The sequence below is a fragment of the Eleutherodactylus coqui genome, chromosome 1 (assembly GCF_035609145.1).
Source record: "Eleutherodactylus coqui strain aEleCoq1 chromosome 1, aEleCoq1.hap1, whole genome shotgun sequence".
NCBI classification, from domain to species: domain Eukaryota; kingdom Metazoa; phylum Chordata; class Amphibia; order Anura; family Eleutherodactylidae; genus Eleutherodactylus; species Eleutherodactylus coqui.
Window position 1 is genome coordinate 390,951,427 of NC_089837.1, and position 72,089 is coordinate 391,023,515.

Below are 72,089 nucleotides of genomic sequence, written 5' to 3' on the forward strand. Positions count from 1 at the left end.
TAAAGTGATGTAATGGCATGTTAACCATGTATATTCAGGTTTCTTTTGCTGACTGTTGTTTGCTATGTTGATTATAACCGGGGATTCTCTTAACAAGTGCTTGTAAAAGATTATTAAGCCATTTACTCAATATTTCAGTGAGAGAACCTACTGAAGAGATAATGGGGTGTAAGGGAGGTGGAAATAAATTCTTAAGAACCTTTGGCAATTTATGAAAAATCAGACGAAGAGGAAATTTAACAAGCAAGTATTCCACCACTTTGGGGTTCAAAGGCCCCAACACTAAATCAACTTGCAACAATTGATCGAGGATAACAGATAACTGTCTGGATCACATGATAACCTTCAACATGCCTGAGCATCTTTTAACCCCTTTAGTGGCACACCTGGAAAATCTCCAGGGCTTACTGCACTGACCATGCAGTTAAACTCAGGAAGATTTTCATGGACAGCTGTAATGCTGAAATGTGCAGAGCACTAAGCTGTCATCTGAAATCTTCCGGGGATTTTATTTTTATTTTTCAAAATTGTTATATTGTATTCTTTCATTACAAAAAAAAAAAATAATAATAATAATAATAATAAACCTGCCACTGAAGGGGTTAAAGGGCTGAAATCTGCTGTCAATTCACATCAAAATCTGTTTCAAAATCCGTCACAATGGTGCAGAATTTGACACGGATTTTGGTGCCGCAATATGTGAACATACCTTAAGAGCTATTTATCCATTCCATCCCCCAGCAGCTTACACAGTATTCTTTTCTCTCCCTCACCCAGTCATAGAGTGTGCTCTCATGTTCTCCCTTTCCCCACTCACCACAGTGCTCCATCATGTTCCCTTTCCTGCTCATCACACAGTGTCCCATCTTGTTCCCCTCCCCACTTGACTTACAGTGTCCTCACATGTTTTCCTTCCCACCACCGCTGGTCTGTGTCCTTCTCATGTAGTAGTCCCCACTCCCATCCCAGTATCCCTCTCATGACCCATCCACCTGCCCCTCAAACTGTATGATCTGCCATGTTGTGTCTACTTACACATCCACAGCATCCACGTCTCATCCTCTGACACAGACCTCTCTGTTCCCCCAGCTGTGAGGTCTTGGTGCCACTGATTTATGAGAGATGGCCACAGAGTCTCCGAAGCACCACTTCTTTTCCAGTCTTCCAGATCCTTCTATGGTGCAGCAACATAGAGGAAGCTGGAAAAGTGTGTGGCCAGCAGAGGCAGTGTTGTCCTTTGAGTATTAGTGACTGCTATTAGGGATACCCAGCTAGTGAGGAAAGCCACTGGGGATGGATAGGATTCCCCTTCGCCCTCCACACTGCTGCCAGAGACTGAGGTCCAAGAGAGTCAGGGGAACCCCCCCCCCCACCCCAAAAAAAAAATTTCCAATGTATTTACTGCTGCTGGGGGAGCCCTTTCCTCAACTCATCAGTGTCCTTCTCATGCAGTAGTTCCCACTTCCTCACTATAAGAGGCCACATCGAGAGCACTATTACTTACAGATAAAAAAAGGTTGTAAGAGAAGCAGGTACTGCTAACAGGACTGCAAAAGTTATAACTATAATAAACTCCAATAGAGTGCAGTCCAAGTATATCACAGTATGATGATGCACTACACACTAGGGTGGTTCTCTTTTATGGAATATCTGATCCGAAGAGTTAAAGAAGAAAGTGAAGGCATGGGGCTGTACCTCAACATAAAGAAAACAAAAGTAATGATGACAGCAAGTAATGGTACAATCCATGTAAAAATCAACAATGAGGAAATTGAAGCGATTAAAGATTTCCTCTTTCTCGGATACAAGATTGACAGCATTGGAGAATCAGAACCAGAAATCAAATGAAGAATTACACTTGGCTGTAGCACAATGCAAATAATGGCAAGGATATGGCAGAGCAAAGATATTAGCATTGCTACAAAGATCTGAATGATAAATGCAATCGTGTTTCCAATCTCCATTTACGCATGTGAAAGTTGGACACTCAGAAAGGCAGATAGAAGGAAAATTGATGCTTTTGAACTGTGGTGCTGGAGAGGAATGCTGCATATACCATGGACTGCAATGGTTACCTACAAGATGGTCCTAAAATATCACTGGAGGGCAAAATCACCAAACAGCGTCTCCCATAATTTGGACATATCATGTGAGCCAATTCTCCGGAAGCAACATTGATGCGCGGCACAGTTAAAGGGTCGTGAAGAAGAGGGCACCAAAGAACATGCTAGCTGGATGCAATCAAGGCGGATACAAACATGCATATGGAGGAACTGATAGAAGTGGTCAAGGATAGGAAAGCATGTAGAATGATGATTCATAAAGTGACCAAAAGTCGGCCTCAACTGAACAGATAATCATCATCATTACATTTGTAGCTACAGTTCCAGATACTCTCTCCTTGTCACCTTCGTAAAACAATAAGGGGAGCAGGCTGATCCTGGGTTTGCTGGGAGGAGTTAAGCATTCATAAGATGTTGGAGGAGGATCGTGTACTGTCTGAGATGCAGCCAAGGGGATAATGGAGATGTAATAGAGCAGCACAGGGAGTCTGAACAAGATGTAAGTAGCAACAATGTACAGGGGATTCTTCAGAATGAAGAGGAGAGCAAAAATTAACTGAAAAGGTAATAGATGGACTTATTAAAGTATTTTGTGATGATTTATGACTATTTTTAACTTTGTGTTTGGTCTTGGAACACCCTTTTAACTGCCCATGTAAAATCACCCTAAGGCCTTGTTCACATGAGTGTTGTTTTGCACGCGCATATGTGCAAAAAAAGCAGGTGAACGAAGCTGCATGCCCATTGCTTTAAATATAAGTCCTTCCCTGAAAATCATCCCTAGCTGGTGTTGTTTTGAAAAATATATATACTCAGCTCTCCGACACTGTCGGCCCCATTGAAGGCAATGGGAGAACATCGCGATCCTCTGCCACAGCTGTGACAGCTGTGGCAGGGGATTCTTTACTCCCCGCGAGGAGTCCCCTTGTTCCTGAACACTGTGACAGTGCTGTCACAGTGTTCAGTGATGAGAGGACTCCCCGCAGGGAATACTTACACGCAACATTGACCTATGTGGTGCACGGATGTCCTATCTTTTGCAGGTGGGCAAATTTGTACGCCTGTAAAATGCGGACATGTGAACACATCATAGGAAAATAATGGTTCTAATAGACGTGTGATTTTGTGCGCACATACTCGCACACAAATACACGCTCGTCTGACCGAGGCCTAAGAGTGTGAGTATTCTGAGGTCTTTATACATTGCTCGTTAAGAGATCTTATGTTACAAAAAAATATACCTTCAATTAGAATTCCACTTGTCTTATTAGTGTAGTTATTAGTTAAAGAACCTACTATTTGTCTATCAATAATTTTGATATTTTTTTACAAATTTGGGTTTTTCATAACCTAATTAAAACTGTTTATTAAGAGTAATTCCATTAATTTTGTTCTTCTGCTGCTCGGTGTGGTATGTAGATTTTCTCTTTGTCTGAGTGTGTATTCTGTGATACATGTCATTTTGCTAAGTAAAGAAAATATAAAAGTAAGCACTATAAATGCATTATTTGTAAGTTCAGTGTTTTCATGTACTTATTGAAGGCTTAAGTACGGATCTGAAAGCACCATATCCATTAATTATGCCATTAAAAGCAAAGTTTATTTCTAATTCCTAAAGTGAATTCCTATTTGAAATATGGTTCTGCGAGGACAGCACCAGGCTATAGATTTAGGCTTTACGTTCTTTTTCCTTGGATTTCACCTTCATTGGCTTCATCAGCTAGAAAAATCTGAAGGCTTCAGTCCTGGAGCAATAATTGTATCTTTTACATGCTGCCCAATGTTATGCCTGCCAGCACAATCACCTATCACCTTAGGCGGGCATGGAATAATCCTGTATATGAAGCGCTCATCTTCTCTTTTTCTACATATGAAAGAAAATTAAAGGATGAATCAACCATCACATTATTCTGTGATATTTGTCTCAAGGGTGCCCTTCGCTGACAGACTATAAATTGTTCTCCTAAATAGGATCCATTTTCCCTAATGCCCTTATATCGGTGTGATCTTTCTTTTTGATAGAGACTAATAACTCTTGTAGAACAAATTCATCTTCTCTCTGAAAATGTATGAAAAATCTGATAGGTATATTTCTAGCTGATAAGGTTTCTCTGTACATGTCTTCTAATATTTAACTATTGCATTTATAAAAATCTCCTATTTTTCTGATTTTAACACTAATCTGCTTGCATCACCTTCAAGGGAATTTAGAGCCAACTCTGCCTGTATTGAAGGTGTTATGTTGTACAAATAGATTGCTTCTTTTACTATCTTGATCCAATTTGTGAGTATCATATTTTTGCCATCGTATTTTGCAAGATTATTCAATTTAGCTCTCACAGTCAACAATGAAGTGGGTATCCCATTGGCAGAAGGACCAGGTGGTGCTTCTGCATCAGTAAATTGGTTAGCAGTATTTTACATCTCTGAAGCCATATCCTGCCGACTACACCAAAAAGGAAAGAAATATGGCAAGCTCAAATAGGCAAGGCTTAATAGACTACTCTCTATGGCAGCCCCGAGGGTCTGTAGAACATTCCAGTCTGCCATGATAGCTTAATGGCACCCCCTGATGTCATCATATGGGGCCATTTAGATGCTGTTGTCAGTATTGGCAGTGGCATCTAAAAGGTTACTGGTCCTGATCAGAGTTATCTCTGATCCCAGTTGTTGTGGCCAGGTGTCAAAAACAGCCAACATGCACCCTGTATTGAGTGGGCTCGGTTTCCAAGCCCACATCATACAGTGATGCCCAACTTGCACCATACATACATGGCACATGTCAGTAATGGGTGAAAGTAGATTTTTCAGATCTTCCATTTAAATGTTGTCAGTATTGACAGTGGCATTTAAAGGGTTAATGGTCAGAATCAGAGCTTTCTAGTTATCTCTGATCCCAGTTGTTGTGGCCACGTGTCAGATGTCAAATACAGCCCACATCCACCGTGCATTGAGTGGGCTTAGTTTCCAAGCCAACTCGATACACTGATGCCTGACTTGCACCACACATACATGGCACATGCCAGTAATGGGTTAAAGCAGCTTCTATGCTATCTTATCTTAGGGCAGTATTGGACTGAGAGGCAATTGAGGTGCACCAGCACAAAATTCATACCTTCCAGGTGTCCCACTTTGGGATCAATTGTCTCTTCGCACCTTGAATGTCCTTCTTTTTGACATGAGAAATAAATTCACATGAATAAACTTGCCCTGTTGTCCCAAAAACTATCTATCTGGTTCTTATCGGAATATTAGCTCTCAAGCTGTATACTATTCCATCAGTTGATAACATTTACAGTTTGTAGTTGTATTCAGATGAATTTTGTGCTATTAGATAAAGTAAAATCTATTGAAGTTTGTAGATATGCATGATAAAAATGCTTCTTTTACTCACTGAACCACAAGTGTCCTTGACTGTCCAAGAAGTTGGGAGGTATGCAAACTGACTAGAGTATTCACTAGCACTCCTTACAGAATAGTGTACTTGGGCTGTTCGATGCACCAATGAAGCTGCCTCCCTCACTGTCGCAGAGTGATTGACAAGCCTGACTATATACAAAGGCAGAAAAGAAAAGTTGTCAATCACTGTTTGTGAATGGGACAAAAGGACTCACAGGTTCTCTGAGTCTTGGCAGCATTTAAACAGCTTGTATATATTATTATATTAAACTACTGAAACAAATCATAGGAACTATGTATCCTAGAATTTAGTATCACTTCTCTATTCTAAGCTTCTCTCAGGTCCAGGAGACAATGGGGTTCTCACAGATCCACCTTAATATTGTTTGAATTCTTCAACGATTGTTTGTACATGTCTCTGCCTATGTCATGCTATGTAAACAGTATCCTAAAAAAAACATACCTATCTAAAATTACATTCTATAACTTTCCAGAGCATGGTAACTTCATATATTAGTGTTTCTAGTGGTAATAGTAGGTAGTAGTAAGTTAATGTTACAAAGTTAGCACATGCTTAGTTTTAGTGGATTCCATTCTGCAAAATATGTATGAAAAGAAAAAGCTAAGTACAGAATGTAGTAATTGCTGTTAACCACAGGAGGGTACTGTTTGCCATTTAAAACACATGAGTGAAAAAACAGTTAATTGATTTCCTTTACACTACGTGGTATCTATAGTGAGTTTGTGTGGCACAGCTTATAGGTCAGCTATATAGTTCTACTTGTACATACAGGATCTCCTAAAACAGGTCAATTCAATTTAACTACAGTAATAGCCAAATCAAAAGAAACTTCATTGCATGCCCGGCTCCTGCAAATATTTTTAAATGCAATAATCCCCTCTGCAAGATGGTTCAAAATATCAGTGATCCACTTTATATATAACTCTTATAGAATGACAGCAGCATGGTGCACTTTCAACTGAAGATAAGAACAGCTGCAGGCAATATATGTATGTATAGATTTATTTAAAGCCCAGTTTGTGACCACTAAGAACTTAATATTGAAGCTATACGTCTAGAGATGAGCGAGCACCCAAATGCTCGGGTCCGCGTTATTCGAGTCGAGCTTTTCGTAAAATTCGAGAGCTCTACTCAAGTAACGAACCCCATTGACTTCAATGGGAGACTCAAGCATTTTTGTATGTGGGATGCCGGGTGCCGAGCTTTTTTTTTTTTTTCTTGGTCTCGGTCTCTCTCTCTCTCTCTCTTTCTCTCCCCTGCCTGCCAGACAAAAAATTTGCCATTGACGTGCGCTGCGTCGCGGCGGGGAGAGGCCAAAACAGGCACGCCACAATGGGGAGGAGCCAAAAACTGGGGCGGGGTCGAACACAGCTTGAAGGTCGTTTGAGCAACGAGCACCATCAAGTACACTAATACTCAAACGAGCATCAAGCTCGGCAGAGTATGTTTGCTCAACTCTATATACGTCTCGTGATATCTCAAGTAGCCTTAAAATATATGAAAATGAATGTACAATACAATTAAAATAATCCTCAAATATATCCCCAACAGAATGGAGCGACATGCTCCTGAGTCCATCCAGATTTTTTTCAACATATGCAGTAATTAATAAACATATAAAAAAAGATAACCGTGTAAAAAGTAACTACTTGTAACACTATTAATGGTAATAACACTATATAAAACCTTTGTGTATCGTAGTCTTCTAAGGGTGGACACTCACTTGCGATTTTTTTCCCTGCGATGCGACAGCGATGATTAATAACATCAATGATTTTTATTGGTTTCATACTCATTTGCGATGTTTCAGCAGAGCTTCGTATCACAGAGAAGAAATCTGCGATATCGCTTAGTGTTCTCAATAAGGCCAGCAGCAGCAGCACTAGCCCACTTGAAAACAAAGGGAGTGTATCGCAGATTTCTGCCACAGCTGTGACAGCTGTGGCAGAAGTCCAGGATGCTCTCCCATTGCTTTCAATGGGGTCGGCGCGGCTGTCGGCCCCATTGAAAGCAGTGGTTTTGTTGCAACAACCACAGCATGATTTTCAGGCAAGGGCTTGATATATAAGTCCTTTCCTGAAAATCATCCCTAGCTGGTTAAAAAAACAAAAAACATCTTTACTTACCCCTTCACCGCTCAGGTACGTCCTCCGGCCGTCTCCCCTACACTGCTGTCCAGCACTTTCAGCAGACAGGGATTTAAAAAGCCCTGCCTCCTGAAAGGGCCGTATTGATTGGCTGAACGCCATTGATGAATAGCTAAGCGCTGCCTGCAATTGGTTGAGCGCTCAGCCAATCAGCACAGCCCTTTCATAGGATGCTATCCCATTGGGACTAGCACTGCTGATGCTGGCCCCATTGAAAACACTGGCGATATCGCAGCGTTTTTTGGCACTGTGAGGCGAGTGTTTTCACTCGCTCTCGCAGCGCAAGAAATAAAAATGCCAGTGGGTGTGAGCCCTAAGGCTGGGTTCACACGGGACTGATTTCCGGCGGTATTCTCGCAGATTGGCCGCACCACAAAAACAACAAGAATTCTGATGGAAAACCGCAGCTGCGGGTTTTGGAGCGGCTTCGCTGCCTGCATTTCCTGCATTGGCCGCAACAGATTGGCCACATCATCTGGACAAGATCTTTGTAAAATCTCATCCACTTTGCTGGCTAATCCTGGGATTAGCAGCCGCGAGCAGAATTTCGTGCAAACAATCTCCGTGGAAATTCCGCAACAAATCCATCCCGTGTGAACCCAGCCTAATGCTGCACATAATGAGTATCAAAAAGAAATCTGTGAAGTTGTAGAATTTTTTCACATTTGTGTATTGATAAAATAATTGCCATTGGACATCTCATGAGTTAAATGTTTTTAGCTTGTTCAACCAATGTTGTAGTAAGAACAGGACTGTATAAGGAATAATATAACTGTCCTGTAGTTTCAAAGACAGAATTTCTAGTGGTAAAAAAATAAGAAGTGAACAGAAAGTTGTGCAAAGCAATGAATGTAAAATATAGTACAGAATACAAAAATGAACTACTTTGAATATGTTAATAATCCAGCTGCTGTCCGTGGTCCTGATTAAATTCATTTCATCCTGACCATTTCCAGGAGCCTCTACTGGGGCTCACACAACTGCAGGACCCCCAACCATCACTGATTTAGGACATCAATGCACACTCAGATAGATAGACAGACAGACAGACAGACAGATAGATAGATAGATAGATAGATAGATAGATAGACAGACAGACAGACAGACAGACAGATAGATAGATAGATAGATAGATAGACAGACAGACAGACAGACAGAGATAGATAGATATGAGATAGATAGATATGAGATAGATAGATAGATAGATAGATATGAGATAGATAGATAGATATGAGATAGATAGATAGATAGATATGAGATAGATAGATAGATAGATATGAGATAGATAGATGGATGGATAGATAGATAGATAGATAGATAGATAGATAGATAGATAGATAGATAGATAGATAGATAGATATGAGATAGATAGATAGATATGAGATAGATAGATAGATATGAGATAGATAGATAGATAGATAGATATGAGATAGATAGATAGATATGAGATAGATAGATAGATAGATAGAGATGAGATAGATAGACAGACAGACAGACAAACAGACAGACAGATAGATAGATATGAGATAGATAGATAGATATGAGATAGATAGATAGATAGATAGATATGAGATAGATAGATAGATAGATAGATAGATATGAGATAGATAGATAGATAGATATGAGATAGATAGATATGAGATAGATAGATAGATAGATATGAGATAGATAGATAGATATGAGATAGATAGATAGATAGATAGATAGATAGATAGATAGATAGATAGATCATCACAAAGCTCTGTCTTTTGCTGCAATCCGATGGCTGTACACCATTATTACACTAGATGGAGCCATGCAACACAACATTTGCTCAAAATTGTACAGGCACCTGTAAATAACTAATAAAAAGGAAAATTATTTTTTTCATGTTCAGCAACATTAGCCTGTTACTGAAAGTATTACAATACATACATGCCAATCCTTAACTGCACACTCAGACAAAAGTATTAGAACTTTTACTCACACACTTTCAGGTACTTTTAGAAGTACACTAAAACATTTTAGCATTGAACTATGTTTATTCAACACTGTTAGACATATTTTTGGGCAACAATGAGGCCGCCTGCAGACAGGCGGAAATTCTGCCGCGGGATTTCCGCCGCTGGAAGCCTGCATAGGACTGCGTTAACAAACGCAATCCTATGCAGACGGCCGCAGTTTGGCCGCGCAAAATCCCGCGGGGGAAACAAACTGCGGCATGTTCTATTCTTGTGCGGGGACAGAAACATCACTCACCGCCGCCGGCTCCGGTCTGCGCATGCAGGCGCTCGGGTCGGGTCCCGCAGCGAGAATTCCCACTGCCGGATCCGACCCGGGCGTCTGCAGGCGGCCTAAAATTAAAAAAAAAAAAAAAAAATCTTATGCATTCTTACTGTTTGTGTTACGCTATTATCTTAACAATAAACCAGAGCAACCACTATTCAGGCATCATATGTCTCTCTGCACATATTACAATTAGAGATGAGCGAGTATACTCGCTAAGGCACTACTCGCTCGAGTAATGTGCTTTAGCCGAGTATCTCCCCGCTTGTCCCTAAAGATTCGGGGGCCGCCGCGGGGCGAGGAGCTGCGGGGGAGAGCAGGGAGGAACGGAGGGGAGATCTCTCTCTCCCTCTCTCCCGCCCGCTCTCCCCTGCTCCCCACTGCAACTCACCTGTCAGCTGCGGCGGCCCCCGAATCTTTAGGGACGAGCAAGGAGATACTCGTCTAAGGCACATTACTTGAACGAGTAGTGCCTTAGCGAGTATACTCGCTCATCCCTAATTACAATACAACACCAAAGAAAAAATTGTGCCTGACCATGATTATGGGAACTGCCGTGAACAATGTAGATGTGAATAGAGCTTTAAGCCCTGGCGTCCTGTTGTATGATAAATGGGTGACATCAGATACTGTAGTGTCACTTTGGGGCACTATTAATATTGAAGCAGTACTTGGGGATACTATTACTTTGTAAGGATGACAATGGTGGGCATTATTACAATATGGGGGCATAAAAGGGGTATAAATACTGTGAGGGAGCACAAAGGGGTCAATATTACTCTGTGGTGCACTAAGAGAAGCACTCATACTATTTGTGGTATGGAAAATGGCACTCTTACTATGTGGTTCAGTATTACAGTCTGTGGTCCAATAAGCCACATTATCTATTTGGCACTATTTTTTTAGGGACACTATCTAACTGGCACTATTGTTTTCTGAAGTGCTGCTCGTTTGGCACTATATTTTTGAGTAGGTAAATATAGTTATGACAAGTCTAGTTAATTCAGAAGCAGAGTATTTCCATAAACCATACAGCAGGTACAGTCATAGGGTCAGAATTGGGAGCAACATGAACATAATTGGGGTAGCAGCAGAGTTTCTGTAGTTTGGGAAAGGCTTAATGGGGTACTGGCAAAGCAAAGACCCAAAGATGTTTGTGCTGAAAACTTTACAGAGACAAGTTCTGGCTGGAGGAAATCGTTTTGGCAGTCTGGGCCTGATGGAAAAGACAGGAAAAGTGAACTCCAGAGTGGACTTCATCGGTGAGACACTAAATATAAGTGTAAGGTAATAACTTATATGTCCTGCAGAGTACCTGTGTAGAAGTGGTATTTACCACTATATAGTCACTGTATGCTGGTAATATTGGTCTCTGTATAACCCGTCTGATTAGGATGCACCTCTATAATGCTGTGATGTGAGTTCAGGTTAGTAGACCCAAGGTCAAGCCGAGACACTTGTCTGTATTATGAGCATGAAAGTACAGTTATAATATCCTTATCTGAAACTAGACATATAGAGAAGGAAAATAGTTTCTGGTTTTGGTGCCATATTTATGCAAATGAGCTTGGTTCTGGTACCATATATGCATTATAATGTTGGTTCTGGTGCAGCATTTATGGTATAATCTTGGTTCTCATGCCATATGTATAAACTGATGTTAGTTCTGGTGCTGTATTTATATTAAATACATAAATCAGTTATAGGTAGAAACACATCATGTGCTGGCTGTACACTGCCAAATTATGCCCACTCACAGTGGCAACAATTTGTGCATTAATCGGCCACAGTAAGTGGGTATAGTTTGGCTTTGTGCAGCCTTCTACACCGTGTGTTTAGGATGGGCCTCGACTAATGGGCCAGTGCTATGTTCTTGTCTCCCAGGTAAAAATCTGTCAGCCAGCCCTTGAATACTATGGTATTGCATTATACCGTATGAGTTATCAAACAAGTTCAAGTCCCCTATGGAGACTAAAAAAATGTAAAAGTTAGTTAAAGAAAGATTTTTTTTAATTATTAGATAATATGAAAGGCAATAAAATAAAAATTAAAACAAAATTCCCATACAAGACCCCCCAGAACTATGTCGATGAAAAGAAAAAGTTATGGTGTTCAGAATATGGTGCCAGAACATAAATTTATTTTTTTCAAAAGAGACTTTATTTTTTAAAAGTAGTACAGCAAAAAAATATATATAAATTTGGTACCTTCGTAATTGTAGAGACCCATAAAATAAAGTTATCCTGTCATTTTTGCTGCAGTTTGTACACCATAAAAACATCTCAAAATGACAGAATTTAGGTTGTTGTTTTTTTTATTTCATTCCACTTAGAAATGTTTTAATATTACATTAAATAGTATTGAAAAATACAACTCTCATCACAGGAAACTCATCACACAAAAAACAAGCTTCCAGACAGCTACATCCATGGATAAATAAAAAAGTTATCATTTTTTTGAAAGTGGGGAGGAAAAACCAAAAGAAGAAAAAAAAAGGCTGCATTATTAATGGACTAACACAATCTATTTAAGGAGGACTTCCAGTTGAGGTCCATAAAATAATATTTTGACCAAAAACCTATGGTTCATGTTTACCTGCTTGTTTAGCTACCTCTGCTTTATTTGAGGGTAGCTATATACAGAAACCATAAAGAACAAGGTTATGAAGTTGCTGAAATAGGAGTTCTTTTTAACCCTTTTCAATCCACTGTCTGACCCCTGAAGACATTATGATTTAAGGCTGTACAGCTTTGATGTTAGAAAACATCAGTCGGGGTTCTCTTACTGTATATTTCCAGCCTCCCTGCTGTCGGAGCCTATCCAATTCATCACCTCATGCAGTACTGGCTTTAGCCAGCATATAGCGCCATTGTATAACGGCAGAAAAAGAGTAAGCCCCCTAGGAAAACCAGGATAGAAATTGGATTGGAAAGGGTTAAAAGTGCACTGCTATGGTAATAGGATATAGGCCAGGAAAGTACAGGTTACTTTGGCAGCCTCTATGGACTTTTAAGATGTCATTTTACTATACTGCCTTGTAAGTGCACTAAATTCCAATTATTTGAAACAAGTTTTTTTCTTCTGATGAGACATTAAATTGGGCCTGTTAGATATTGCAGTATACAAACCCAGACAATAATAGATCAACTCAAGCACACACCAAGGAATGTAGGATATTAAGATGGAAACTGTGAAAAGAAGATATTATCATATTAAGCAGTCTACAGCACCAGCAGAACTAGGCTTTCCACATACAAGTCTCTTTTCCAACCATAATTTCTACCTAACTCTAGATTTACGTGAAAAGTTAAATAAGACTTCTGTACCACATAATGATTCCAACATTTTGGGTGACCTGTTTGAACACAGATCCCTTATATTACATGTGTGTCCTGTTGTTTTACCTGAAAAGTATGTTTATCCTACATTTATCATAATGTGGAAGCATAAGTAATGTGCATTCAAAATTGAAAGTCATGGAAAATTCATTATACATACTTGTGCAAAAGGAGACATTTCTATGAACATAGTTAGGCAACTTTCTTTTCCCATCGCACACAGCCATCTTATTTGACCATAAGATTATTTCCTGTACAGATACCCCAAAATATTTAAACCATTGTGATCATGCTAACTGACCTAAAACTATGAAGGATTGAATATGTGGGGAATTGAATAAAATAGGAAAATAGGTAAAAATGGTTGTCATTTTTAAAGGTACAATAAAGTAATGTTCTTATAATAGAAAAGTAACAGTGGAAGATTACAATGAAATCACTAAAGTTCTGAACTCACTTTATAGGCAAAAACAACTAACGTTCAAGACAGTTAACCAAAATGTCATGGCTACACAAAGTCACAAGATTGCATTGCAGTATGGCTGATCCACATTGATAGTCTTACAAAAGTTCATAGAGATAAACTACATTGACACATCATAATGCCACCAATATAATCAGCCTCCAACGTTGGATTTATTTCCATTGTTGCTGAAGCCCTAGTGTTACTGCTTTTGCTCTTTTTTCTTCTATATTGGTCAGAAAAGCTACATAAGCACAAATACATAAGCTGGCCATATATATTAGCTGTATATTGGCCAGTGCTAACCATCTTATGAACAAGGGGGCTTCCCAGCTCTCCACGGATGGAAGACATCAGGGCAAATAAGGATTAAGAGCTAGATTTCAAGTTGCCTGATCTTGCTCTTGGGGAGATAACCCACAACCAGTTGTGTCTGGCAGCGGTTTACAACCCTTGTCCCCATTCAGAACATATGCACACTTGGCTAGGTCGGGCATGAATCTGGATGTGGAGTCAGAAGAGATAGCTGTCCGACTATATAATGTATATGGCCAGCCTTATTAGTCAAAACAGGTAATTTTCTAGGTCTAATCTCTTATATTACATATAAAAGATAATGAAAATGGAAACATTTCTGCAACAAGCTAATGGCTAGCATGAGTGTACAACATAGGTATAATACAATATTATGTGAAGTATACTGAATGTAGTCTCAGATATAAAGGCAATGCATTTGTCTGTGTACAGATTGCTTGTAACACATCACTGGCAACACTGCAACAATTACATTGTAATCCATAATGTTGATCTTTAGAATCATAGTGTTGAATTGATTAAAGTATTATTCATGGAACAACAAGATCAGCATGCGTCTTTTCTGCATGAACAACATATTTTAATGACTTACAAAATATCCATCCACTTTTATCCTTGTAGCTTCCATTAACTGAACACAGCAAATATATCATGATCTTAACAAAGTTAAAGCACTTACATTAGGAAAACTTTGACAGCGATACACAACCACTCTTAATAGAACCATGATTTACTATATTACATTTCTAGGTAATTCTGTTTTCGCTCCATTAGAAAACGCTTTACCATGTATCGAGCAATATTCAACAGGTAACACTTTAGCATTGTAGCCATTTGTTAAATACAGTTAATTACAAACCATCTTTTACTATAGACGCAAAATAAAAATAAATGATTTGTCCATAGTAAACTTGTAAATGGAGTCACTTAAAACCACATCATAAACATTTCCATTGTATAACGTACAGGCAGACAGACACTGAACAGTAGTTCAGGGGCTAAAGTCTTGTATAATATGACTCATATTCAATAGTTCAACAATATCAACAGAATTCAGTAGCTTTGCCAGTGATCAGCTACTTAAAACTAGTTAAGCTTTAACAATAATTAACTAGTTAATCATTGTTCAAAAGTTGCCTAAATGCTGAAAGGGTTGACTACATTAACAGTCATGTAAGGATAGATAGATAGATAGATGGATAGATAGATATGAGATAGATAGATAGATAGATAGATAGATAGATAGATAGATAGATAGATAGATAGATAGATAGATAGATAGATAGATATGAGATGGATAGATTTATAGATAGATGCCCATTTCATGTTTATATAATCTTACAACAGGCAAAATATAAAAAACATGATTGTAAACATGTATCGATATATAAAAACAAATAGATATAAATGCTAAATGGTTTAACTCACCAAGAGGTCCTCCGTTGTATATCCTATAAATCCACAGCTCTGCCATGTATGGAGTTTTAGGTTGTTTTTCCTGAAGATCACTTGGAGTAGAAGGTAATATTCTGCAGATTGCCTGACTTGTTCCTCCATGTGCTCTCCTGTCCAGTTGTGTGTGGGGAGCCCTGTGCTCTCAAGCTGCTCTCATACATAATAGGCATGTAGCATCAGCCCCTTTCCAGCAGCTGGCAGTAGTCCTTCCAGATACAGTGATGAGCACAGCTTGAGATCTTCACTAATTAACCAAATATTGTATGGTTGCAACACATCAACAACTAAACCCCGAGCTTCCAATAAAAGAAAAGTACAATTTCATCTGGAAAGAGAAAGCCCTTGTAGGATTGTTCTAGCAGAGCGCTTTCCTCTAGTTCTTCACTGTACCACAATGCCATAAGACTGGCTTTTTACCCTGTTGAAAGAACATGAATATATTATTATCTGCACAAAAGAGCAGGTTATTGTTTATGAATTACCAGCCTTCCCCGCAACAAAGGCTATTTTCATAAGAAAACTCAATTTCATTTCAGCTCCAATTTGATTACTAGCTGAAGAAAAGAAGTCTATGCAAAAACCTCAAAGGATTTTTATTCATACTGTTCAATGGGCTTTATTGCTTCCTTTTGAAACCTGACGCAGGAAGCACTTGGAGTAAAAAATCACTGACAAAAAATATTGCTCTGCTATTTTGTACCATAACAGGACTGAAGAGGACCAATGATTTTTCACTCATTCTCCACTGTACTTCAGAACAGTAAAGGCTAGAATTAATGATAGGCCCGTAACAGGAGCCAAGCTTAGATTTCACAATGCACGTCAAATCTAAATGATCACTATACATTGAAAAGAAGCAAAAGGGCCTGCAGCTGATTGATTCATGGCTTTGAAAAGAAAGACAGGCCTGAGGAGTTTATTGCACCACAATTCACTGGGAATTATCATAAAAAATGACTCAATATCACAGTGGCAAGCCTCCAAAATAACACTCAGAGCTGCAGCCAAGGTTAATGTATCACAGGTGCCTTGGGAATTGGTTAGCATAACTTCTAATAAGTGATATAATTCTATACAATGCAAATTTAGGTGTCTATTTACTGCACTGTAACCCTGCAGCTCTAAAACCACAAAACAGATTTGTTAATGGAAATATGCATTTAGGGGTTTTACTGTTTAAGTAGGAGTTTCTTCTCAGAAGTCAGACTTGTACATTGGTTGATCTACAATTTCAAGTGACTGCACCACTTGCTTGATGCGATATTGTTTTACAAGTCATATCAGTTCCATGTTTATAGGGATTTCCCCATAATAAAATATTATAATAGTCTGTAAGATCACATAAAACATACTTTTTTTTAAAAGGAAACAATTTTTTAATGCTCCTCTGTCTAGATATTACTCTTACGTTCTAGTTATGACCCTCTCTGCTGTTCTTGTGATTCCCTTCTAAGAGCAACCACCCAATGTGTTGAGTGCCAGTGTGAAGAAGCCACCTCTAGTGCTATATGGAATCACACCATATAGGAGTGGAGATTCTGAGAGGGAATCAATATAGTAACATAGTATGTAAGGCTGAATGAAGACAATGTCCATCTAGTCCAGCATGTCTATCCTACTGAGTTGATCCAGAGGAAGGCAAAAAACCCCAAGGCCAGAAGCCAATTAGCCCTTTTGGGGAAAAAATTCCTTCCCGACTCCCTAATGGCAATCAGACTAATCCCTGGATCAACCCCTAATAGTTCCTACCTTCCTATATACCCAGATTGACACTTGACCTAAGATTTATATCCTGCAATATCCTTCTTCTCCAGAAAGACATCTAGTCCCCTTTTAAACTCCTCTATGGATTTTGCCATCACCACTTCCTCCGGTAGAGAGTTCCACAGTCTAACTGCTCTTACAGTAAAGAATCCCCTTCTATGTTGGTGATGAAACCTACTTTCCTCTAATCGTAGCGGATGCCCTCTTGTTACCTTTGCAGTCCTGGGTATAAACAGATCTTGGGAGAGATCCTTGTATTGTCCCCTCATGTACTTATACATGGTTATTTGGTCGCCTCTTAACCTTCTTTTTTCTAGAGTAAATAGTCCCAATTTGGATAGCCTCTCAGGGTATTCCAGTCCCGTCGTTCCATGTATTAGTTTAGTTGCCCTTCTTTGAACCCCCTCAAGCAATAGATCAGGGGGTAACTTAACTAGTATGTAACAGCAATATCTAGACACTGGAGCAAAAATTGTAATGTTTTGTGTGATTTAAGGCACAGTTCACATCTCCGTCAGAGGCTGCATTCAGAACATTTGCTTCAGACTTCATTTGACAGATAATATAATATTGCATAGAACGCTATTGTTACCATCACAATGACGAACACCTTGATGGAGTCCAACACATTTTATTTTATATCAGTGGAAACTGTTGGGCACCGATAGCATTCATTTGTAATGGAAACCACGATGCAGATGTGAACACAGCCTAATAGAGAACTTCAGTAATAAGGGGTTTTCAGGGCACAAAATGAAAGTTCTAGAAATGCTGAAATCTAGGAAGTACAGCTAAGTAGCGGCAACCTGCACCTTTTAACTGCCACTCTGGAACCTCCTCTGTGTCTCGTGGAGCCGCCGATCTGCCGCTGTGTTTACATGTATCACTTTCACTGTAAACACTATAGACTGTTCCCTACAACTTCCAGCATGCATAAATCTTGTTCCTTGGTCAGCATTGTAGCTCCGCCCACAGCTCACAAGTCCTGCAACTTACCAGCACCAACCTCCCTCTCACCAAGTGCCAGAGAAACCTGCTGAAGCAGACAATATATTGAAAGAATGGGTTGGTACACTACTGAATGAATGGCAATCATCTTTCTAGATTTTAGAGTGGGTTCACACATAGCATTTTTTGTAAAAAGGCCATGGCAGTTTTTGATGATATGGCTATCAAAGATTACTGGATGCACATCTGGTTTTGGCTTAAGAAACTGCATTAAAAAACTAGTGGCATTTTCCAAAAAATACAATGCGTGGAATTACTCTAATTCAGTGTTTTTTGTCATTGACAAACTTTTTCTGCAAGTCCTAGTGTTACTCAGGCTACATGGAGACATATTGTAGCATGACACTCCAATTTTAAATGTTGAGTGACAGTTGCAGCCTATAACAGAAATGATTTTTCCTTTCTCAATAAGTGTCCACTGTACAAATAGAATATGACAATAAAGTACAGATAATACAGCCAATAAAATCTAGTGTGCCATAAATAAGGCCGTATCTGCACATTACGAGGATCAAGTGAGCAACTATTTGTTTTATTGAAGTTTTAATAGACCTTGCTCTAAAAATTTATGATGTTCACAGTAGGAAGTAAAATGCCAGTGTAGGCAGAACTTAAAAGCACTGATAATACTTCACAGTCTAAGGCTCTTATCACATGGGCCAATTTTCTGCCCACAACGAGTGCTGATCAATGATATTACAAGTCAATTGACAGTTGTGTTTAGCTTCATTTATGTGATGCAATCATCACAATGCATGTGACATAACAATCATTAGTGTAATCATTCTGGCAGATCCATGTTTACATAGGCTGATGTGCTGCCAACAACTATTCATTTTAATGTCCATATTATCGATGCAATCAAACAACAAACAAGCGAACAGTTTGCATGGCCAGTTTTTGGGAACAAGCCTTCAAAAATTCGACAATCGGCCCGTGTAAAAGGCACAGAAAAATCTATCAGTTACCTTGATTGGAGCATTACACAGCACCTTAGAAGAGTTCTGAAAAGACAGCTCCATTTTAGGAAAATGGTTTTATTGTATTGAGATCATAAGAAATTAAGGAGATGAGAGCTGATTCTATCCTACCAAAATATCTGCTTGTATAAATACCCGACCAAGTCCAATTTGTTTATCTAAAAAGATCAAAATGATTGGTCTGCAAGCAACATGTGTAAACCTAGTTTTAGTTGTAGGAACAAACAGTTATAACTAGTATGTATAAGGTCAAGCACTTTATTGTACAGGCATGTGCCAGGTACTGCCTTAAAGGTGTTTTCTAGGCATTAGCTATTGATGACCTGTCCTCTGGATACATCATCAATAGTTGTTCGGCGGTGGTCAACCACTCGGGATCCCCACTGATCAGCTATGTGTTGGGCCTGCTGTCTGTGCAGCTGAGCCGGATGTTCGCAATGGGGTCAAAGCCAGAAGTGTAGTAGAACCTTTAGCTTTCATTGATTTCAATGGGAGCTATGCTTTCTGTTACAATTCCAGCTAGGACTGAAATGAGGAGCCAGAAATGTAATGGAAAGTATCATTATGGGAGCAAATTACATTTCTGCCTCTAACCCCAGTGTGGACATCCGGCTCAGCTGCAAGGACAGTGGGCCAAGGATCAGCAGATCTGTGGGGATCTTGTGCTGTGGACCCCCGCTAATTAATTATTAATGATCTATTCTAATGATAGGTCATCAATAGTAAATGCTCAGAAACCCCCCCCCCCCCCAACTGCCCAGTAGACATCACCGGTAGACCAACATAGGTCCCAGTCATTGGTCTGAAGCAAATACATATTTTAAAATAAAGGACAAGATTTCAAGCTATTTGTGCACTCCTGCCATAGAAATTTACTTTGGTTGATAACCAACCACTCTTCTAACCTATTGCCAAAATATTGTCAAAAATAAAGATAACTTTTTGCATATTATCTGCTATTTTTATTGTGTTATTAAATTTCATAGTGCAATGTAGATAAAGCACCCACTTCATTGGCTGTAGCACATAAGATATGTTTTCATGTCAAGCACACATCCACACACAGGAGCACATTTCATGGCAATCCAATTAAGTGTGTCTATAGATAAGTATTTGTGATAACTTAAGCCAGTGGCATTGCTAGGCAATGAACACCATGGACACAGGTCCAAGGTTGTTTGCCCAGTGGCCCAGATTTCTATGATCACAGGAATCCAGGTTGCTTCCAAGACTTCTGAGAGTACCATTGGGTGAGTAGAGGAATTGGTTTAAACCGGCATATTCCAGTTCCATTGGAGCAAATGATTTAATAAACCCCTGATATTTTAACAGTTCCATTCTGGATACAAACTTCCCATTTTGCTGCTGATCGTGAAGATCTGAAGAAAAAGCTGCATCATATGAAAATGTAGGTACTGATTGGCTAGTATTTTTTTACATCTGGGTATGTATTGTGGAAAGTTGATGTGAAGGCCAAATAAAATTATGGGGGAAGAGGGGCAGAATTCTACATCCCTTTCAGTCTTTCTATATGTGAAAAAATAAAGGCATAATTTTTTTAATAAAAATACAACCCTTCTACAGCAAAGCTTAAAGCTTCCTTCAGGCTCATAGCTAAAATTTCATGTAACACGCAGAATGTAAAGTTATACTTGGTGCCATGCTTTTCAATGTTGTTGCATGATTCAGCCCATTGTCAGCAGTCTCTTCATGTATATAAAACGGCTGCCAGATTCTCAAAAATCCCCTGTCTTTGATACTCCTGCTCTTGAGGGGACCAGCACAGATAACCTCAGGATTTTGCCCATCCTCTATCTTCTCCTGCAGGTTCTAGAACAGAGGGGAGTGTCTCAGACTACCAAAGCATGGAGTTTGGTGAGCATTTACCTACAAGAATTTGGGAATGGGAATGGAGTGAAACATTGACAAGAGGGAACCAAGTATGTTAACTAAACATTCTGCATCTACAGTGACATTTTAACTGTGCACCAGAGAGTCACTTTAAAGGAGTTGTGCAGTTGTAAACTATTGATGGACTTTCCTTAAGATAGATCATAAATAGTAGATCAGTGGGGGGTCTGGCATCCAGGACCAGCACTGATCAACCATTCTCTGAACTGATTTCGTCAGCAAATAGACAGCTCCTTTCTCACTGCAGTGGCCAGGCTTAGTATTCCAGGCCAAGTCCCCACTGAAGTTAAATGGGAACATTTCCTGTAATACCAACCCTGGCCACTCCAATGAGAATGGAGCTGTCAGCTTCTTGCAGAAATCATCTCAAAACACAAGGACACCAACCCAGAGATCAGCAGTGAACCTGAGCAGCTGACCCCTGCTGATCTACTACTGATAGCCTACCCTGTGCGTAGGCCATCAATAGTTTACAACTGAACTGCCCCTTTAATAATGCACTTGATTTTGGAACCAAGAATAGCGGAAAACCCTCTGTCACAGCATTAGATACATTAATTTGAGCAGTACATACCTGTATTCTTTCATTTAGTTAAGATTATATTAATTTTGCTTAACAACTGGTTTTCCTATGCGCTACAATATTATTAATATGTGCTGTTGATTAAAGAGTGATTCAATTACCCGCAGAGTCATATTACTTTTCAGAAAGCATTTATCACCGTGTTGATCTTAATTTTAAATATAAATCAGACAATCATTTCTGCCTCCTATGTTCTTTGTGTTTATTCAAGAATATTTAACAGTAGACAAAGGGTGACTTATTCATTATTCATCCCAAACAAGGCAAGTGTGGCAATTTGAAAAGCTTGACATTTGAGCTTTTTGCCAACACTAGCAAAATTATATCCTTCCTATTGTAAATCAATGAAGTAGAATCATTCTGTACAATAGAAATAAATTGCCTTGTCACTTTAATAAGGCCACCTTATATACAACCTTCAACCAATGCCATTGTGCAGAGAAAGGGTGCATCCTCTTCTACAGCTGCCTTAGATCTCAGTTGGCTTTCCAATTAAATGAACGTCATCTAAGTCTTTCACTTCAGTTTCTTTTTATTGAGCGCCAATGTCAGAATGTCACAGGCTTAACTTACTTCCATGTGTGCATCACAGCAGACTAAGTCACCTTAATGTTCCACTTAACAAACACATTTGTACTTTGTAACTTGTGCAATATTCAATATGGAAGTTGGTACAGGTTATTTTAGTAGGTTTACAAAACAGCAAACAAGAAGAACATGCTGCCTAAATTTAAAAAAAATCCACATTAAGGCAGGACTCACACGGTCGTAAGCGGAATCCGCTTGCGGAGGCACACAGCAGTTTACAGCTGTAAGCGCGTCCATGACCCTGCCAAGAAATTGTACTGTACATGACTGCGTACTCCCGCAGGCGGTCATGTGTAGTACACCTATTTTTTTTTCTTTACATTTCCCATGCCGTTAGTTAGCTGATACCCGAAGGCCATACGCAATATAATTGCATATGGGCTGCGGGTATATCTGTGACCATAGAGAAAAATGAGCTCCATGTCGCCAATATCTGTAGTAAAATAGAACATGCTATGTTTTCTTTTGCACTTACTGATTATGCAATTGCGACACCCTAATGTGATCAGAACTGCGTAAATCAGCGGTAATATGCGGCTCATTCAAATGCATTGATCATACGCTCGTGGAATCCACAATTCAAATCCGGTCGTGTGAGACCGGCCTAAGACAAAATAAGAAAACATGGTCTAATATTTAACATGATTAAGTGGTTAAATTGTGACAGCATAAATGTCTATTGCTGCAGTACGTTCCACATTTGCATCCTATCTCTGTTACACAACGGGCCTTATGCATAAAAACATTTCTAAAAAAATGTTGATCAGATTATGTTTTCCTTTTCAACACTGACCTGAAAAAAATAAAACTGCAATGTGATTGGTTGTAATAAGTAAATCTGATACATCATTTATGTTAGAACATTTTATATACATGAGAGCAGAGGCGTAAATTAAAATTCCTGGGTTCCTCGCTTATTATCTGCCATTTATAGAATTGATCTTCTGTCATGAGTATTTTAAAGGGAATGTATCACCTTTTTTTTACTAATTAAAACCAGATAGTGACATAGTATGTAAGGCCGAAAGACGACATTTGTCCATCCAGTTCAGCCTATTACCCCCCAATGTTAATCCAGAGGAAGGAAAGAAAATCCCAATGAGGTAAAAGCCAATTTTCCTTCTTTAAGAGAAAAAATTCCTTCCTAACTCCAATCTGGAAATCGGAATAATCTCTGGATCACCGACCCTTCTGAAGTTATTAATGATTATGACATGTAATATTGTAATGCTCAAGAAAGACTTCTAGGCCCCTCTTGTACTCTTTTATCGAATTTGCCATCACCATTAAGCGCTGCGGAATAAGTTGGCGCTATACAAATAAAGATTATTATTATTATTATTATTACCATGTCCTCAGGCAGAGCGTTCCATAGTGTCACTGCTCTTACAGTAAAGAACCTTCTTCTATGTCGGTATAGAAACCTTCTTTCCTCCAAACGTAGAGGGCGCCTCCTTGTTACTGTCACAGTTCTTGGTATAAAAGCAAAAAGATAGTCAGCAGCATTTGAAAGTGAAAACAACACCAAGATGAGGAGGTCTTTAGACTAGGGTGCTCGCCACACAAATAGGGTCCGGACTGCAAACCCAAAAACAGTGATCCAAAGTAGGGATTGTGTGACAGGAGAAAGATTCAGGTTTAAGATTAAAAAAAAAGCTTTACTCCTCCATAATCTTGTAAAACAAGTCAGCGACGTTTGGTCTTTATCAAGCTAACTTTACACACTGGACATTCATATGTTCACAAACACAAAGACTTGTAAGTGGCATCAGCTATGAACATGAATTAGACACAGCCGTACTCACTCACATCACATTAACCATATAAATATTTTTAAAAGGGCTATAATGTCCTTTGGTCCTTGATATAAATAGATGACAGGAGAGATTTCTGTATTGACCTCTGATATATTTACACATATTTATTAGGTCGCTCCTAAGCCATCTCTTTTCTAAACTAAATAATCCCAATTTTGGTAACTTCTCTGGGTATTTACCTTGGCGGCAGATGCCTGACACTGGTTGCTCCAGCTAAGTTTACAATTAACTAAAATCCATGTCAGTGTTACCCTGTGGTTTTCCATTTAGCATGTAATGGTGACATGTATTTCCTCTGCCCATGTGCATAACCTTACATTTACCAGTGTTAAACTTAATCTGCCACTCTACAGCCCAAGTCCCAAACTTATCCAGATCCTCTTGCAACCACATTCTGTCCTCTCTTCTGTTAATTTCTTTACATAGTTTAGTATCCTCTGAAAATATTGATAGGTTACTGCATAATCCTTCTACCAGGTTATTAATAAGTGTTTTAAAAAGAATAGGGCCCAGTACTGCCCCCTGAGGTAACCCACTAGTTACCTCCTCATAAAAGCTGATCAGGTTGGTTTGACAAAAGCGATCTCTCATAAACCCATGCTAATATGGAGTTACATAGCTATTTTCTTTGAGATACTCCAGGATAGCATCTCTTAGAAACCCTTCAAACATTACACTAACAATGAAAGTAAGACTTACCAGCCTGTAGTTTCCAGGTTCACTTTTTGAGCCATTTTTGAATATCAGCACCACACTGGCTATGTGCCAGTGGAACAGATCCTGTCACTAATGAGTATAGATATAAAAAATAAATAAATAAAGGAAACAAACATCTCTCTCTCACATTACTTAATTCCCTCAGAACCCAGGGGTGTATGCTATCAGGACCTGGTTATTTGTCTATTTCAATCTTTTTAAGACGGCTCTGCACTCCTTCCTGGGTCAAGGCCCATTTACATGAGACGAATGTCGGGCAAACGATGCCCGACACTCATCCCTGCACATACTCGCTCTGTGCTGTTACACAGGAGCAAGTATAGCTGGCTCTCTGACAGAGTGGACAGCATGGGGGTGGCATAAACGATGGATGATGAGCTGAACAGCGAGTGTTCAGTGTGAATAGCAGCTGTTCAGTACTGAACGGTCTCTATGTTAAGTGAATGGAGAGGAGCAGGGGAGAGCGAGAAAAGAAATCTCAAGCCGCCCCGCTATGAGCCAACAATACTCACTCCTGCTCAGCAGCATGGGAGCGGGTATGTGCGGGGATGAGTGTCGGGCATCGTTTGCCTGACATTCGTCCCGTGTAAATTGGGCTTTAGACTAGTGACATTTAGTGGAGCATGTACATTATCACTTTGTATCTCATCTGACATTTCAATTTTCTCTGTGAATACATTGGAGAAAAAACTATTTAATAGATTTGCTTATTCCTCATCACCCTCCACAATTTTTCCTACATTATTTATTAACCCCTAAAGGATGAGGCTGTTTTGTACCTTAAGGACAAGACACTTTTTATGGATTTTATCCAAGAGGTGGTTTAACTGCCCTATATTTTTCCTTCAGCTACCAAAATAATTTTTGCTGCATTTTTCCCCCATGACATATAGGGCTATATTTTTAATATCTTTTTCACTGACTTTTAAAAAAAAAATTTTCAGTTTTATTGGGGGTAAAAAGCTTTAAAAAAAGATTTTTTTTAACATTTATAGTTTTGTTTTGTTTTGTTTTGTTTTTTTTATAACTCTTTTTTTATTGTCATTTTTAATACATGGAAAAACAAACATCGGTGCATTACAATTGTTACATATACTTTAAGTCACTTAACAAATTTTGCTTGTCGAACATTGTTCATCGCATTTATGTGCTTTACCTTTTTCCTTTATTTATTGCCCTTTATCCCCCCTCCCCCCCAAATCCCCAAAACTTAAGTCTTTATTGTACAAACATAAAATTATCAAGTACCTAGTGGTCTATCTAACTAACCCGCAGTATTTTTCTGTGGCCACTAATTTTCTGTGTTTTGTCATGTGGTTTTGTTTTGTTTTTTAATTAGTATATTTACGCTAAAATAAAGTATAGAAATTGGTTCCTCATTTCGTTTTGGTTGTTTTGATATATAATATGTATGGTTTTGGATTACAGGGATTACAGGGTGCATACAGTGACGGTTTTGATTGGCGTCGGCTTTGGGTTATTTTCTGTTTTATGTATATATTTTTTTTTTATTCTGTAATTTTGTTTTACTTATGTATGTAATTATTTTTTTTACTATCTACGTCATACAAGTCCTCTGGGGGAAATGCACATGTTTTTGTGTTTTTTTTAATTGGACACTATCCCACTGTAGCTGGGGCATCCATAGGAGCCCCAGTTACAGGATAAAACATCCCATGTAGTGATAATAGTTACTGGCAGAGTTGATCAGGGTCTGCTGGGACCCTGAAGCTCTGCTGTGCCAGGGAAACCCGCCAGTCCTGTGACTGCCGGCTCATGTAGAGGAAGTTATACTTCAACTTTCAGTTTTTAGTACATAGCACTCATTGAGCGCTGTGTACTAAGGAAAGGAGGAGGCAGAAAGGGTTAAAAAGCCCTCCTTCCTTCTCTAAGGAGCTGTGAATAACAGCTGAAACCCAACATGCTTCTGATTCATTTCAGAAGCAGGGGCTTTAAAACCCCACCATAGTTTTACTATTGGCTGGAATTAAAGCCCAGGACCAAAGCACCATAAATTTACTGTGTATGGCCCTTAATGGGTTAAAGGGTCAACAATTTCAGCATTAATCTTTTTACTATTTGGGCAGTTGAAGAACAATTTAGAGTTAGTTTTACTCTCCTTGACAATGAGTCTCTCTGTCTCAATCTTTGCTGCTTTTATCTGATTTTTACATAATTTATTTTTTCCCCTATAGGTTTGTTTTAGTAGCTTAAACCCTTTATTTTTGCCGTTTATTCCCCCCTTCACATCTTCATTAAACCACATTGGTTTTCTCCTATTCCTAATTCCTTTATTCGTGTAAGGTATGAACCACTCACAGTAAGTATTTAAGATGTATTTAAATGTTTCTCATTTATTGTCTGCACTCTTATTGATGAGGACATTGTCCCAGTCGATAAAGTTAAGGGTATCTCTAAGCTGATTGAACTTTGCCTACCTAAAGTTTTGTATTTTGGCAGCACCCCTATAAAAGTCTCTCTTGAAGGACAAGTTGAAATGTATTATATTATTGTAACTATTTTGCAGGTGCCCCTAACCTGCACCCCTGTTATTCTGTCAGGTCTGTTGCTTAATATTAATTGTAAAATGTCCATCCCTCCAGTCAGGTCCTGTACAAGTTGGGTAAGGTAATTATTTTTAAGAATTGCCAGAAAGTTACCTTTATGAGATTCGCAGGTTTTGGCTTCCCAGTTTATATCCGGGTAGTTAAAGTCTCCCATAATAATTACCTCATTGTGATTTGCTGCTTCATTTATTTGCTTCAGTAACAGATTTTGAGTAACTTTTGTGATATTTTGTGGTCTATAGAAAACCACTATGAGGATTTTATTAATGTTTTTTCTTCCATGTATTTCTACCCATACAGACTCCCCATGTTAATCTCTCTCCCATATATTTTCCCGTAATGTGAGCTTTAAGCAGAATTTTGCGTAAAAGCAAACCCCCTTTCCAGTTTTTAAGATGCCTTTTCAACAGACTACAACTCTGTAAGTTCACTGCCCAGCCACAGCTTTCATCCAATCGGGTCTCTCTTATTTTCACTATGTCATAGTTTTCCTCAGACATTATTATCTCCAGTTTATCAACCTTATTGGTCGGACTTCTAGCATTAGTCACCATACAGTTTAGAAGGTTTTGGAGCCACTTGTTAACCTCCCTAATCTCCTGCTGCCATTCTGGTGTGGCACATGGTACAGGTAGTATTTCAGAGAATATTACTTTGGAAGTCCTTGCCCTAAGCTTACATCCTAGTTCCCTGAAATATTTTTTTAAGAACTTTCCACCTATTTCTAACTTCGTCATTGGTGCCAATGTGTACCTTGATTGCTGGATCCCCACCAGCCCCTCCCAGTAATCTGTCAACCCAATCCATGATTTGTCAAACTTAAGCACCAAGAAGACAACACACTGCTCAACGATACCCGTCTTTGTGGCAGATTGCCCTGTCTGTCCCCCTAATAATTGAGTCGCCCACTTCCAGGATATGTCTAGCCTGCCTTGCACTTCTATTCCTCTTTGTTATGCAAATAAATCATATTCCAGAAGATTTCACTGATCTCCTGCAGATTGGTTTTAATGAGAAGCTTCATGCATGAATATATGTATTTGAACAAACTGATGTTATCTGTCAGTCCCCAATACTCTTCTGATTTATTCAAAGAAAATACAATACAAATATAGTTAAATATGATGCACAAATTACATGCCCCCTCAACATCATAACAACTCATGATTGGCCTAGTATGTAATATCGCTAATGCTTAACATATGTCACTATGTGAACATGTAATTCTTATATACCCAAGTAGCATAGGCTTTATCAATATTCTGTGAGACAGTGACTGATAAAGTGCTGGAGGGCAGATACGTGCCACCGAGCGGCCTGGGCTCGGTGGAGGAAGCCAGCATTTGGGTGTCAGTAACACTAAGTTACTCACACGGTGTAGTTAATGTAGTGGCTCCAAGCCGCATAGTCCGGGCCGGCTTTTCCTGGAGTGGTCAAAGCAAAGGGTGGGATGGCCACTCCCACGTACCAGGTGAGGCTGGTACCAGGCATTATAAAGCCTGGGCCTGCAGGTCTAAGAGGGAGATGTGGGCTGAGAGAGCCAGAGGCGAGAGGTTTACAGGGAGACGCCCCTAACCTCCACACCTAGGAGAGGTGTGCTGAGACCTCTGCAGGTCTGAGAGCCAGGCTGGCTGAGCACAGCAAGCGTTTGTTTTGCAAGTGAATAGTCAGGGTCGGTCTCTGTCTAGTAAGTGCTCAGACGAGCAGGAGTTACTTTATGTTGGCCTGGTGTTAAGGCCTGTTTTTGCTTTGTTTTGTGCTCAAATAAACCCAGGCGAAGCCTGGACTACGAACTTTATCCAGAGTGTCACTGTCTCTGACTGTTTACGCCCCGATTGCTACCTTACCCTGATGCAAATCCCTCACAATTCTACACAACTTACTTTATGTTGGCCTGGTGTTAAGGCCTGTTTTTGCTTTGTTTTGTGCTCAAATAAACCCAGGCGAAGCCTGGACTACGAACTTTATCCAGAGTGTCACTGTCTCTGACTGTTTACGCCCCGATTGCTACCTTACCCTGATGCAAATCCCTCTCAATTCTACACAACTTCCTCAGATCCCCTAACCACTGTTCCCATTATATGCATAAACAAAAAGTATCATAGGAAGGCACTGCAAGAAGAGAGGGCTGATCGAAAGCAGATTCAGCTTCAGAGTCAGTAGTCAAACGCAAAGCATCATCATACATAACAGGGACAGCTTTGTCAAGAGTCTTTGGGAAAAAATTCTTGAAGGCACGAAATAATGTAGTCAATAATAGCAATGTCAGTAAGAATAGTCACTAAAGTTCTAGCAAAAGATGAAATCCGGTGGCTCTATCTGCCGAAAGTATCAGTCTACCAGTCATCAAAAGGGGTCGGAGATGCCAGACTTTGCTGCTAGTTCTTTAAAGAGGCTAATTAGACCCTTCAGAGCCATAGTTATGGAACCATAGCTGTGAGAAGGATAACAGTGATTGAACAACCTAGGAGAAAGCATATGTTCATCATGGTGGGAAGACTTTCTTGCAATGAGACGCATGTATCCAATTGGATTTGTCTTTCCAGCTGAACATCTGTAACGGTGGTCAGGAACACTTGTTATGAACCATCAAGTCTGAGTTCTAGAGCTTTGCGGACGTGTCTTTTGGTAACCACCCAATCTCCTAGTTTCACAAAATGAGTTCCTTCTAAGCTGTCGGGATCTGGAAGGGAAGCAAACACTTGAGAATATACATTAGTTAAGTGCACTTGAGAATATACATTAGTTAAGCGTTTTGTGAGAGCAATAACACAGTTTGTCAAGCTACCATGCTGCATCTGGAGTTATCACAGTAAATACAATCCTAACCTTGGTGCCAACCCAAAAAGTACCTCATATGGGCTGAGGCCTAATCAGGTGTGTACCTTACGGAGAAGAGTGCCAGGGGAAGGCACTCAGTCCATGGTCTATTAAGCTCTGCCATGGCCTTCTGGATCGTGGTTTCTAAGGTACCATTTAACCCATTTAGGACCAGGCACTGTAAATCTACGGTGCCTGGTCCCGGGCTTAAAGCTTAGCAGTATGTAAAATTATGGCAGCGCTTTAAGTCTCCTGTCTCTGCAATTAATCAGAGGCAAAAATGGGTTATCAGCTGTTAGTGACAGCTGATAACCCGGAAAAGAAGGCAGAAGGGGTATTTAACCCTTTCTGCCTTCTGCTTCCCCAAGTACACCGTGCTCAATGAGCACTGTGTACTAGAACGTGAAAGCAAAGTGTAACTTTCCCTATGGGAGCCTGGGGGGTCATGTGACCGCTGGGGTTCCCTGCTACAGCAAAGCTGGAGGGTCATACTAGACCCTGGCCAGCTCTGCTAGTGACTAATGTCACTACAGGGGTTGTTTTCCCCTGTAACTAGGGCTCCTATGGATGCCCCATGCTACAGTGGGAAAGTGACAGATAAAAAAGAACATGTGAATGTCCCCCAGAGCTCTTACATGACGTCATGGGGGACATAGATATTAAAAAACATAATTACATACATCAGTAAGACAAAATTCCAGAATAAAGCAACAATACATACATAAGAAAGAAAATAACCCAAAACCGACGCCAACCAAAATCGCTATAAGTGCCCTGTAATCGAAAACCATACATACTATATATCAAAACGTCTGAAACAAAATGATGAATCTGTTCCTATACTTTATTTTAGTGTAAATATACTACTAAAAAAAATAACTAGAAATGTTAACAAAACCATTTTTTTAGCTTTTAACCCCCAATAAAGCTATAAAAAGGGGGGGGGGGAAAGTCAGTAAAAAAGATTTTTTAAAAATAGCCCTATGTGTCATGGAAAAAAAACACAGTAAATATAACTTTGATAGCTAAAGGAAAAAAAAAGGGCAGTAAAACCACCACATGGGTAAAATCCCTAAAAAGTGTCTGGTCCTTAAGGCACAAAACAGCCTGGTCCTTAAGGGGTTCAACTTTCTGCTCTACCACTGCTTTGTGGATGGTACGGAGCATAAAACACCTGTTCTTCCCCCAACACTTTCATTACTTTCTGCGTCACTTTGCCAGTGGAGGGAGTACCTCGGTCACTCTGTGTTGTTTCTGGTACTCTGTACCTGTATACCACCTTAGATATCAGTTTCAGGTGGTGGCGTTCGTGAGTGGGTATGCCAGACTGGCTACCCTGAGAATGGGTCTAGGCAGACCAGAATGAACCCGCACCTGCCCACCCTTGGCAGTTGGAAGTAGTTTACTTGACAACGCTGGAACGGGTAGTCGGGACGAGGGGTGCACTGCATGGGAGCCTATACAGACCTACCCACGTCGTTCTGTGCACAAATCAGGCAGTCCTGTGTATATTTAACTGCCGTGATGCTAAATCATGGTGCAGACCAGTGAATAGCAACCACATCTGTCATAGCTGTTTTTGACAGGTGTGTATTTCCATGGGAGGCTGGAGCGATGATGGGATAGTGGCCTGTGGAAGACAGAGCTTGTTGGATACTATCCATTTGTCTCTAGGTGTCTCTCTGCCCCTCTCTCTGGTTCCCATTATGCCTTTCTCCCCCATTTGGTTGCCTGCTTTTGTAACTGAATCAACAGGTCACAATATACCGCCGGTGACGTCTGAGGAGGTACCTGTACCGACCCAACGCCTGGAGGATCAAGTCTGGGCTTCTGTGTGGCTGTCTTCACACCCTGATCAGCCGGTAGATTTACGGTTACCTCTTTTTTTGTTATCCTTGGAGTGGCCTTTTGTTACATTTTCAAGCCACTCTCTCGGGCAGCAAGAGGGCTTCCATTCAGTGCTTGCACACCTTTTCTGTTTTTAATTGCTTTTTCATTTGCTTTCATGAATGACCTCGCTCCCCAGATAGGTCCATAATCATAAGCAATGCCATAGGCGTAGCGGAAGTCTGTGTAGATGTTAGCCGTGTTCTTGTGAACATCCTTGCATGTTTTTTCCAGGGCTCACTATTTGGCTTCTCGGGCTGACATGCAAGATGGAAGAAGTTCGGCTTTGACTACATCATGTAAGGAAACACAACATACCCTGTCTAGAACCTGCCTTCTTGACCATATCTCAATCCATCCACAAAGAGTGCAAAATCAGTTATCTAATGACTGATCAACATGGCTGAATCCCCTGTCTCCTGGGCCATTATCTAGTGCATAGTAATGTGTATCAAGCTGAAAGGAAAAAACTATCAGGTGATTATTCCCACATCCCTCCTTTTCAGATGTAGCATGGTACCGGGCCTTAGGGCATTGCAACTCTGACACATTGAGTGGCATGAGCAGGGTGAATTCTAGGTAAAAGTGACATTCTATGAGGCAAAGTCTGAGCAAAGACCTATGACGGTGTTCTAAATACTGTCATATGTAAATTGAAAGCTATCTCAGAACTTTTTTTTTATTTTTTTCAGCTGCAGTTAACATTTCTAACACAAGAGGGCACAACATAAGCAACAGGGTGAAGACGTGTTGAGTAATATGCTACAGAGTGTTGCCAGCAAGTCTGTAATGTCAGGGGAGGCACTGTTTATCACTACTTATTTTGAATGAATAAAATTACAGTTTCAGTGAAGACTGACACTAAAATATACAAGTACATAGATATAGAAAAAACAAAAATGCGGCTGAAATTGACATCTTATGCTTAGGGGGAGAGAAATTTTTATCCTCAGTCAATATCAGGATCACACATTTTACATTCATCACAGCTTGAACATTGGTTATTAACTCTCATCCATCCATGCGGTCAAGTCTGTCTCTCATATAAATATCAAGAACCATATAATCCTCCACACACAATGTTTCCTGCTGTTACAGATTTCAGGAAATTGTGGATCCACTGGAACTACCAAAGCAAGCTGAGGACTGTCCCCGAGTGGTTGGTAGATGACTCCTCAGATAGATGGACTGTAGACAGGGAAAGGGGAACTGACCCTTGGCTGCAGGGAGAATAGCAGACCCCTACCTATGAGCAAAGTGACCACCCTCATAAGAGCAGCCCTGCACTGGAACCCCAGGTCTGACTATCCCTGAGGGGGTGAAACTCAGAACCAGAAGGAACTGGCAGCACACAGATGCAGGAAGACACACATATATAGACAGAACTGGTGATCATGCCAGCTCAGAAAGCCTACAGGAGACCCACACAGTCACAGAAGAATGGGATAGTTCACACAAAACACAGTAGGATGCACACCATTTACACCAGAACATAACACAGTAGGATGCACACCATTCACACAGAACGCAGTAGGATGCACAGCAGGACATAGAGATATGCTTGAAACAGGCACAACACAGGGAAGGCTGAGTGGGGTGAACAAACAAACATCAATTGAAAGGCATTAAAGTGCATCAGTTTAGCTTAAATAGGGGTGTTATGACTAATGAACTGCTCAGGAGAGCTCAGAAGGAGAGAGCTGGGTAACCCTCTTAGTGCTGGACAAAAGCAGACAGGGAAAGCAGATGGATGGTAGCAAATGGCCGCTACAGCATCATGCAAAGAAAAAATTACAGAAGTACTACAACTCTTCTCATCTGGCATACAAATGCATTCAATCAGTACCACCTCCCTCTGGGATTCCTGTTATCAGGAGCAGCAAACAAAAGAAAAACATTCAACCTTTAACTGTTTGTAATTCCACAGCAACCACTAGTATCACTAATGTTTTCCAATATTAGGAACACTTATTTCTCCAAGACGACATTATCACAATAAAAAAACACAACAGTAACACCATTTAGCAAGTATGCACATCCAACCAATCACAGAACTGACATGTACACAAATAACAGCAAGAATGTACCTTAAAATGCCTATATTTCCTATTTCAATCACACACTACTCCTTTCTGCTTCTCTATAACACCATGAGAAGCTGGATGGCAAGGAGAGGGCTGCGCCCACAGCTCCTCATGAACACACACTTTCACTGAAAGTCAAAGATTTGCTTTTCTCTCAATAAACTCTGAGGGGGTGTGACGGGGGTTTGCATGGATCAAGCATTAACATTTATCTATTCCTCTATCTATCTATCTATCATCATACATCTTTTCCTATATATCTATAGGTGACACAATAACACTTTTGCACTGTATATATATCTACTATCATGTATTGATCCTTTCTCTCTCTCTCTCTCTCTCTCTCTCTGAAAGCTTTTCTACTGCTGTCTGCGATCTTCTGATTTTTATCACTGCTACCATCACCCATAGTGAACTGTCCCCGCAGTGCTATCTGACACTTATGGGAAGAAGACAACACGTACAGCAATGATCAGTGTTAGGACATCAAAACATACAGGACAAACGGTACGGTGGTTAATTGTCACATAGTTGTCCACAGATTCTGCATGAGCTTGCTTCATGTCATAAGGGGACACAGACTATGAAAGGATTCCCTTTCTCCCTCATTTCCCCCTTTGCGGAGTGGAATTTTTTTTTCCAGCGACAACTACATATGTGGGCAATTTAACCACAACGCTAGACAAAAACAACTTGAGGTGGGTGCCAAACACAGACTGCAGGGCAGATAATCGGGGGAAAGGTGTTTGCAGCCGGAATGAAGGGGATTTGAATATTCCTATGCAATTCAGAAAAGTGCAAACATTAGGATGCCAGTTGAAAGGTACATTGATAGGAGATGAGAAGCCAGCTCATTTCTGCTGCGCAGCTAAGATGGCGCCTGGGTAAAGATAGATTAGATAAAAAATATATATGCAAAAATTTCAAACTAGCAGTAATTAAATAAGTGACTCTTCCAAAGTTGTTGATCCCAAGTCACAGACTTATGACACAATACACTTAGAACACATTACAGTTAGAAGATAACCTCCCACGCTAATGTAGTAGAACAGTACATGCTTTCCTGGCCCCCTCCATAATGTCATACATGTCATGTCTTATGGTGGTGCGTTGTGCAAATCCATCTAGTCATTCTGTTATGTGTATTGCACAGCTGCAGTGTGTGATGGGTTAAGTGTTTGCAAATGTCTGGAGATTGCCTTCGAATGTATCAATTTATGTCCTGTCACATGGTATGAGTTAGGCTATAAATGTGAGTGTCTGAGAGCGGGAAAAGAGTTCATCTTCTGAGTTCTGATTCCTGAGAGTTCCATTTCTTCTGGGTTCTTTATCAAGAGTGCCAGTGGCATGGGGGTACCTTCAACCCTCATGTAGTGAAGAATGTAAGAGGAGGAGAGGTTCCCTGGATTGACTGTTCTAGCATGAGAGAAGAGTGAGCCCCAAAGAGAGAGAGAGAGCATGAGCAAGCCGTGAGTGTGTTCTTCCCAAGGCCCAGAGGTACTCACTTTTAATTCACACACCCGAGCATCCTGAAGTCTGGGACTGTCGGGTGGAGGTACTCTTCTTCAATTGTTCTGTTCACACACGGGCATCCTGAAGTCTTGGATCGCCGTGTGGAGGTACTCTTACTCAAGTTTGTCTAAATGCCTGCACTTGGGAAATTGTCTACCTTGCCATGTATTATTGGAGTTATATTGAAGTATGTAGTAGAGTTGTGTGTGTAATGTGCTGTATATGTAATGTGTGGGGTCAGGATGGATGTAGTAGAGTTGTATGTGTAATGTGCTGTGTGTGTCATGTGTGGGGTCAGAATGGATGTAGTAGTGTTGTATGTGTGTAATGTGCTGTGTGTGTCATGTGTGGAATCAGGATGGATGTAGTACATCTGTGTGTGTAATGTGTTGCATGTGTGATGTGTGGGAATCATAAGACATGTACCATGTAGCACAGCTGTGTGTCGCATTGCGCCACCAGAAACACTGGTAGTAAAATTCCCTAATAATTACTAGTCTATACATAGGTTTCACCTTTCAGTGTAATTCTGCCTGTGATGATAATGAGATACCTGCTGAAACAGGAAGTGTCCAACTATTGTTATTCTTTCGTGGTTAGAGTGAAAAACGTAGGATTGTATGATTTTTAAAAATATAGCATATGACATCAAAAAATTTTAAACGTCTATACATATTCCTAAAAATTGTTTAGCATAAAAACCTGATATATACAGTAAGCTATTTCCCTGCGCAAATGCATAGAAAAAAAAGGTCCTGATGGCATTGTGCACACAAAATATGTGCTTGCGAATGAAGGCATTGAAATCAATGGATTCTATTCACTGTGTATTGCAATGCGATCGTGTGAATTTGGCCTTAAGATAGGTGACCAATATGCAATCAATGGCTTCTTCTCAGGACAGTGGTATCACAGACATTCATCACGTGGCCTGACAGCAGCTCAGTCCAATTCAAGTGAATAGGCTTGAGCTGCTATATCAGGCACCACCACTACAAAACGTAAGGCGCTGTGCTTGGTATGAAGTGAAGAGGTCACTGCACTCACCTGAGCTCAAACAGCTGATCGGCGGGGATCTCGGGCTGCTAACCCTCACCTATCCGATATTGATGACCTATCCTCTTTCTCTCTCTTCTTCCCACTCTGTCTCTCTTCCTCATACTCCCTCTCTCATGTTATAAATTGGAGTTTACTAGAGTGTACAATAATGAAAAAGTCACACCCCACAATCATACCACTTTTTATAGATGTAAACCTCTCTCGCTCTCCTCCTCGACTCTCCGTCTCTCTGTACTTTTCTTTATTGCTTTCATCCTCACACTCTCTATCATGAAATACATTGAAGTCTACTATCATGAAAAGTCACACCATTAAAACCACACCCCTTTGTATAGGTGTAAACCTAGGAGGTATTTTTTGATGGAAATTGGTACAACTCTAGTGCCAACACCAAGGGGAGGGGAGGGAGATCAGTACTACATGTGGTTATGACACCATATCACAGTTTTTCTCTGGATTACAGTCCTCTGGACCCCTGGTGATGTTGGAAGGATAATGGACATCCCAAGGTTAAGTATATTAGTAAGTGTCCTGATTTTGGATTTTATAAGCGGGCGGGTTTTTGTGAGCAGATAACCCCATTAATACCAAGATTGTAGCTATTTTTTGTAGCTCATTCAATACTGTTTTGTAGCTGTTTCCACAAAGGAAGCTTACCTGGAATCCCTGTTGCTACTATTTCAACAACAATCCACTCTAGATCCAAATTCTCATGTCTTTTTTTTGCTCTTTGATGAGTACAATTTTCAGGAAATTGCTTAAATCCAAGCATAAGTGAGGTACTTTTAAATGACATTCTTAAATAGCAACTTGTTATGGAAAATTGATTATTATATTTTTGTAAAGACCATTGTGACCGCTTATGTAGAATACAGACATTAAATTACTTATTGCATGCTTGGAAAAGTTAATTTCTGCAAGCAAACAAAAATAGAACACATTTTTGGTTGTATTATTTTCTTCAGCTGTTTCATAGCCAGGGAGTGACATAGCTGACGTCTGTAGGAGCCGAGCCTATGTTCCATTCAATAGCCATATACTGTACATTTTAGTCCATGCTTTCCAGTGGGTTAATTCACATGTGCGAATCTTTTGTAGCATGCGACAACCCGACACAAAAAACTTGCGGGTCCCGCAATATGCACGCAACTCGTGAGGTTTAGTAGCCCATGTTTCCCTATGGAGCCTTCCTCTCTGTTGAATCACATGAAAACATGATTTTCGTGCGGTGTGATGCAACTTTGACAGTAGGAAATCCTACTGTCAAAGCCATAATCTAAGTCATAGCTGCAGGAAAAAAACGAAAAAAATACACATACATCACCTTTGAAGTGCTGTCAGCCCGGCCGTGTCTATCTGGTCTTCTTCTTCTCTTCTGGTCGGGAATTGAAAAATCCCCGCCTCCTGGAAGCACTGCCTCTGATTGGCTGACACTTAGCCAATCACAGCCAGCGCTCGATGAACCAAGCACAGCCATTCGAGTGCTGACTCTGATTAGCTAAGCATCAGCCAATCACAGCTAGCGCTTCCAGGAGGCAGGGATTTTTTAATCCCCGGTCAGAAGAGAAGAAAACCAGTGCCGGGGACCCAGGGAGATGCTGCAGAGGAGCCACGGAGAGCGCTTCTAGGTTTGATGGATACTTTTTTTTCTATGTTTTTCTTCAGCTACGGCTTATTTTCGGGTAACAGCTTATATTTAACCCCCCCCCCCCCCCCCCGAAAATCCTTGTATGTGGTGCTACAAAGTCACGCGACTTTGTAGCACTGCAAAGTTGCTGTATCACCGCAAGAAACCACAGCGATATCACACGGACCAGCATGAGATATCACTGCGATTATCTCGTGGCGATGCCGTGTCGCCCAGGTGGACAAGGCCTAATGGAAATGTACTGTGTAGTGTACAATTGCCATTCAGTTACTAGCATATTAGTTCTGGGACTAACATTGTAACTTGAAAATACTGTAACTTAGAAAATTGATGATTTAGTCTAAAGCTCCCAAAATGTAAACTCAAAATGAAGAGCGTTGTCAGGAATCAAATGCAGTCTTGAATCAAATCTCCAGTGTCCCAGCTATCAACTCTTCCCACTGAACTACTGGTGATGCTGGACAGATGTTTTGCTGAAAATATTGTCTGTCTGTCATATTGTCTGTGACTTTATCATGATCACGTTTTTGATTATGCTAATCGTTATGCCAAAGTTAAAGCTAAACTACATAATCCAAGGCAAGGGAAACACTTGTTTGCCAAATACAACGCAGAATTTTGCCACTGGGTAGCTATTACCAAACTGAATCGAAGGAGTCCAGAAGAGCTAATTTTAGTGAGGACTTTCAGAACAAGTAAAGTATGAAATTAGTATTTTGGACACCCCAGATGATTGCTGCCCTAGGGTTCTCATGAACTGGTGACTTCAGGGAAAGTCTGTTATCCCTCTTTTATAAATCAATAAACATTTTTTCTGTTGCATCTTATTCCCCCCTTGCTAATAAAAACACATTTATGGTGGTCAGCAGGACAAATGTTCCAATAGAGCTGAGCTGCACATAACACTATGGAAATTTGGAAGAAAGCAGCCATGTTTTTCTAACCCTGGTCAGCCCCTTTAAGTGTATAATTAAACAGGTCAGTGATATCACAATCTACTCTATATTTGGTGATCCTTTGCTTATTTTTTTCCTTAGTTCGCTAGTTCATTTAGACACTTTCACAAAGAAAACGTATTCTCCAGCATCCAAATGACCTTCTCAAGTCCTCACATTGTCCATGCTGGTGTTCTCAGTCATGGGCGGTAACTGGGAGAGGAACACTTTGACTGTACTCCTCATTTTATTTACAGAAAAAGAGAGAAACCAGGCAGCATCCACTTAAAATTTTAAGTGGATGCTGCCTGGTTTCTCTCTTTTTCTTTTTTTTTTTTTTTTATAAACTCTTTTTTATTGAAGTTTTTCATATGTTTAAACAGCATAGTATAATATATAACATAACATTTTCCAGTCGAAAAGTCCTTGGTGTATCTCAAAGGTTTCTGTTTGTGTTCATTCGGCTGGTATCAACATATTGTATAAGGTATAATAATTGAATAAGAAGAGAAAGTAGAATAATAGTAAAAAGAAAGGGGAGAAAAAAAATATAGAAATAGAGAGGATAATATATATGTACGTTTCCACATACTTGTATATACATATACATATACAAATAAATCATCAATAACAAAGATCGTGGTGGTTATCATTTCCTTCCATATGTGAACTTTGTGTTAATATCTTATGCTTTTTCCTGATCTTTCTATTATTCTTAAGATTAGATTAGATTTGGGACTGAAACCTGCGTCGGGCTTAGGTCTAACTTTATAGCTATCCTTCGTTTCTGCCTACTTCCTCTCCCATCTGCTGTGGCGTTATTTGTTTATGTTAATCTAATTTAAGTCTCCCCAGACGATTGGTGTCTGTCTGGATATAGTACCAAGATGTATTTCTAAACGGCGTTACACATGTAGTGATCTCTTCAGGGTCTAGAAATCTTTCTATAAAGATTTGCCATTTTGCGAAAAACTTTGGTGCCTGGGCTTCTGCGCTTCTTTCTATTTCCAGTCTCTCCATTTTTAGTAGGTATTTTAGTTGTTTTATTATATCTAGGGTTGTCGGTGGAGTTGCTTGCAGCCAGTTTGACAAGAGACATCTTTTGCTTATTATAAGGATAGTATGAATGATCTTGGTGTGAATGCCGAGGCTGGTTAGGACATGGAATACGTAGGCCGGTGGAGTCAAAGGGGATAAGTATCTCCCCTATCTCCTGTATCAACACTTGTACTTACTCCCAATACATTTTAATTTTGGAGCAATGCCAGAGTCCGTGTAGTAGATCAGAATTTGGTTGGGAGCATTTGGGGCATGCCTGTAATCTGTCTGGATTTCCCTGGTGTGGGGGGATGTTAAAGCCGTATATTGCGCGATGTATTATTTTGAAGAAGGTTTCGCGCCATCTTTCGTTTGTTATGGCCTTTCTCACTGCGTCCCAGCTTTGGATGATTTTTTGGGTTATCTCGGGGTCTTGTAATTCTCGTGCCCATCTTTTAAACATTTGGTTATTGTCTGATAAAGCCCATCCTTCCCTGAATCAGTGGTATAGGTCAGATATGGAATGTCTTGGGGGAGGGTTCCCTATAAGTAGATCCATTGGGTTATTTATTGCTTCTTTTGAGATCTCAATTAGCCTTGTCCGCAGGAATCCCCGCATTTGCGCATATGGTAGGAAGTGTGATGGAGATAAGTCATATGTTTCCTGCATCTCCTTGAATGTTTTATACCTAGGCTCTTTATGGTGGAGAAGGTGTTGAACTCTTCCAATACCCTTACTACGCCATTCTTTACACATTTTGTTTGTCCCTTCTTCTCTAAATTCAGGGTGCCCCCATAACTCCATATGCTTTGAGAGCTTGAATGATAGTTTATATGCTTTGCGTGCAATTTTCCAAGCTGCGATAGTGTCTCTTGCCATGTTTGAGTGTTTAACCTCAGGTGGGAGCTTAGCAAAGCCTGTGTGTAATAGGGTGTTTAAATTCCATAGGTGTAGTAATTCCCTCTCAAGTGTATAGTTTGAAAAGTGATCCGATCCCTGGAGCCAGTCTAACGAATGTCTCATCAAACTGGCCACATTATATGTGCGTATGTCTGGTAGGTTCAACCCCCCCCCCCCCCCCCTATTTTTAGACATCATTAGTTTTTTCATGGCAATACGAGGTCGTTTGCGTGACCAGATAAACATTGAGAATGCTGTATATAGTTTTCCTATATCTTGTCTTTTAAATAAGAGTGGGATAGTCTGTAGTTGGTATAGTAGCTTTGGAAAGCTGATCATTTTGATTAGATGACATCTCCCCATGAATGTTAGCGGGAGGTTATTCCATCTTTGAAGTTCGTTTATGATTTTTTGTATTATTGGGGGGTAGTTTAGCTTGTATAGGCTCTCAGGTACCCTTCCTATATTTATCCCCAGGTATTTAATAGAGTTCCCCGCCATGGTGACAGGAGTTTTTTTAGTGTCGATGTTGTGTAGATTACTTCGAGGAGAAATGTCAAGTAAGTCACACTTTGTGGTGTTGACCTTAAATCCTGATTGCTTCCCGAATGATTCTAGGAGGGCAAATACCTGTGGCAGATCTGTATGCGGAGATGCTAGGGCTAAGAGAATGTCGTCTACGAAGAGCATAGATTTGATAGTCTTGTTTCGGATTTTAATTCCCTCTATGTCTTTATTTCCCTCCAATATGTGTATCAGTGGTTCTATCGCAAGGTTAAAAAGGAGCGGGGACAGTGGACACCCTTGTCTGGTGCCTTTTTGTAATGGGAACCTTGGGGACAGGAAGCCTGGAGTATAAATTTGAGCCAGCGGGGAGGTATATAGATTCCATATATAAGTGTGAAAAGGGCCTTTAAAGCACATTTTGTCCATCACTGTCTCCAACCACCTCCACGAGACATTGTCAAACGCTTTTTCGGCATCTATTGTCAAGAGTGCCGATTGAGGGTGATCTGCTGGGTTCATTTTTATATCATCCAGGATTGTTAATATTTTCCTTATATTAGTTGTCGCGGATCTGTTCTTTACAAAGCCGCTCTGAAGTGGGGAAATCAGAAGGGGCAGCAGGGTGGCCAGGCGGTCTGCCATGATTTTTGCCATCAGTTTTAGGTCTGTATTAATTAAGGAAATTGGACGGTACGCTGTTGCGTCCGTAGGGTCTTTACCTGGTTTAAGGAGAAGTTTAATGTGGGCCGTATTCATATCTGATGGGATAGGAGTCCCCTGCATGTAGCCGTTGAATAGTTTTTCTATTAATGGTGTCGTCTGGTCTTTTAGTATTTTAAAGAACTCTCCTGTGTATCCGTCCAGGCCTGGAACCTTGCTATTTTTTAAATTTGATATGGCTTCCTGCACTTCTGTTTGTGTGATAGGGGCCCCTAAGAAAGAGCATTGTTCTTCATTCAGCGTGGTCAACGGGATGTCAGGGGGGAGGGTTAATGGAACGTCTGGATGCATTGGGGTTTTTGCGTAGAGTTGTGAATAAAATTTATAAAAAATCTCATTTATTTTTGCCGGATGGGATTGTACTTTACCAGATTGGTCTTTCAGACCCGAAATATTTGATACCGCGAAAGGTCCATTTGCTAGTTTGGCCATTAATTTGCCTGCTTTATTCCCGAATTTGAATAATCGTGCTTCGTTATAGGAGTATGACAGTTGTTCTTGTTTATGTAGCCATGTTTCATATGATTCTTTAGATTCTGTCCATTTCTGTTTGTTTTCCAAGTTTGGTTTGGATTGAAAAGTTGTGTATGCCACTCGTAGGAGGGAGCTATAGTGTCTGATCTTGTCTTTAATTTTCCTTTTCAGTGATATTGTATAAGCGATCAGTTTACCTCTAATGACCGCCTTCGCTGTGTCCCATAAAAGTTGGGGATTATCTGAGTGTGTCTCATTATCTGATATGAATTCTAGCCACCATCCCCGCAACAACCCCTGAAATGTCTTGTCTTCAGCCAGGAATGTAGGGAATTTCCATAGGTAGTCTGTGCCCCTGGGGATTTTATCTTGTAGTGTCAACAGCACCGGGGCATGGTCTAAGATCGCAAGCTCTGCTATGTCTGTGTTAGTAACTCTGGGTAGTAAGCTAGGGGCCGTTAGTATATAATCGATCCTGGACCAGGAGTCGTGTGCATGGGAGTAGTGTGTGAATTCCCGGGCCTTCTGGGTTGATCTCCCTCCACACATCTCTTAATTGTTGTGTATTGGTGAAATTATAGAACATGGCGTCTTGGTGTTTTTGGGAGTTTCCGCTGGTCGCGTGGCTGCGTCGGTCTTCGGCTGCATTAAGCACAGAGTTAAAATCACCTCCCAATATTTTAAGTTCCACCGGGTCCATCGTAAGTCTGTCTGTCAGTTCTCTAAAGAATTCTTTATTATTGCCATTGGGGCAGTATACATTTGTTAAGGACCGTTACACATGACCGGTCACATTAACCTTTCAAGCCTTGGGTTCCAAATTAGTTCATACCTGGATGCATCAGAGAGGCCAAAAACTATGATTTATAGTAATTAGCTCTCACAGATATGTAGAGATGGGCCGCGGCAAGTATATACAGCCCACTCTGCTTAAGGCGCGTACACTCACTGAATCTTTATTGACTGAGTATATTTCTTAATACAGGAAAGCAATACGTCATTAGTCACGAGGTTAATCTTATTGGGTTAGAAAAAACATCAAGAATCATGCACTGTTTAGTGAGAATATATTTATGTTCTCAAGCTTCAGCGTTATCTCGTCCTCCCTGGTCCTCCCTTTGTTATTCAACTCGCTGTAGTACAGTCAGTTCCCTTGTCCAAGTTTTTCTGAAAGTGTGGGAAGACTTTTCCTGATAAGAACTGTTGTCCAGACTTGGTTCTCATGAAAAAGAACAGAGAGAGACACATCATTACGCATTGCACCGAATCTCCTGCTGTAAAGCTATTTCTGCTTGAATAATTGTTTCACTACACACAAGCTTATTTACATCTTATAATGCTCCATTTTGTATCTAGCGGCCATTTTGAGACAGATTCTTCCATTTTATGAGCCTGTACTTTCTCAATTCCCCCTAGAAACTGTCTCAAAATAAACGATACTTTATAACTTCTACTGGGCGGGGTAAGGTTTGCTTTCCCTATCTCTAGCTTATGATCTATGCCCTACCTATCATTGTTGGTCAGCTGTCCAAGGGCTAATCCCTTCCCCGACAACTAATCCTAACTAACTAAACGCGAAGACATGATGGACACAGAAGGGATCTACAACATACATGCTATTCTATTCTAATGGCTGGGAGACTAGAGTGGTCACCCCTGTTTCTGCTGAGACAGATCCATAAGGGGACAAATCGCTCTGTTGTATTATAGGCATATAGCCATTACCTGGGGTTTCCGCATCAACATACACGAGAGCAACAGGCACCATCTGATCTGTAAGCTTAGCACAGGAGCGTCTTATGTAGGGCACAATACAGACAAAAAGTAGCAGGAGTATGATAAGAGTAACCAGAATCCCTATTCCTATCTGCATCAAGAATTGTTTCCATTGTCCGGTCCGTGCAAACCACTCATCCCAGGGGTTAGTTATCCCAGAATTACGCTTCAGCTCTTCTGACAATGTGGCGAATTTCTTTATTGCGATAGTCACTTTACCTGTAGGGCCCTGTGTTATCTGGAATATATGTACAGCAAGTTTTCACCAATCATTTTACAAACACCACCTTTCTCGGCTAGCATCATATCCAGAGCCACTCGGTTCCGGAAAGCCATGGTGGCCGTGGGGCCCAACTGATCAGCAAGCCCCTAAAGTGCATCTCTTGTATAGCTCACGAACCTTTGTTGGTTGTAATATATATATATACACATGTGGATCAAACCTGCCACCTGGTTTCAGATTGTGACGCTCGTCTGTAGGACCTGAGAGAGAAGCAGAGACCACAGAATGCGTTATTGACAATTCCTTGGAGAGGCCTATGACAAAATTAACAAGAGAATCATTTCCCAAACTTGGCTACTGTGACATGTACCCTCCGGAGAAAAAGAAAAACTAATGGAAGACACTCAATTCAAGATTTGCCCGTTTCCCACTACTCCGTGGACGGTAGGGTGTGTGAAAAGCCTGGAATATACCCAAAGCAGACATGATGTGTTGCATTATTTCACCTGTGACATTTGTACCTTTGTTAGACTCAATTACTTCCGGTACCCCATATCTGCGGATTACCTCATTCATGAGCTTCTGTACGGTTACCTGCTTATTTACTTTGGTAACAGAGTAGGTCTCCAACCTGAAAAGAAATCAACAACAAGCACATATTCATGCTTCCCAACAAGTAGGAGCTGAGTGTAGCCAATTTGCAATCCCTGAAATGGGTAGAGTGGTCTAGGCAAGCGTTATGTGGCAAATTTACTTCTGCCCTGTTGCTTACGGCAAAGATCATGCAAAATTGGTCAAGTGATGCAGCAACTACAGAAAACCAAGGAGCCACCCGTCCTTGTTCAAGCGTTGACATCATTACTGCTTTGAACGGGGTGTTGGATGAGGCAAGCATCGCCACCATGCTGAAGGAGGTGCTAGAAGGCCTGGAGTACCTGCATAAGAACGGCCAGATCCTCAGGGATGTTAGGGCTGGAAACATCCTCCTGGGTGAAGACGGCTCAGTGCAGATCGCAGATTTTGGCGTCAGCGCGTTTCTAGCCACAGGAGGCAACATTATCAGGAATAAAGTCAGAAAGACCCTTGTGGGCACGCTATGCCGGACGGCACCGGAGGTGACGGAGCAGGCCAGAGGACACGACCTCAAGGCGGACATCTAGACCCCCGGTAGGTGTGTCTTTCCGTGCATCAGCTGGGCCATCATGGGGCACAGGGACCGTGGTAGGTAAGTTCTGTTGACCGTCCCATTTCTGCTGCTCCCATATTTAGTCCATTTGTCTTTTTTTTTTTTTTTTTATTGCTGGCTTGTAACTGTAAAGTCCTTAGCATATCAATGTCCAAAATTTTAGCAAAGTCCAAAGTTTGTATCAAAGTCCAAGTTCATATCAAAGTAGTCAAAGTCCAAGGTTTATATCAAATTCTTCTTTTCTTCTTTTCTTCCACGGCTTCAGGGCCACTGCCTTCGCTGTGTGGTTTGTGATGGCGTTGCCTCTTGCTTCTCCGGTGTAGGAATTGGTGTGAGCTTTCCACTTTGTCACCGCTGCACCATTCTTAATTGGCTGTCCTGCTGAGGTAACAAGCTGTCTGGCCTTCCATGTTGGGCCGTAGTCATGAGCTATGCCAAATGCATACCGGGAGTCAGTGTAAATGTTTGCCGTCTTACCTTCTACCACTCCACACGCTTCAGTGAGGGCCTGTAACTCTGCTTCCTGTCCTGGGACATGCGGAGGCATTCTGCTTTTAGGACATCTTGTCGCGTGATCACTGCATATCCAGCGTGGAGTCGTCAATTACCCTGGTACCATCTACAAAAACAACTCAGAATATACATTATTAACAAGGGCTTTCAGTTAACATTTATTATGGCCACCTGTTCTGGCAACATGATGGCTTCCATTAGTAAACTTACAGCTTTTCTATTCTTGATGGAGGAAACACAAAAGGCTTAGTGATACATTGAGGTAACTATTTGGGTCAGGAGTACATAAAAAAGTAAATCATCAACATATTACAAGAGGGTGGTGCCCTCGGGAATTGGCCAGGCGTCTAATATCAGCTTCATGCATCTGGTAAACTGGTTTTGGGCTATTCTGTGCCCCTTATGGCAGCACTGTCCAACAGTACTGCTTTCCTCTGAAAATAAATGCAAACAAATACTGACAGTCTGGCTGGCCCTTTAAACTCTTTCTTTTTAACGGGGAACAAAAGGGGTATTTGACTGGGAAGACACATTTCTTAAGGGCTTTAAGTTAACACAAAGAAGAGACAATGTCTGCAATTGCATCCTCCTGGACATGTGCCAGGGAGTACTGACGGACCAAGGGGGCTAAGAGCTTGGTCCTCTGCGTACGTAAAAATGAGGACAGGTAGAGGTGTCGCTTGGTCTGCTGCCATCCGACATAAGGTCGGGTGACTTTCAGACCCGGGGTGTATACGAGCCTCACCGGACAGGTGAAGTTTGATACAACATCCCAAGGGTCCCATCACGCAATTCTCAATACGCTTTCAGGACCTTCCAGCACAAGGAAGTGCGTGAGCATCGTGACCCTTTAAACATTACCTCAAGCGGTTCAGTTTCCGCCAGCTGAATTGGCACTTCTGAACCCCTTGCACCGATTACCGCTAGACAATCAGGCTGGTATTCTATTTCAAATAGATCATAACCTTATTGTAAAAAGGAAAAAGAAAAAAAATTAAAAATTTAAAAATAGCTGACCTGCAATACCTAGATCACCTATATCTTCTCTCCCCCCCCCCTTTGAACTAGGGTACTTAATTGGGAGAGTAACCGAGTTCAAAGTAGTAGCAACAGTGAGAAGAATGACAAGAGCACATTGTAGCTGGATTTGACGGGCCAGAAATAAGTGCTTGGGTTGCACTTGCGTGTATATGCTCCGGATGTCATGGGGGGGTGAGGACCACTAGGGGTAGTTCAATACCAACTCCGAAGATTTGTTAACCATTGCCTGTACTGCTGCCACCGCACAAACACACGAGGGAGCTGCTTCAGAGGTGAGAGAGAAAAGAATAATTGAAAGACAGTCATAGAGTGGTTGCATAAGTAGGGAAGCCGAGTGCATTCATGGTCGGCAGTATGAAACAAGGCCCAGAAAGGTGCGGGGTTTGGCAACGCATATAGGTACAGGTATGGCCGGGACAGCAGCCTTTTGTTCCTATGTCAGATGTCCAGTTCCTTGGCCTAAACAGTGACCCAGGAGAACAACCTTAGTTTTGCAGAACTGGAGTTTGTCTTTAGAGGCTTTACAGACATTTTCTGCAAGAAAAATTAACTGTGAAATTGTGGCCTGTTGGCAGGCTTCCAGATTATCAGCACACAGCACCTACATCACACAGCGCCGACAGCACACAGCACCTACATCACACAGCGCTGACAGCACACAGCGCCTACATGCGGTAGGTGGCTGACTGACCCTTCAGCGTCTTTTCTGGACTGGAAAAAGAGGGGTGTTTGTTGGAGCAGTTAGTTTACAAAACTCTTCTGAACCGGCACCGTAAGATATCAGTGCCAATAATAGAGACATGAATATTCTACAAACATCTATCCACATTGAAAATTTACATTCTGCATATGCAGAAGGGGGGGAGAAAAACTTGTATCCCCAGTCAATATCTGCATCACACATCTTACATTTATCATAGTCTGAACACGGGTCATTAACTCTCATCCATCCATGCGGTCAAGTCTGTCTCTCTCTCATTCAAATGTTAGTAAGAGTTCACACAGGACGTAACGCGTATGATGCAACTGTCCTTATCTTGCAAACAAATGCATTCAATCACTACCACCTCTCCTGTCTGTAATACCAGAGAAGTATACCACATTCCACAGCACTAATATTTCCCATAAAAGGAACACACATTTAGCAATTATGCACACGTCCGACCAGTCACAGAACTGACATTTACACAAAGAACAGCAAAAACAGATTCACTGGATTCATTTTGGGTTCTATTCTAGTCAAGCAAACTTAATTAATTGTCCAGTGTTCTCCGCTCTAACTCTCAAGGCCAAAGATTAGAGCGAAGAGAAAAACAAAGGGAAGGGGGGAGGACCTGCTCCGGCCTAGCTGCGGCTTCTAATAGATCAAGCATTAACCCTCTATGTACTCCTATATATTTATATATCTATATATATTATCACATATTGACCCTCTCCTTCCGACCTTTCTTCTCAGCAGTATCTGACTTATGAGGAATGGACAACACGTACAGCAATGACACAATGTTATGACATTAAAACATACAGGACAAACAGCACGGTGGTTAATTGTCACATAATTGTCTGCAGACTCTGCATGAACTTGCTTCATGTCATAGGGGGACACAGACTAGAGGATTCCCTTTCTCCTCCATTTTTCCCCCTTGCAAAGTGGAAAAGATTTTTCCAGCAACAACTACATTCATGGGAAATTTTAAGCACAGACCTACTTGGGATGGGGGTGCTAAACACAGACTGCAGAACAGATAATCGGGAGGAGGCTGTTTGCAGGCGGGATGAGGGGACTTGAATGTTTCTCTGCAAAATTCAGAAAAGGCACTCGTCATTGCAGTTCAAAGAATTGGCATGCTGGGTAAAAACATACATAGATGGGAGTTCAGAGGCCAGCTCATTTCTGCTGCGGAGCTAAGATGACGTCTGAGCGGCAGCTGAAGGTATTGTTACAACAGATGCTAAAATGGCCGCTGGGCTATGGCTGGCACTGAAATGGCCACCGAAGGTGTGGCCTGACTGGGCGATGGTGACGGGAGGGTCCAGGAATACTACATACTAGACACGTATCAAGATATATCGACTGGTATTGGCCCCAATAACAACACGGTCATCTAGGGGCAGGGCAAAGGGAGAAAAACATCATCCATGACACAGCCGGGGCGGTGCCCTCAGATGTTAAAGAAGGACTGCCTTTCTTTGTCTTCAACTTGAAACTGCAATTATCTTACTTCAACTTTACATTACTTATTGAATCTACATACTACCAACTGTGTATGCCTAGCCCTATGCTCAATGACACATTGGGAAGTTTATCTCTAAGTGCCTGAGCCTTTTGCTCAGTGACTATACCAACAGTTTCACATACTCCTTCCCTCCTCTACATGACACCAAGTGGACAGGATCAAACAGACCACTGTCAGGGACCTTAATTTAAACATGTTCCGAAACTAAACTCTGAGCCGTCTCTCAACCGGGAGTCCGAAGCCGTATGCTCAATCACGTGATCGTACTTGTCACGTCCGATGCCGTCTGCTCAATCACTCCCTGAGAAGTATGCTCAATAAACTAAACCTCGAAGCCGTCTCTCAACCGGGATCTGCAGTCCCTGAGAAGTATGCTCGATAAACTAAACCCTCGAAGCCGTCTCTCAACCGGGATCTGCAGTCCCTGAGAAGTATGCTCGATAATACAATTTATAACGTCCTAAAAGATTCTGTCCCCTGGTGTCATAGACCACCCAAGACCTGAGGTAAACTTCTTTACCGATGACAACTATGATGTCAAACATCAAACATCCGACTGACCTAGGAGTCTGTCAATCAACTGAGCCAAAACAGACCAACGGCAGACATCATATGATAAATATGACACTTACCGGGCTGTGTGTGAGGTTGATCAGTCCTCTGGTTTGGCACAGTGGATATATGTTCTCCCAGTCCGATGTCGTCGTCCGATGAGTGACACAAGAGTCAAGGGTAAATCCTGCCGACTACGCCAACTGTTAAGGACCGTTACACATGACCGGTCACATTAACCTTTCAAGCCTTGGGTTCCAAATTAGTTCATACCTGGATGCATCAGAGAGGCCAAAAACTATGATTTATAGTAATTAGCTCTCACAGATATGTAGAGATGGGCCGCGGCAAGTATATACAGCCCACTCTGCTTAAGGCGCGTACACTCACTGAATCTTTATTGACTGAGTATATTTCTTAATACAGGAAAGCAATACGTCATTAGTCACGAGGTTAATCTTATTGGGTTAGAAAAAACATCAAGAATCATGCACTGTTTAGTGAGAATATATTTATGTTCTCAAGCTTCAGCGTTATCTCGTCCTCCCTGGTCCTCCCTTTGTTATTCAACTCGCTGTAGTACAGTCAGTTCCCTTGTCCAAGTTTTTCTGAAAGTGTGGGAAGACTTTTCCTGATAAGAACTGTTGTCCAGACTTGGTTCTCATGAAAAAGAACAGAGAGAGACACATCATTACGCATTGCACCGAATCTCCTGCTGTAAAGCTATTTCTGCTTGAATAATTGTTTCACTACACACAAGCTTATTTACATCTTATAATGCTCCATTTTGTATCTAGCGGCCATTTTGAGACAGATTCTTCCATTTTATGAGCCTGTACTTTCTCACATTATAGATACTCAGATTCTCTAAATTATTTTTCAGGTGGACGTGTAAGATCCTTCCATTTGAATCGTGCCACTGATCTTCTACCGTTAGACCTGCCCCCCCTCCTAATTAGTAATAGTACTCCCCCTTTGAATGCACCGCGGGTGATCCATAGATCTCCCCTACCCATAATTTTCGCATGCGAAAATATTCTTTTTCGGTTAAGTGTGTCTCCTGGAGTAGTGCAATGTCAACTTTTAGGCGCTTTAAGTGTCGCAAGACTAGCGACCGTTTTTGTGGGGATCTAAGTCCCTTCACGTTCCAGGAAATGATTTGCATATTATCTATTTAAATTTATATTATACTTGTACTGTAGTTCACCTATATATTTATTAGAGATGAGCAAGCACCAAAATGCTCGGGTGCTCGTTACTCGGAACGAACTTTTCGCGATGCTCGAGGGTTCGTTTCGAATAACGAACCCCATTGAAGTCAATGGGCGACCCGAGCATTTTTGTATTTCGCTGATGCTCGCTAAGGTTTTCATGTGTGAAAATCTGGGCAATTCAACAAAGTGATGGGAACGACACAGCAACGGATAGGGCAGGCGAGGGGCTACGTGTTGGGCTGCATCTCAAGTTCACAGGTCCCACTATTAAGCCACAATAGCGGCAAGAGTGGGCCCCCCCCCTCCCAAAAACTTTTACTTCTGAAAAGCCCTCATTAGCATGGCATACCTTTGCTAAGCACCACACTAGCTACAACAAAGCACAATCACTGCCTGGATGACACTCCGCTGCCACTTCTCCTGGGTTACATGCTGACCAACCGCCCCCCCTCCCCCCCACAGCGCACACCAAAGTGTCCCTGCGCAGCCTTCAGCTGCCCTCATGCCACACCACCCTCATGTCTATTTAGAAGTGCGTCTGCCATGAGGAGGAACCGCAGGCACACACTGCAGAGGGGTTGGCACGGCTAGGCAGCGACCCTCTTTAAAAGGGGCGGGGCGATAGCCCACAATGCTGTACAGAAGCAATGAGAAATAGAATCCTGTGCCACCGCCATCAGGAGCTGCACACGTGGGCATAGCAATGGGGAACCTATGTGCCACACACTATTCATTCTGTCAAGGTGTCTCTGCATGCCCCAGTCAGACTGGTAATATGTACCTTAACAGTAACCGCGTTGGTGGTAATGTGGTGGTGACTGCGGACCTAGTAGCGCGGTTTTATTTTGTTGGTTTTCGGAATGTGGCCAGGATTAAGTGGGCCGTGGCGGGGGGATGGTGGGGGGGCTCTCTTGTAGTGTCGGTAAAGGTGAAATTCTTGGACTGCCACCAGACGAACCAATGCAAAGGCATTTGCCAAGAATGTTTTCCCTGTTGGAGGAGGAGGGGGATGTTTTTGAGGCACTACGTGTCCTCTCCACGTGTCCGTGGTTATATGCACCTTAACAGTAACCGCGTTGGTGGGAAATGGCCTCGCCGCCATCATGTCTTTGGGAAGCCTCTGTTTCCACACCCCAGAGACATACCATTAGCAGCGGTATAGGCAGAGCCCATAATTCGTAACATTTCAGCCGTAGCATTAGGACAGGCCCCACTAACATATCACTAGCAGCATTATAGGAGGAGCGCAGTCTTCGTTCCATGTCAGCAATAGTAGCACTCAAGACAGGCCCCAGTAACAATTCCGAAGCAGCAGTATAGCGGGAGCGCAGTCTTCGTTCCATGTCAGCAATAGTAGCACTCAAGACAGGCCCCAGTAACAATTCCGAAGCAGCAGTATAGCGGGAGCGCAGTCTTCGTTCCATGTCAGCAATAGTAGCACTCAAGACAGGCCCCAGTAACAATTCTGAAGCAGCAGTATAGTGGGAGCGCAGTCTTAGTTCCATTTCAGTAGCCTTAGTATAGCCAAGGCCCAAGTTACATTTATGTAGCTAAAGTGTAGGCCAACCCCACACACACTTCTGTACCATGAGTGCAGGCGAAGAACATACAAATTGCTATGATTACACTGTAGGTGAGGGCCCCAAAAAATTGGTGTACCAACAGTACTGAAGTACCTCATGAAAATTTGGCCATGCCCAACCAAGATGGCAGGTGAAACCCATTAATCGCTTTGGTTAATGTGGCTTAAGTGGTAACTAGGCCTGGAGGCAGCCCAGTTTAACGAAAAATTGGTTCAAGTTAAAGTTTCAACGCTTTTAAGAGCATTGAAACATATAAAAATTGTTTCGAAAAATTAGATGAGTGAGCCTTGTGGCCCTAAGAAAAATTGCCCGTTCAGCGTGATTACGTGAGGTTTCAGGAGGAGCAGCAGGAGGAGGAGGAGGATGAATATTAGACACAGATTGATGAAGCAGAAATGTCCCCGTTTTGGATGGTGAGAGAGAACGTAGCTTCCATCCGCGGGTGCAGCCTACGTATTGCTTACGTATCGCTGCTGTCCGCTGGTGGAGAAGAGAAGTCTGGGGAAATCCAGGCTTTGTTCATCTTGATGAATGTTAGCCTGTCGGCACTGTTGGTTGACAGGCGGGTACGCTTATCTGTGATGATTCCCCCAGCCGCACTAAACACCCTCTCCGACAAGACGCTAGCCGCAGGACAAGGAAGCACCTCCAGGGCATACAGCGCTAGTTCAGGCCACGTGTCCAGCTTCGACACCCAGTAGTTGTAGGGGGCAGAGGCGTCACCGAGGATGGTCGTGCGATCGGCTACGTACTCCCTCACCATCCTTTTACAGTGCTCCCGCCGACTCAGCCTTGACTGGGGAGCGGTGACACAGTCTTGCTGGGGAGCCATAAAGCTGGCCAGGCCCTTAAAGACTATTGCACTGCCTGGGCTGTACATGTTGCTCAATCTACGCACCTCCCCTGCTACCTGGCCCTCGGAACTGCGCCTTCTGCCACTACCGCTGTCGGATGGGAATTTTACCATCAGCTTGTCCACCAGGGTCCTGTGGTATAGCAACACTCTCGAACCCCTTTCCTCTTCGGGAATGAGAGTGGGAAGGTTCTCCTTATAGCGTGGGTCGAGCAGTGTGTACACCCAGTAATCCGTAGTGGCCAGAATGCGTTGAATGCGAGGGTCACGAGAAAGGCATCCTAACATGAAGTCAGCCATGTGTGCCAGGGTACCTGTACGCAACACATGGCTGTCCGCACTAGGAAGATCACTTTCAGGATCCTCCTCCTCCTCCTCCTCCTCCTCCTCCTCCTCAGGCCATACACGCTGAAATGATGACAGGCAAGCAGCATGGGTACCGTCAGCAGTGGGTCAAGCTGTCTCTTCCCCCTCCTCCTCATCCTCCTCATGCTCCTCCTCCTCCTCCTCCTGAACGCGCTGAGATATAGACAGGAGGGTGCTCTGACTATCCAGTGACATACTGTCTTCCCCCGGCTCGGTTTCCGAGCGCAAAGCGGCTGCCTTTATGGTTTGCAGGGAACTTCTCAAGATGCATAGCAGAGGAATGGTGACGCTAATGATTGCAGCATCGCCGCTCACCACCTGGGTAGACTGCTCAAAGTTTCCAAGGACCTGGCAGATGTCTGCCAACCAGGCCCACTCTTCTGAAAAGAATTGAGGAGGCTGACTCCCACTGCGCCGCCCATGTTGGAGTTGGTATTCCACTATAGCTCTACGCTGCTCATAGAGCCTAGCCAACATGTGGAGCGTAGAGTTCCACCGTGTGGGCACGTCGCACAGCAGTCGGTGCACTGGCAGATTAAAGCGATGTTGCAGGGTGCGCAGGGTGGCAGCGTCCGTGTGGGACTTGCGGAAATGTGCGCAGAGCCGGCGCACCTTTACGAGCAGGTCTGACAAGCGTGGGTAGCTTTTCAGAAAGCGCTGAACCACCAAATTAAAGACGTGGGCCAGGCATGGCACGTGCGTGAGGCTGCCGAGCTGCAGAGCCGCCACCAGGTTACGGCCGTTGTCACACACGACCATGCCCGGTTGGAGGCTCAGCGGCGCAAGCCAACGGTCGGTCTGCTCTGTCAGACCCTGCAGCAGTTCGTGGGCCGTGTGCCTCCTATCTCCTAAGCTGAGTAGTTTCAGCACGGCCTGCTGACGCTTGCCCACCGCTGTGCTGCCACGCCGCCTGACACCGACTGCTGGCGACGTCCTGCTGCTGCTGACACATCTAGATTGCGAGACAGAGGTTGAGGAGGAGGAGGAGGAGGAGGGTGCTTTAGTGGAAGAAGCATACACCGCCGAACATACCACCACCGAGCTGGGGCCCGCAATTCTGGGGGTGGGTAGGACGTGAGCGGTCCCAGGCTCTGACTCTGTCCTAGCCTCCACTAAATTCACCCAATGTGCTGTCAGGGAGATGTAGTGGCCCTGGCCGCCTGTGCTTGTCCACGTGTCCGTAGTTAAGTGGACCTTGCCACTAACCGCATTGGTGAGGGCGCGTACAATGTTGCGGGAGACGTGGTCGTGCAGGGCTGGGACGGCACATCGGGAAAAGTAGTGGCAACTGGGAACTGAGTAGCGCGGGGCCCCCGCCGCCATCATAGCTTTGAAGGACTCCGTTTCCACAACCCTATACGGCAGCATCTCAAGGCTGATAAATTTGGCTATGTGGACGGTTAACGATTGAGAGTGCGGGTGCGTGGCGGCGTACTTGCACTTGCGCTCCAACAGTTGCGCTAGCGACGGCTGGACGGTGCGGTGCGAGACATTGCTGGATTGGGCCGAGGACAGCGGAGGTGAGGGTGTGGGTGCAGGCCATGAGACGGTCGTGCCTGTGTCCTGAGAGGGGGGTTGTATCTCAGTGGCAGGTTGGGGCACAGGGGGAGAGGCAGCGGTGCAAACCGGAGGCGGTGAACGGCCTTCGTCCCACCTTGTGGGGTGCTTGGCCATCATATGTCTGCGCATGCTGGTGGTGGTCAGGCTGTTGGTGGTGGCTCCCCGGCTGATCTTGGCGCGACAAAGGTTGCACACCATTGTTCGTCGGTCGTCAGGCGTCTCTGTGAAAAACTGCCAGACCTTAGAGCACCTCGGCCTCTGCAGGGTGGCATGGCACGAGGGGGCGCTTTGGGAAACACTTGGTGGATTATTCGGTCTGGCCCTGCCTCTACCCCTGGCCACCGCACTGCCTCTTGCAACCTGCCCTGCTGCTGCCCGTGCCTCCCCCTCTGAAGACCTGTCCTGTGTAGGCGTTGCACACCAGGTGGGGTCAGTCACCTCATCTTCCTGCTGCTCTTCCTCCGAATCCTCTGTGCGCTGCTCCCTCAGACTTACTGCCCTTACTACTACCTCACTGCAAGACAACTGTGTCTCATCGTCATCGTCCTCCTCACCCACTGAAAGGTCTTGAGACAGTTGCCGGAAGTCCCCAGCCTCATCCCCCGGACCCCGGGAACTTTCCAATGGTTGGGCATCAGTGACGATAAACTCCTCTGGTGGTAGAGGAACCACTGCTGCCCAATCTGAGCAGGGGCCCGAGAAAAGTTCCTGGGAGTGTTCCCGCTCCTGAGCATGTGTCATTGTAGTGGAGTGAGGAGGCTGGGAGGAAGGAGGAGCAGTAGACAGAGGATTCGGATTTGCAGCACTGGACGGCGCAGAACTGTGGGTGGATGATAGCTTGCTCGAAGCACTTTCTGCCATCCAGGACAGGACCTGCTCACACTGCTCATTTTCTAATAAAGGTCTCCCGCGTGGACCCATTAATTGGGCGATGAATGTGGGGACACCAGAAATGTGCCTCTCTCCTAATCGCGCAGCAGTCGGCTGCGACACACCTGGATCAGGAGCTCGGCCTGTGCCCACACCCTCACTTGGCCCTCCGCGTCCTCGGCCGCGTCCACGTCCTCTAGGCCTATCCCTACCCCTCAGCATGCTGTATTACCAGTGATTTGATTTCCCAGGCAGGAAATAAATTGGCGCAAGCCTGCAGGCCAAATATAATTTTTTCGCTTTTTTGCAAAGGGAAGGCCCTACTGCGTATATTCAATGAACAATAACTTTTATAACTGTGGTGTGGCCCTGAAAAAGTGTCACACAACTTTAGTGTAGCAGAGTTATTAACTCTGGCAGAGCAGGTATTTGCCAGTCAGGAAAGACAATGGCGCAAGCCTGCAGTAAACCGTAGCTGGTTGCGTTTGATTTTTGTACGTTCTCCACGCAGCACACACGTACACGGAGACCTTAGGACTGACACAGGCAGGCCAAATATAATTTTTTCGCTTTTTTGCAAAGGGAGGGCCCCACTGCGGATATTCAATGAACAATACGTTTAATAACTGTGGTGTGGCCCTGAAAAAGTGTCACACAACTTTAGTGTAGCAGAGTTATTAACTCTGGCAGAGCAGGTATTTGCCAGTCAGGAAAGACAATGGCGCAAGCCTGCAGTAAACCGTAGCTGGTTGCGTTTGATTTTTGTACGTTCTCCACGCAGCACACACGTACACGGAGACCTTAGGACTGACACAGGCAGGCCAAATATAATTTTTTCGCTTTTTTGCAAAGGGAGGGCCCCACTGCGGATATTCAATGAACAATAACTGTGTTGTGGCCCTGCCTACACAATTCTGTCCCTGTAGTATCAATGGAGGGTGCAATGCTCTGCACAGATGATTTTTTGAAAAAAAAAAAAATGCAACACTGTTAACAGCAGCCAGCACAGTACTGCACACGGTTAAATTTGGCCCTAGAAAGGACCGTTGAGGTTCTTGAAGGCTACACTCACTCCTAACACTCTCCCTGCCTAAGCACCACTTCTGTCCCTAATACCGGGTGCAATGCTCTGCACTGCCGATTTTGAGAAAAAAAAATAAAAATTTTCCACTGCTAACAGCAGCCTGCACACACGTAGATGTGGCCCTAAGAAGGACCGTTGGGGTTCTTGAAGCCTACACTCACTACAAACACTCTCCCTACAGCAACTCCAATAGAACAGCACTTTCCCTCACTAACTCACACGGCATCTGAGCCGAGCCGCGGGAGGGGCCGATTTTTATACTCGGGTGACATCTGATCGCCCCAGCCACTCACAGCAGGGGGGTGGTATAGGGCTTGAACGTCACAGGGGGAAGTTGTAATGCCTTCCCTGTCTTTCAATTGGCCAGAAAAGCGCGCTAACGTCTCAGAGAGGAAACTGAAAGTAACCAGAACACCGCGTGGTACTCGTTACGAGTAACGAGCATCCCGAACACCCTAATATTCGCACGAATATCAAGCTCGGACGAGTACGTTCGCTCATCTCTAATATTTATCAATTTCAAATCAAACTTTTAACACCAAATGAGAGCTCTATATGTATATATAGAAACAAAGGGAAAAAAAAAAAAAGAGAGAAGACAAAACAAAAAACAAAACCAGAGCTATCAGCTAATAAAGTATCACTCCGCTGTTAACACGGCGTAGTGATATAAAAGAAATGAAAATGCGGTCTCTTTTGGGGGGAGATGTATTGCCTGTACCCAAAAAAGAGAATGCATAAGCGACTTCCCTCAATTCCACTTTGTGAGTCGCGTTAACAAACTATCTAGGGATTCCGCTCCGGACTCTTACTCTTAGTACCTTTTATGTGCCCCCCATAGTATCTCTAATCTTTTCAAACAGCATTTCTATCCTTACTTTCTACATTTTTACATTCAGTCTCTCTTTTTCTATACTTACGATCAACGGTGGACCCTGGGAGTCGGGACCCTAATTAGGCACTTGCATGGTACCTTGCACCAGTGGTGCGACTTAACTTTTGGAGTGCTGCTGTGACTCCCTTATTTTATTTACAACAGACCAACAAAGAATCATATATTCTTGTTTAGAAGTTATAATTGTACTTTTCATATTTGTTCTCCTTTTTGCTTGGCTCTTGCAGGAAAAATGATAAAATGACTATACCTCAATGCATATTTATTATAGCTGCTCTTCCATTATTACCTTTATAATAGAAGTCTTTAGGCAGTGGAACATCTAGTGATGAAATTGGTTTAGTGCTAACTTTCCCATGGTATGAAGTCTACGGGAGCATCCTATCAGATCCATACTTTTCCACTATATAGCAGCAAATATAGTGCTTGCAGCTCCATAATACAAAGCCACAGGGGCTCTGTGGGCCTCTCTAAAAGCTCTGTGCACATGACTCTACCTTGGTCCATTTTCAGATGACTATGATATGGGCAGATTTTTGCATCCGTATTACAGATGAATTTCTTGGCCCGACTGCTGGTCTACTGACCCAAACTCACAGCATCATAGATCCCTATAATGTTGTGAGTTTAGGTCAGTAGACCCATGGTCTGGCTGAGTCACTCAACTGTAATACAGGCATAAAAACACAACCATAGATAATAATTTTATATTTCATTATTTATATTTTTGGGCATTTGTGCAATCAGTACGTTCTAAACTGTGAACTCCTTTAATATCAATATTGGCTTTTGTGCAGTGATTATATGATGTTTCCCATTCCTTAATTTACTCATGTATGTTCCATTGCTTAGTGTTTTACTTTTCAGAAGATTAAGCTAAATTATTGGTCTTATATGTTTTGCATAGATTTGTATATATTTTCTTTCCATGCAAATAGATCGAACATAACATAATACAAGCTCATATTCTGCAACTAGAAATAAAAGGCTGGAGTATCAGTATGATTAGTTTATTTAACAAGGTGGACTGTTTCATTTGTTTTTCCAGTTCTTTTCTTCCTCAGTAATCCTCTGCACAAGAAAAGAAATAAGTTACTATGGCACTTAAATAAAAAGCTTCACCTAACAATGACTGTATAGTCAACAATTGTAAAGGTTAGTATTTATTGCAATATTACTGTTTGAATAACCTTATTCTATAATATGTAAATACAGGAATATAAAACATATTAGTACATGAGAAAATGGAGTCATTACTCGTGTCTACCAGTCAGGTTGCTGCCTTCATTTCCAGAAAGACCACCGTACAATGAGAGCTATTATTGGGCTTTTATCTTAACCGTTTTTATAAATCTCCGCAATACTCTTTGTTTGCGGCCACACTAGGCAAAGTCCCCTGGTGCACGCACCGACTCATGACTGACTCCTAGGGTAACGTCAAATTGTGACATTTTCTGGGCAGACTGTATTTGCAGGGTGGTTTGCCATTGCCTTCCCAGTCATTTTTACCACCCACCAAGCTGGGTACTCATTTTACCAACCTCAGAAAGATGGAAGGCTGAGTCAAACTTGAGTCGGCTACCTGACCCCAAAAGGCATTCAACCGGCAACCTTCAGGTCATGAGCAAGAGCATTTCTGCTGCCCTAATATTCTGTGCCACACGAGGCTCATTGCAGAAAAACTAGAGAACTACAAATAACATTATGTCTAAATTGTGACAATAGATGCCTGATTATGGATAACTGAGCCTTGCCAGCAATGCCAGATTATTTATCAAATACCAGCAAATCCTGATAGACCACATTGAATTTAAAGAGCACATGCACTTTCACTTTGGAGCACACCTGCTCCTACTCCATCAGCTGTTTTTGGCTCCTTCCGACAGCTGAAGACGGATCTATAGATGTGCTATATAAATGATACATGGAGCCATCTTCAGCTGTCAGAAGGAGCCAAAAATCGCCAACAGAGCCGGAGTACTCCAAAGTAAAAGTGCAGGTACTTTTTAACAGGGTCTGTTGAGACCCTAATGGGGTTTAGGTATTTTTGACAGAAAAATAAAGCACTACAAAAGTAGTGGATGCTTGGGAACAAAGTTTCAGCAAAAATGGCAGCTTGTAGAACTGGTATTCTTGCGCCCAAAAATCCCAATCCTCTGCCCAGCACACATGCGCTGTATGGTTTATGCTAGTGGGGCAAATGGTATTTGCGAGGTATATGAGAGGTGAACGCTGCTCAGTGCTATCGGCATATTTGGGTACTGGGCAGAGCATTAGGCTATTTTGTGGTGCATGTGTACGAGTTCTCAAAGCCATGTCCTGTTTTGTGAATAGGGGATTACTGGTTGGGAGTCAGCGAACCCCCAGTGATGTGTATAGAAAATGAGCGTCTAGTTATATAAATAGTAAATGCCAGTTTGTATTGATGTGCTGACCATGGCTCCGGATGGAACACTATCTGGATACACCTGTTTGACCTCTTGCCACGGGAAAGATACATATAAGTGATTTGTTATCTTCAGGAGGTTTGTATTATTTTCTTTTCTGTGGATACTTTAGTTTTTTCCATAATACTTTTATTATCTGCCCCCCTGGAAGGAGCACATTGGGCTAGGACCATTTGACATTAACATACTGTTTGCATGGCATTGCCATAGGATGTCATTGCTTTTACATATCACATCTTTGTATCCATGATTCATGGGATATTTATTTGTGCATTATATCTTATGTATTGGAGCAAGTTGATATTAGTATATTGGTTGACCTTGCTGTAGGATGTAATTCTTTTGCATATCATATTACTGTATCCATGGCTGATGGGTTATCAATTTGTATATTATATTTTATAATTATATTTCTCCTTAGGTTGATGTTAGGACTCCTTTTCTGTTTTCCCCCAGTATGCACTGTTTACATTGTTTATTTGGGACATCTGTATTTTTTGTATTTACATCTTGGTAATCTTTGCCCATTTTTTTAATTAACATTTAGGGTATACTAGGGTGCTTTTAGGGTAAGGTTCCAGTACGGAGTCACTCTTATCAGGGCAGACACCCCGTCTCAGCACAGGAGAAGAGTAGGGTATGTGGGTCAGGATAGACTTATGTTCTGCCCTGGTCTATATTATATAGGTTGACTTTAACTATTGTCGTATCTCCGTATGCACTGCAGATTATCAATGTGTTAGCCTTCCCTACCAACTTTTGTGTTTTTGAATTTTCTGTAGCATTTATTTACAATCTTTCTGCAGGGTTATTTTATGGTGATTTGACTTGTGTAATAAAGGTAAAATAGTGTTTTTGAAGTTTAAGCAAGGATTTCTTGTTCTCTGGTAGTGATACACTCACAACCTGGGCACCATAATGCAAGGAGTTCTGGGTGGTGATGCTGCGGCCTCTGACTGTCTGCAGTGGTCACCTAGCTTCCACAGTAAACACAGACGGGAAGAGCCATGAGAGCCATCGTGCATTGTGCCATTTACCGGGGTAGAAGTGAGGTGATTATTGCTGCTTTTGTTATTTTAGCTCATGGCCAAATGTTTTAAAAACATTTTTGTAATGGGACAACCCCTTTAAGTTGCTCCAAAAGCCAATGTGGAGAACACAGTCCACAGATTGTGTAGCTATCAACATGTCATCACTATTGAAGGACAACAGGAAACAGTGAAGTACATCACTAACCAGCAGTGAAGGAACTGCACTGGATATAAAAGATAAAAAGTTGCTTCAACTGCTGCTACTTGTGACCATAGATATTGAACCTATGTGTATAAACAGCTAGGTAGATGGAGGTATCAGAATCTGAAGGTGGAGAGGGGGCCTGAGGTGTTAACACAATAGCAAGATTCAAGATATTCAATTATTATAACTATACTTTGCAAATGGAGAGATCATGTCCTTTAACTTTGCATTATATTTAAGTTTATTAAAAAGGGGACACAGAGCTCATTTTATAATAGGCATACTTTTCTTCTTTATTCCACCTCATGTTTGTCATACATTAAGGCCGCCTGCAGACAGCCAGGTCGGATACGGCTGCGAAAATTCTCGCTGCGGGACCCGACCCGAGCCCCTGCAGAGAGCAGTGCATACTCACCTGCTCCCGCGGCTCTGGCTGTTTGATGTGCCGGCTGCCGCAGACCGGAGCCGGTGGCCAGGGGGTGAGAGCATGCCGCGATTTGTTCCACAGGCGGAAATTCCGCGGGAAATCCCGCCACGATATTTCCACCTGCCTGCAGGCGGCAGTAAACTATGATTTTACATCAGAGAAAGGTGCAAGTCCATAATAAACCATCGTAAGTTGTTTACCCACCCCCCTTTTTTGTATACATATCTGTAATAAACATTGTGTACATCAACAGCTTGTGTTCGGAAACTTTTCTAGCACGTTTCATTTGATACATATCCCCGAGTAATCTCTATGGACATACAACATGCTTGCAGACCGCCGTGTAGAGAGATGTATGTAAGTAAATAAATGTTCTCTCTGTAGCCGTGGTCCATGAGTCATGAACCTAGCAACCTCATTTCAACATAATTAAGATATCCATTTAGAATACATTCTCTATGGAGAACCCTTAGAGCAATAAGTACATTCATCAGCCATCTGATTCAGCTAATGAGGAATTTGTCTATTTACAAACATAATCGTTCTATATAAGTAAAGTTTTGCGCAGAGCTGAGCTGTTCTGCATTCTCACCCGTTTCACCGGTGTTTTCTTTGCCAGCTTTGACGTCAACATGCTTTTTTTCTTCCTCTGACGTACTACCAGCTGTGTCAATAGATAACATTAAAAAAATCTTCAATGTATATATCACTGTAAAATCAAAGGCCAAAAATCTAGATTTTCTAATGATCCAGAACAATTGTTAAAAAGTCAATAACATAATAAATGTGGCTACTTAAAGGGGTTGTCCCGCGCCGAAAGGTTTTTTGTTTTTTTTTCAATAGGCCCCCCGTTCGGCGCGAGACAAACCCAATGCATGTGTTAAAAAAAAAAAAAGTTTAGTACTTACCCGAATCCCCGCGCTGCGGCGACTTCTTGCTTACCTTAGCAAGATGGCCGCCGGGATCTTCACCCATGATGCACCGCGGGTCTTCTCCCATGGTGCACCGTGGGCTCTGTGCGGTCCATTGCCGATTCCAGCCTCCTGATTGGCTGGAATCAGCACACGTGACGGGGCGGAGCTACAAGGACCAGCTCTCCAGCACGAGCGGCCCCATTCACCAGGGAGAAGACTGGACTGCGCAAGCGCTTCTAACCGGGCGATTAGATGCTGAAATTAGATGGCACCATGGAGACGAGGACGCTAGCAACGGAACAGGTAAGTGAATAACTTCTGTATGGCTCATAATTAATGCACGATGTACATTACAAAGTGCATTAATATGGCCATACAGAAGTGTATAACCCCACTTGCTTTCGCGGGACAACCGCTTTAAAGGGTTGTCTCAACATAGTATCCCCTGTACATATGCATTATTAGGACATATGAACGTCATAGAGCAGGGTCCTCTGCTCGGGGCCTCCCTCTATGTCCCAGAATTGAGGGCCGCTTAGTAAGAGCAGCTCTCATCTTGGTAGGCTTTCTGCTTTCTTATTACAGGAGAGTCATTCATGTGAATGGCCATGCTATAGAATTACATTTCCCCTACTGCAGACGCTGCTGGGAGATTTTCAGATTGGTCAGCTGTTTCCCATGGGTGCCAGAGTGGGACTGAGAGCGATCAGCTGATCACCCTGAGCCCCGCATTAACTACGGGATTGTGTATCGTGGCACATCCCTTCCAAAGGATCCAAAGAGTGTAGCAGCAATCATTTAAACAAAGGGTTTACAAAGCAGTGTCAACACCCTGTATGTTAGATTGAAAATACAAACATATGATGACATATCATTACATACTTTAGGGTAAGGACACTATACACCCAAAGTGTGGACACAATGCAACTTTAACCCCTTAAGGACATGGCCTATTTTGGGCTTAAGGACACAACGATTTTTGGCGGATTTTCATCTCCATTTTTCAAAAGCCATAACTTCTTTACTTTTCCGTCAACAAGGCCGTAAAAGGGCTTGTTTTTTGCGTGGCAAACTGTAGTTTTTGATGGTGCCACTTTTGGGTACATAGACTATATTGTAAAACTTTTATTATTTTTTTTTATGATAACATAGAGAGAAAACGCATCAATTCTGCCATAGATTTTTTTTTTTTTAATTTTTATACAGCATTAATCATGCAGCATAAATGACACAATACATTTTTTTCTGCGGGTTACAACGATAACAAAATTCTCAAATTTTTTTAGGTTTTTCCACTTCTCTGCAATAAAAACCCTTTTTTTGGAAATCTTTTTTTTTTTAAGTCACTGCATTCAAAGTCCTGTAACTTTTTTATTTTTCTATGTATTTTTTGTGAGACAAGCTGTAGTTTTTATTGGTGCCATTTTGGGGACTATACGGCTTTTTTGATCACTTTAATTGCATTTTTTGGGACGCAAAATGCCACAAAATTAGTTAATTTTTTAACGCTTTTTGCCGTGCAGAATAAAAAGTGTATTCAACTTATTGTACACATCGTTACGGACGCGTCGATACCAAATATGTGCCATTAAAGGTTTTTTTTAACCTTTTTTTATGCTAATATGAGAAAAAGCATAAAAAGGTTTTTTTTTACATTTTTCTTTTTTTTACTTTTCTTTTTTTTACACCATCTATGTCCCTCTGGGGGACATAAAGCACAGCACTGATGATCGCTGTGATAAGCCATGGTAGGAGTTCTGTCCTGCCATGCCTTATCGCTTATACAGCGATCCCAGGCACTGGCAACACAGGACGCCGGTATCTGGCGTCCTGTTGCCATGGCAACAGGCCGGGCTCTCTGCGATTCACAGAGGAAGCGCGCTCCCTCTTTGAACCCTTCCCATGCCGCGATCTACATAGATCGCGGCAGGGAAGGGGTTAACAGCGGGGTGGGGGGGCGCATCTCCGATGCACCCCCGCTGTTGCAGCGGGAGGCCGGCTATGACGGACAGCTGGCTCCCGCTGCGGGATAGCGCCAGATCTGTCATGATCTCGCGCTATCCCTATGACATAAGGGTACATTATTTTGCGGGAAGTACCCAGCTCCCATGACGTACCCTTACGTCATGGGGAGGGAAGGGGCTAAAGGGGTTTTCCAACAAAATATATGTGTAATTTATCCACAGGATGGTCATAAATGCGTGATTGCTGAGGGTTTGACCGATGGAAACCCCAGGGATCATAAGAGCATTGTACCCAGAGTCCTCATGGAGAAAAGAGCAGCAGTGTGGATGCTTGACCACTGCTCCATTCACTTCTACGGGAATTAAGGAGATAGCCGAGTGCATTCTAGCAGGCAGACCCTAGCAATCAAACATTTATCACCTATCCCATGAGAAAAGCCTTTAACTGATCCCTCCTTGTGCTGTAATTGTGGCTCTCATATACTTAAAGGGGTTGTCTCGCGGCAGCAAGTGGGTCTATACACTTCTGTATGGCCATATTAATGCACTTTGTAATGTACATTGTGCATTAAATATGAGCCATACAGAAGTTATTCACTTACCTGTTCCGTTGCTGGCGTCCCCGTTGCCATGGTTCCGTCTAACTTCGGTGTCTTCTTGCTTTTTTAGACGCGCTTGCGCAGATGCATCTTCTCCCTTCGGCTGGTCTTGGAAGCATCGGCGTTTTGGCTCCGCCCCCTTGTACGCATCCGGGAGGCTGGAACCGGCACACGTCATGGGGCGGAGCTACGCGATGATGCGTACAAGGGGGCGGAGCCAAAACGCCGATGCTTCCAAGACCAGCCGAAGGGAGAAGATGCATCTGCGCAAGCGCGTCTAAAAAAGCAAGAAGACACCGAAGTTAGACGGAACCATGGCAACGGGGACGCCAGCAACGGAACAGGTAAGTGAATAACTTCTGTATGGCTCATATTTAATGCACAATGTACATTACAAAGTGCATTAATATGGCCATACAGAAGTGTATAGACCCACTTGCTTTCGCGAGACAACCCCTTTAACAGGAGCTGCTGTACTCTTATAACACAGTGATGGCGCAGACTCAAGAGCAGTGTCTGTGCATTCACTTGCAGGCACTAATGGTAATATACAGCTAGCAACCAGCACTATTGGCCAGGATTAGCAAACAATGCTAACCACGTTATCTAAGGGGTTAACAATGGGGACTTCCAGTCACAGCAGCCCTCAAAGATACGATCGATCGATCGTAGAGAATCAATGCGCTGCCACAGCAATTGGAGGTCTAACAGTGGTCTCCAGGCCTGCAGTGACTGTGAGTTTAAAAGAACAGAGATAATACACTGCAATATAGAAGTACTGTTGTGCATTATATGAGTGATCATAGGGTCGCATGTTCAAGTGCCCTACTGGAGCATAAAACAAAAATAGCAAAAAAATTTGCAAAATAAAATATCCAGGTAAAAATGAAAAAAACAGAAAGGCTTTTGCAAAAAAAAAAATTACACAATTGATATTGCCCTATCCGGTATTTCTGTAATAATTACCAGCGGAAAAAAGTTCTCTCGTTTATACCGCACAATGAATGGAAGAGGGTGGCTCTAAAACATTCAGATACACGCTAGTTTCAGAGTAAAAGAAAAGAAACCTTAATGGTACACCGAGTACAAGATAAATTTGCATAGGTTGATAAACTGCTATAGTCTTTTTTGCAGCTATGAAACTTGGATGTGCTTTTAGGTTGTTTTACGTCAACCCACTCTTGGTAAAATGATTGTAAGGCTCTGTTCACTTCAGGTTCAATTCCCATAAAATCATTGAAAATTTACAACAACCTTTGTGAAACATTCATTATCATCTAAAAATATTCATGTATAATAATGTTTCATTTGGCTGCTGAAAAAGAACTTGAAGGGAACATTTCTATGTCTTTAATATTGCAGCTAGGTTAGATGTGGAATTCTTTTTGCACCACTCATCATAAGAAAAAATGATATATATATATATATATATATATATATTGTAGCAAGGGGGGTTCTCTTGCCTCAGGATAGCTGGTCTCTCGTACCAGAAATGGCGCACCACACGGGTAAATACGGCTCAGGAATAGCATGTATCTTTTGTCTGGCTCCTGCCAGCGTTTATTTCACAGCACGTCACAGCACAGCAAATCACATCAATGTCCATAAGCAACCCAACTTCGGTGGGAGTCCAGGGGCGTCATCCCTATCGGACTCTTGCCTTTCCAGGCCACCAGCCTCCGCTCCGCTCTGCTTGGGTGAGTCCAGGGGCGTCATCCCTGTCGGACTCTTGCCTTTTTAGGCCACCAGCCAGCAGCACCTTCCTATGCTGCGCTGGCCCTCTCTCTTTCTCTCGTCTTTGGCAGGAACTGGCTTTTATCTGGTTCCTGCTCCACCCCTTGGTTAACCCTCACACCAGAAGTCCTGTCTCTGGCCCTCTACAGGCCTTTCTGTGTACTGCACTACTACAATATATATATTTCACTGATGAGCAATAAGCATGTATTCTGCTTCTGTAGCATACCCAATACCAAAACAGTTCTGTAAATAGAGTACCAGAACCAAGCACTGTGAATAAATGTGGTACCAGTACTAAGCTCAGTGAGTAAATATACAAATTTGGAACAGGAGCTAAGATCAGCACATATATGCAGTATCGGAACCATATAAACAGATAAGGTAGCAGAACTGAGATTAGTAGAAGTGGGTCAGTTTAACCCTTGCTATGCCCATCACACAGACTACTCACAGTCATACTCCTATGTGGCAACTGATGCCACTTCATACCTTAATGTGATTGTTCTCAGTAAGAGAAACCAAGTAATCTTGTAGATATGATACTTTTTAATGCCTATCAGAAATACATGATCTTAACGCAAGCGTGTTATTTGGCGTCCTCTTCTTCTAGACCCACTGACTATGCCGAGCCAAGTCTCTGAAAACATTAATGCTCAGCACAGTCAGTGGGTTTAGAAGAAGAGAACATCAAAAAACACGATGGCTAGACACAATCAAGGTTGACACAAACGTGACTGTGGAAAATCTGAAGGAAGCGGCCAGAAAGACAGGGAAGCATGGCGTATGCTGATCGACAAAGTGACTGATAGTCGGCAACGACTGAAAGCATAAATCATCAAGTAGACTTCAATACATAAACAGTAAATAATGGGGCATATTAGAAACCGACTCTTGACTCGACAGATGCTGCCAACTATCAACCCCTCTCCAACCTCCCCTTTATCTCCAAACTACTAGAACACCTAGTTTACTCTTGCCTTATAAGTTATCTCTCAGAAAACTCTTTTCTTGACCCTCTACAGTCCAGTCTCCGCCCCATACACTCGATAGAAACCGCTCTGACTAAAGTGTCAAACGACTTCCTGACAGCCAAATCAAGGGACGACTACTCCCTACTGACCCTCCTCGTTCTCTCTGCAGCATTTGACACTGTTGACCACAAACTCCTCTTCAGTATGCTTTGCTCCATTGGACTAAAGGACACTGCCCTCTTCTGATTCTCCTCCTACCTATCCGACCAGTCCTTCAGTGTCTGCTTTGCTGGCTCTACCTCCCCTCCTCTTTCCCTTGCTGTTGGGGTTCCCCAGAGTTCGGTCCTCGGCCCCCTCCTCTTCTCCATCTACAGAGCCCCAATTTTACAGATTATCAGGAGATTTGGCTTTCAGTACCATCTCTATGCTGACGATACCCAGCTATACACCTCTTCCCGTGACATCACAGCAACATTCCTCCAGAACGCCACCAACTGTCTGTCTACTGTCTCTAACACTATGTCTCTCTCTACCTAAAACTGAACCTCTCAAAAACTGACCTTCTCCTGTTTGTGCCCTCTACTAACTGACCTCATCCTGACATCTCCATCTCCGTGTGTGGCACCCCCATAACTCCCAGACAGCACACCCGCTGCCTTGGGATTATATTCAACTTCGATCTCTCCTTCAGCCCCTACCCTACATTCAGTCTCTGGCCCGAACATGTCAGCTGCACCTCATCTTGAAAGAATCCACCATTTTCTCACCGTGGTCACGCTAATAACGCTCACCGTTACCCTCATCCACACTCAGCTCGATTATCGCAACTCACTGCTGCTAGGCCTGCCCTGCTTCAGACTCTACCCCCTCCAATCCCTCCTGAATGTGGCAGCCAGGCTCATCTTCCTGTCCAGCTGCTACTTGGACACCTCTGCCCTGTCTTTGTACATTTTTTCTCTCACCTTTGTGATTTTAGAATATGTCAAAAATTGTAGTAAAACTTGAGGTAATTTGAAGCAAATTGGGGCGTTATTTAGGCAAAAAAACATTTTGGACAAGTTAGAAAAGCTATCTAAAAGTGTGTGTAAACATATAGTAAATGTGGTTACTGGAAGTGCCCCTAATTAGAGATACTCACCTTCCTCCAGCATTTCCTATAGTATATAGACAGCACAACAGTGTGTGTACTTTATGACAGCTGCAATAAATGGGAGTTAACTGACAGAGAAATGGCATAGATTGTGATAGAGCATACGTACTAAACACTAGCCTGAGAGGTAAACTGTGAACATATTTTTAGATGAAGAAATCATTTAAAGTGATTAACCCCTTTAGTGGCACGCCCGGAAAATCTCTGGGCTTGCTTCACTGAAATGTGTTGAAGACTACTTAAACCTGCCACTGAAGGCGTTAAGGGTCCTTTTAAACTAGTTCAATTCTTGGCTCCATGTGACAAACGCTGATTAACATGCATATCAATTGATGGTCGTTTAATTTTCTTTTACATGGGCAAATAATCAACTTATGGCGAAAAATGATCGCTAGAAATCTCACTGGCTGATTGATGACATTGTTGGGCATATTAATGTTTGGAGGAACGTTCATGCCTGATAATTGGGCTGTCTAAATGAAGTTTACTAGTAGAGATGAGCGAGCACCAAAATGCTCGGGTGCTCGTTACTCGGGATGAAATTTTCGCGATGCTCAAGGGTTCGTTTCGAAGAACAAACCCCATTGAAGTCAATGGACGACCCGAGCATTTTTGTATATCGCCGATGCTCGCTATGGTTTCCATTTGTGAAAATCTGGGCAGGTGAGGGGCTACATGTTGGGCTGCATCTCAAGTTCCCAGGTCCCACTATTAAGCCACAATAGCGGCAAGAGTGGCCCCGCCCCCCTCCCAACAATTTTTACTTCTGAAAAGCCGTCATTAGCAATGCATACCTTAGCTAAGCACCACACTACCTCCAACAAAGCACAATCACTGCCTGCATGACACTCCGCTGCCACTTCTCCTGGGTTACATGCTGACCAACCCCCCCCCCCCTGCACGACCCAGTGTCCACAGCGCACACCAAACTGTCCCTGCCCAGCCTTCAGCTGCCCTCATGCCACGCCACCCTCATGTCTATTTATAAGTGCGTCTGTCAGAGGAAAAGCAGGCACACACTGCAGAGGGTTGGCACGGCTAGGCAGCGACCCTCTTTAAAAGGGGCGGGGCGATAGCCCACAATGCTGTACAGAAGCAATGAGAAATCCAATCCTGTGCCACCTCCATCTGGAGCTGCACACGTGGGCATAGCAATGGGGAACCTATGTGCCACACACTATTCATTCTGTCAAGGTGTCTGCATGCCCCAGTCAGACCGCGTTTTTTTATAAATAGTCACAGGCAGGTACAACTCCGCAATGGGAATTCCGTGTGCACCCACAGCATGGGTGGCTCCCTGGACCCCACCGGCTGTACATAAATGTATCCCATTGCAGTGCCCTGGACAGCAGAGCTAACGTCAGATTAAATGCAGGTGGGCTTCGGCCCACACTGCATGCCCCAACCTGACCGGGGTTTTTAATTCATAGACACAGGCAGGTACAAATCCCTATTGTGAAGTCCCTGTGGACCCACAGCATGGGTGGCTCCCTGGAACCCACCGGCGGTACATAAATATATCCCATTGCATTGCCCATCACAGCTGAGGTAATGTCATGTTGAATGCAGGTGGGCTTCGGCCCACACTGCATGCCCCAGTCAGACTGGGGTTCTTAAAAGTGGACACATGCAGTTACAACTCCGGGTGGACCGACAGCATGGGTGGCTCCCTGGAACCCACCGGCGGTACATAAATATATCCCA